Here is a 71157-nt window from a genome sequence, read left to right on the forward strand (position 1 = left end):
GGGGTGCCTGGGTGACTCAGCCTGCTTCTTCCTCTCTCTCTGTCTGCTTCTCTGCCTACTCGTGATCTCCATCTGTCAAATAAGTAAATAAAAATATCTTTAAAAAAATTTTAAAAAGACTGATGAATCACAGACTTGTAGCCCTGAAGCAAATAATACATTATATGTTAATAATAAAAACAAATAAAAATAAATAAGAAAAAGAAAGTAGCCTCTATCCCCAACAGTGAGCTTGAATTCACTACCCAAGATCCAGAGTTGCATGCTCTACCAACTGAGCCAGTCAGGCTCCCATAGAAATTGATTTTTTTTTTTTTAAAGCAACATTTGCAATTGTGACTTCAGATTTCATAAAACATGTAACTGTGTTATATTTGTTTCCTTTAAAAAAAATACTGATTCCTTCACTTGACTTCTAGAAGCATCCCAAATTCCCAAGTTAGCAGTGACTGATGTCTTTCCAAGCAAATATTTTTAAACCAATCACTACTTTCTATTCAACGTAAAGTTTTTACTAAGTACCAGTAAAGTGAGAGGCTTTGTAAGGACTTCAGTAATAGGGCCATTCTTGTCTGGAAGAAAAGCTTTGGGGAAAACTTCAGTTATTTTTGAGATATATATTTTATGTTCTCAACAAATATTTTTTAAAAAGATTTTATTTATTTATTTGACACAGAGAGAGAGATTACAAGTAGGCAGGCAGAGAGAGCAGGGGAGCAGGCTCCCTGCTGAGCAGAGAGCCTGATGCGGGGCTCGATCCCAGGACCCTGAGGTCATGACCTGACCCGAAGGCAGAGGCTTAACCCACTGAGCCACCCAGGCGCCCCTCAACAAATTTTTTTTTTTAAGATTTTATTTATTTATTTGACAGAGACAGAGGAATCACAAGTAGGCAGAGAGGCAGGCAGAGAGAGAGGAGGAAGCAGGCTCCCTGCTGAGCAGAGAGCCCAATGCGGGGCTCCATCCCAGGACCCTGAGATCATGACCTGAGCCGAAGGCAGAGGCTTTAACCCGCTGAGCCACCCAGGCGCCCCAACAAATATTTTTTGATGAGTGTCATCATTATGCACCCATGCTGAAAGCCCATCTTCAATCAGTTGCCAAGTTTTGTAATTTTATCTCCTAAATATCTTAAATCTATCCTCTCTGTTACCTACCACTTCCTCCAGATCTCATTTTCTCTGGCTTGGATCACTGTTAGAGCATCTCAAAATTCTCCTTCTCAAGGCCAGAGGACTTTAATAATGCAAATCAGACCACGACCACACCAAGAGTAAAATCCTTCAGTGGTTCCCCAATGCCTCATCATTTAAAGGTAAATTCCAAGCTCTCTGACATATCTAACGTCTTTTAAGTTCTGACCCCTGCTTTCCCCTTTTCCCAGCCTCATCTCACGTTTTGCGCTCCCGCAACAAAACACCTGGTAGTTGCACACCCTCTACTCTTTCTGAGTCTCCACTGCCTGGAATGCTTGGCTAACTTCTCAGAAACAAAGCTGGTTGGGGTAGAATCCAGGAAACCAGTGTTCTTCCAGAACATACTTTCCCAAATGGGGATCTTTCCAAAAAATTTTAAAAATATGTAAGAAGTTCATATTGTCAGTTACAAGTTATTAAAATGCACAAACAGGAGGAAACGGTTATCGACAGGATGAAGATCCCCAGATCCAGTAGCCCAGGAAGTCATCTCTGTTTTACTTCCCCACCAATAATGGCATAGACCCCGCCTCTGGAGGCTAGACCCTACGAGCATCTTTAGTATCTCCAACTGCTATAAGACAATTCGGGGATTCTACCCTCTAAAAAGCTCTCCTGTTCCTCCTACCCTGCTTGTATTGGTGTCCCCTCTTCGAAATTCCCAATGCCCTAGGCTAAATTGTTTGCCTATCATGCGCAAAGTGTCCGAGGGCAAGGAACAGTGCTTATTTATCATTATGGAGCCAGAGTCCAGCACTACGTCTAGCACGCGGTTGACATTCAATAGAATTTATAGACAGAGCCTTCTCAGAGCTTACTTTCCCTTTCGTTAGCGAGCTTCTCCCAGACTCCGCCCCAACCTTCTTTAAAGCCCCGCCCCTTCCCGGAGTGAAGCTCCGCCCACCCACCCCGGCCAGCTTAGGCTCCGCCCCTTTCTCTTAAAGTCCGCTCAAGCCTACGCGAGTTTGGCGCCAACTGTGTTTTTTTTTTTCCGCCCTCCCAAAGGCGGGAACTAGTTATGTGCGCCGGGACGTACTTTACGTCTGGTCTGATTGGCCATGGATGCTCAGTCCCGCCTTCGCGTCCTGAGTGCGTTCTGGCATTGGTGGAGATGCCTGGGAGACCTCGGTGTCCAGAAGGGATCCCCGGCTCTCTTGGGCTAGGCAGGGCGGGTAAGTTGATTTGGGGGTCTGGTCCGCTCAGGGCTGTTGGTGAAGAGACTGAATGGCGTGGTAGTGTCCCGAGCGGAAGCCGGCGGTTTCTGGGGAACCAGGGAGTCCAAGGGAGCCGCGGAGTCGAGGGAGGGGTGCGCGCCTGATGTCCGGGGCCCGCAGGTAGCTGCGTTCCCGCCGCCCTCGGGTGCAGTTTCTGGGCTCATTCGTGTCGCTCTTTGGTTCCTCGAGAGTATCCAGGGGTGTTTGGGCCGAGAGCACGTAGGAACTGCCCTTTCGACTGCTCCTCCCGCCCCTCCCCCTCAAACCAATCTTGTCTTGGAATGTACTCCTTACAGCTTTCTGATGCGATTCTAGAGGAATGTGTCTTTCCTTAGTGTCAGATCATCATTGATGTTGGTTGTTTCCGAGACCGTAATACCCGGAGAAGTTATCTTGATCTCCACAACGCCCACAACAGCGCCTGACACATAGTTGGCCCCAACTCAGATGTTAATGTAGAATTAGCAGAAGCGCAGGGTTTGTGCTTCAGGGATCAACTTGGCGTTGACTCTGATTCTGTCCCAGTCTTTCCCGGATTCTTCCCTGGTCTTTTCCATCCTCCACACCTAGAGCTCCAAACCTTTCCCCTTCCTCAGTGCCCCTCCCCCATCTCGCTCAGTGCTGCTTTGATTGGAGTGGGACTGAGACCAGGGCAAGAATTCCCCAACCCCCACCCCAATTATCTTCTAGCGTTTCTTCCCATTTCATGAGAGGTGGCCCCCTTTTAAGAAAAAATTATACTTTTATCCCTGGTGAATATTCCTGATTTTGTCATTTGGCTTTAATGAAGGAGCTGGAATCTAATCCCAGATACGCCACTTATCAGCTGTTTGACCTTGGAACAAATTTCTTAATCACTTGTTATTTGTTTCCTCATCTATAAAACGGGAAAAAAGAATAGTATGTACTTTATGGGACTTTGAGAAGATTGAAATCAATGTATTTGGAACATTTAAGGCCCAGGCATATAGTGTTCAGTTTATATAGTGTTTGTTATTGTTTTCCCTTTACATTTTCTTCAGGAATCTTGCTGTATTATATTTAGCCTTTCCCATGAACCTTAAAATACACTCTCCTCCCTGGGCTTTTTCCTGCTTTTCTCTACAGATGCTTATTTCAGTCTTTCATTTTTTTTTTCTTTTTTAAGGGAAATTGCCTTTAGACTGTCTTTTTACAACATTGTCCTGTCAGAAAAGACAAGGTAATCCTTCTCTCATATGCTTCGTCTTCACATCTGAACCCATTAGGATTGTTCGTAAAATGATTATGAGTGACCTTGCAGCAATTTTCTTTCATCATCATGGTTCTCAACATGTAAAATTTTGCCTCTCCACTTTGCATAGGTGCAACACTTCCTCTGTCAGTAGTACCTTGCATTATATATTAAGATCCTCATTTGGGGGAAGGTGAGAGCACATGTGAATAAACCCCTCTTTCCGAGGGATTCTGGTACATAATCCTTCCTCTTCCTCTTCCAGGAGAATCACTGGCCTTTGTGATTTCAAGAGAGTAATCTGACCTTTACCAATTACATTTTGTCTTTTGTGCTGCATACTCTAGTTTTCAGTTACCTGTTAGACCTCTTTACCTGCATGTCCTACAGATAATTCATCCTGCTTTCTTTGGTTCTCAGTTAAATGTGTGACTACCTTGTTATCAAAGCTAGGAACTTCAGAGTTGTCATGAATAGATTAGGAATAGCAGTAATTCAACAGATACTTTTTTTATTACCTACTAACTTGCAAGGCCCTGTGCTGAGAGCTGGGGATACACTGATGAACAGACAGAGCCAATCCTGGTCTTCATGGAGCTTACAGTCCCGTGGGTGAGATGGACATTTCTTTAGGAATTTCCACAAAAATGTAATCTTAAATTGAAAAGAGGCCATATAGAGAAAGGACACAGTGATATAAGAATATAATAGAGAGGGCCCGACCTAGTAGTGAGAGGAGGTAGCCAGGGAAGGCTCAAACATTACTTAAGTCAAAATACGAGAGATGAATTAAGTGACAGTGGAGCATTGAGGAAAGAGCACTCCCTGCAGAGGCCCTGTGGTGAGAGGGAACAAATGCCACGTTCAAGGAGCTGAAAGAACGTCCGTATGATCAAGGGTAAAGACTGCTGGGAAATGGGTAAGAAGGATGCAGACTAACTGTAATTGTGGGCAGGGGCCAGGTCACTCTGGACTTTGTAAGCAAAATTGTGACAAAATTTGTTTTTTAATCTAAAGTCAGTAGGAAGCACTGACGGGTTTTAAGCAGAGGGGGGAACATGATCAGATTTGTATTTTTTTAAACTTTTATTTATTTATTTGACAGAGAGACACAAACAGGTGGAGCAGCAGGCAGAGGGAGAGGGAGAAGCAGGCTCTCCGCTGAGCAGAGAACCTGAAGCAGGCTAGATCCCAGGACCCTGGGATCATGACCTGAGTTGAAGGCAGACACTTAACCAACTGAGCCACTCAGGTGCCCCCAGATTTGCATTTTGAAAGACAATTCAGGTTGTGGTTTTGAAGTGGTCAGGAGTGGACATTTGAGTACACTTTTCATGAAATCTTTTGGATTCTCTGTAGAAATCTCAGATCTGCTTGTTTATTTCCACTGCTAATTATTTTGTTATCCTTCATTATCTCCTGTACTGTTTTAATAGTCTCTGTTTTTTGCTACTAATATTTTCTATACTGTTATTGCTAGATAGAGTTAAATTCCTGAAATGCAGATTTGATCATGATATTCTTTTTTTTTCTTCAAGATTTTATTTATTTGGCAGAGAGAGACACAGAAAGAGAGAGCGAACACAAGAATAGGGAGTGGGGGAGAAGGAGAAGCGGGCTTCCCATCAAGCAGGGAGCCCGATATGGGGCTTGATCCCAGGACCCTGGGACCACGACCCGAGCTGGAGGCAGATGCCTAATGACTGAGCCACCCAGGCGCCCTGATCATGATATTCTCTTGCTTTAAAAACCTTCAGTGGTTTTTCCCATTTCGTGCTGGATGAAGTCCAAGTATCTTAATTGTGTAATATATAACCTAACTTTTCTAAAACCTCAATTTTCAAATTCTAGTATGTGTGTATTCACACCCGGAGTTGTTTGTGAGCTCATAGATGTAGTGGGGAGATGGTATCAGGAATTGCATTTGCAAACAGGAACCCATTTTGACTGAATCTTGGGATATGGAAAACCTCAGGAGAGTGAATGATGGGGCTAGAAAGTAGGCATCAGTGTGTATTAAGGTAGGGTGTTTGGACTTTATTCAGTAGACATTGGGAAGTAATGGAAGTTTTTTGGCTTTATTTTTTTTTAAGATTTTATTTATTTATTTGATAGAGATCACAAGTAGGCAGAGAAGCAGAGAGGAGGAAGCAGGCTCCCTGCTGAGCAGAGAGCCCGATGCGGGGCTCGATGACCTGAGCTGAAGACAGAGGCTTTAACCCACTGAGCCATCCAGGCACCCCTAGATTTTATTTTTGAATAATCTCTATACCCAGTGTGGGACCCAAACTTAAAACACTGAGATCAAGATCTCTTGTTCTTCTGACAACCAGCCAGGCACACCTTGTTTTTGTTTTTTGTTTAATGTCTTGCTGGATGCATTGGCTAATTTTTTTTAAGGCTGTTTTTATGCTCATAAGGAAAAGTGGCCTATAGTTTTCCTGTCTTGTAATTTTCCAACTTTGTCCCATTTTCAATGTCTACACTATATTAACTTTATGAAATTTTTTGTATCTTAACCTTTTTTTCCCTTTCTGCTGTCTGGAATATATTATGTTTTATAAGTTCTTTGAAGGTATTGTAGACTTCATTTGTAAAACTGTCTGAGCTTGGTAGTTTCTTTTTGAATAGATTAAGTACTGTATCAAATTATCTAATCATCCTAAATATGTCTGTGTTTTCTATTTCTTCTTGAGTCAGTTTTGGCCAGTTACGTTTTCTGAAAAACTGTCCCATTTCTTGAGCTTTCTTTCAGGAGTATTTTTTTTTCTTCAAGTTTTCATTTAAATTCCAGTTAGTTAACCTATAGTGTAGCATTAGTTTCAGATGTAGTCTAGTGATTAATCACTTACATACAATACCCAGTGCTCATCACAAGTGCTCTCCTTAATTCTCATTACCCATTTAACCCATCCTTCCTTGCCCATTTCTCCTCCAGCAACCCACAGTTTTTTTCCTCCATAATCGAGAGCCTGTCTGGCTCTGCCTATGTCCTTTTATTTACCTGCTATGTTCATCTGTTTTGATTCTTAAATTTCGTATGGTGAAATCATATGGTATTTGTCTTTCTCTGATTTATTTTGCTTAGAGCTTTCTTTCAATAATGGAATCTCTGCTGTAGGTGAAGGTGAAGCTGTCACTCCTTTCTTTTCTTTTTTTTTTTTTTTTAATTTATTTGAGAGAGAGAGAGATCACAAGTAGGCAGAAAGTCAGGGGGAAGCAGGCTCCCTGCTGAGTAGAGAGCCCGAAGTTGGGCTCGATTCCAGGACCCTGAGATCATGACCCGAGCCAAAGGCAGTGGCTTAACCCTCTGAGCCACCCAGGTGCCCCTCCTTTCTTTTCTTTTTTTTTTTTTTTAAGATTTTATTTATTTATTTGACAGAGAGATCACAAGTAGGCAGAAGACAGGCAGAGAGAGAGGGGGAAGCAGGCTCCCCGCTGAGCAGAGTGCCTGAGGCGGGGCTCGATCCCAGGACCCTGAGATCATGACCTGAGCTGAAGGCAGAGGCTTAACCCGCTGAGCCACCCAGGTGCCCCGGTGCCCCTCCTTTCTTATTCCTAATGTTTTGTACCTACTTTCTCTTGACTAGTTTGGCCCAGGATATGCCTATTTAACTTGCCTTTTCGAAGAACCACCATAAATATAAATGTATTTATTCATATCTATTTTATTTTTTTTAAAGATTTTATTTATTTGAGAGAGAAAGAGCATGAGAGGGGAGAAGGTCAGAGGGAGAAGCAGACTCCCCGCAGAGCTGGGAGCCCAAATGTGGGACTTGATCCCAGGACTCTGGGATCATGACCTGAGGGGAAGGCAGTGGCTTAACCAACTTGAGTCACCCAGGCACCCCTATTTATTCATCTTTATAATGCTTGTTGCTTTTTACTAATTTCTGTCCTTTATGTGTTTCTTTCTTTGTTTTGTTTGTTTGTTTGTTTTTTCAAATTTATTTGACAGATAGATCACAAGTAGGCAGAGAGGCAGGCAGAGAGAGAGGAAGGGAAGCAGGCTCCCTGCTGAGCAGAGAGCCTGACACGGGACTCGATCCCAGGACCCTGGGATCATGACCTGTGCCGAAGGCAGAGGTCTTAACCCACTGAGCCACCCAGGTGCCCCTCTTTGTTTTTTTTTTTTTTTAAACTAACACATTTATTGGGCCTTTTTCTAACTTCTTGAGTTGGATGATGAACCCATTAATACTTTGTCTTCTTTTCCTCTAAAAGTATTTTGATTGTATTCCACAAACTTTGCTTTATGGTGTATTCATTGTGATTCAGTTCTATGTTTCCCCATTTCTATTAATATTTGTTCTTTGATCTTTCCTTGCAAATTTCCAAAGGAGCTGGGAATTTAAGAGTGTGTTATTAACTTTGAATTTTATTTATTTGTTTATTTTTTAAAAGTGGGCTCCCTGCACACCATGGGACTTGAACTCAAGATCCTGAAATTGATAATCATGCACTGTACAGACTGAGCCAGACACACACCCCTGAATTTTGTTGGTTTTGATAAAGCTTGTTCTCTGATACTTGTTGATACAAGTTCTGATATAATTTCTGAAACAAGTTCTTTGATACTTGTTAAAAATTACTGTCATGACAGTCAATTCTTATAGATGTACCTGAACATAATATAAGTTTTCTGAATTATTGTATGCAGAGATACAAAATCAGGTCAGATCTGTCAGTTTTGTATTCAGACTTGTATCATTAATTAACTGCTTCATCAGCAGAGAAAAGTGTGTTAAAATCTCTGTTACGACTCTTATCCGTATCAGGTAGGATCTAATCAGGAGACAAAGACCATACAGTAATTTGAAGAAAAAATACTTAAAGAATTACTATTATTTTATTTATTTATTTTTTAAAAGTAGGCTCCATGCCCAGTGTGGGGCTTGACCTCATGTTCCTGAGAGCAAGAGTCACATGTTCTACTACTGACGAAACCAGGCCCGTGCCTCTAGAAAAAGAATTAACAGACGGTTAGAATAACTGGGAATTGGTTAGTAAGAGTTAAAGATAACTCTAGGGGCTCCTGGGTGGGTCAGTGGGTTAAAGTCTCTGCTTTCGGCTCAGGTCGTGATCCCAGAGTCCTGGGATCGAGCCTCACATCGAGCTCTCTGCTCAGCAGGGAGCCTGCTTCCTCCTCTCTCTCTCTCTGCCTGCTTCTCTGCCTACTTGTGATCTCTGTCTGTCAAATGAATAAATGAAATCTTAAAAAAAAAGAAAAGTTAAAGATAACTCTAAAGAAGGTAGGAATAGAAGAAGATAGAGGGAGTGGCCAGTACCTGTAGGGTTGAGATAGATCATCCAAGGAAGGGCTGTCTTTGCCCTCATTGGAAGGTGTATGGCTGGGGCCAAGTGAAGGACAGAGAAGTTGCTAAGTGCCCTGCTGGTGACACTGCTTTGAATCTGGTAGAAGAGATGCATAAGGAAGCTCCTGGGTGCTGCTGGCTGTCAAGTGCTGTGGGATCCAAGAGTTGGAGAAATTGCCCTCTCCAGGAGGCTGGCAGGAGCAAGCTGGGTCCTACAGGAGTCCTTTGTAATAGAAACCTCACTTACAGGAGGCAAGTGTATAGAGAGATGGTGCCCTGTAGGAACCTGGTGCTGGAGAGACTGTCTGCTGCAGGAACTAGATGCTAGAGAAAGATGTTCTGCAGGAGCCTGACTAGCCAGGCACAGTGAAACTAGGAAGAAAAACCTTCCTTTCCAGTGTGTCTCCAGTGCTCTACTGATAAGGTTTAACACCGAGCCAGTTACAAAGGAGAAATCTTTCCAAGGTCATTCTTCATTATCACAGAAGGGTGGATCTGAAATTGAGAGACATGATTAATGGCCACAGTTCCTTTAACTTTATGTGTACGTGGTGAGAAATCACATATGTAATTTAACTCTTTCATATTCTTGTGTATATTATTCTCAGAAATAATTTTGAAGAACTCTTAATGTAACATATGGCATGACTAAGAAATGAGCTGTCACTTTGTATTAAATTTGTAAGTAATTAAAAACATACTTTTAGTGGTCAGGAACCTATAGAGATAAAGGTGTGGACAATGTTTCCATAAGCAACTGTAGAAAAATTTAAGACCAGTGACGGATAAAAAGATCCAGGTTTTTTTCAGTTCTATTGATTTCCTACTTTTAACTTAATAGGCCAAGTAGTCTTTTTTTTTTTTTTTAAAGATTTTATTTATTTATTTGACAGGCAAAGATGACAAGTAGGCAGAGAGGCAGGCAGAGAGAGAGGAGGAAGCAGGCTCCTTGCTGAGCAGAGAGCCCGATGCGGGGCTCGATCCCAGGACCCTGGGACCATGACCTGAGCCGAAGGCAGAGGCTTTAACCCTCTGAGCCACCCAGGTGCCCCTCTTAAAAAATAAGGAAACTGGCATAATTGGATTTGGTAGTAAATGTAATCTTGCTGTTAAGAGTATATCTTGGTGGGAGCGGAAATGCACAGCTCTAGGTATCCTTAATAACCCTCAGTAGCCACAGTTCATTGACCATAGGCACCATCATCACATTTTACTGGCATATTGGAGACTATCAGATAAGTCACATTTTTTGGTTTGTTTTGGATTCTTTTGTTGCTTCCATTCTTGCCACTACAAACAGCACTGCATTGAATATTCGTTTATGTACATCTTTAACCATGTGCTTGTATATCTGTAGAACACATTACTAGATATGACTTGTTGGGTCAAAGATTATTTGCATTTAAAAATTTGGTAGCTATTGTCAGATTGCCTCCGTACAGCTTGCACCAGTGTACACTTGGGTGACGTATGAGAATACCTCTTTTCTCACATCTTTACTAGGCCTCGTATATTATCAAATTCTTTGTTGTTCCTGTCTTACTCTCTCACTGGTGAAAACATGTAAGAGTTCCCAAGACCAACCCCAGGTTGGATGTTTTGCTAAGAAGACTCACAGAACTCAGCATATAATTGTACTTATTTAGTATGATAGTTGGCTTACTTTTGTATAAAAGTTAATTTGTGTTTTGGTCTATTTTATAAAATTAGCATCACTTACTTTGTGACATGGCTTAACTATAATAAGCAAGTTTAAGGTTTTGGAAAATGTTAGGCACTTTTTGAAAAGTGATGATAGGGACTGAATTTATTCATTGTGTCCAAATTTAGAAGTTGCTTTTTAACTTAAAGCTAGGTTCACTCTCTGACTTTTGAGGTTGATTTTAAGTGGAAAATCTTTATATTCAATACTCTAGATGGCGACTGTCAAAAGGAAATAAGATCATGGCAGCAGATGATGACAACGGTGATGGAACAAGTTTATATGAGGTCTTTTCTGGTAAGAGCTCATTTTAACTGTTCTTCTAAATTTATTTAAGTATAAAATAATTTATGTTCACTGGTAACACTCATCAACTTTCTCTTCTTACACACAAATTAATTAATACAATAAAGTGCCTGGCAAATAGGAAATACTTAGTAAATGTGAACTTTCTTATTGTATGCTTTTGAGTCTCTTAAATTTAATGAAATTAACAACTTTGCCAGTATAAGTGGTAATATTTATTGCCATATCCAAAGAAATACAAAATAGGTATTTGTTACTTGTAAGTTGCATATATTATTTATATACTTCAGTGTATATTTCATAAGAGAAAGTTAGGTTTTCTAGTATAACAACAGCATAGTATCAATTTCAGTAAATTTAACATTGATACAATAATTTTATTCAATCTGCTATTTTTGTCAGTTAACCCTCAAATTTTCTTTATTTTTTAAATTTTTTATTTTTTTTAAAGATTTTATTTATTTATTTGACAGACAGAGATCACAAGTAGGCAGAGAAGCAGGCAGAGAGAGAGAGGAGGAAGCAGGCTCCCACTGAGCAGAGAGTCCGATGCAGGGCTCGATCCCAGGACCCTGGGATCATGACCTGAGCCGAAGGCAGAGGCTTTAACCCACTGATCCACCCAGGCGCCCCTCAAATTTTCTTTATTATTATGATTGGAATTTAATCATCATTTTAATTCTTTATTTTAGTTTTTCTCATTAGTTTTTTTCTTTCTGATTTTCGTGCCTTCTTTCAAATGTTGAATATATTTTAGAATTCCGTTCCAATTTATATGTTCGCTTTATGGACTACACCTCTTCGCATTATTTTTTAGTGGTTGCTCAAGGGATTGCAGTATACTTCTTTAACACTTTGTGGTCTACTTTCTGGTATTGTACCTTTTCACCTAAGATGTAGAATCTTGTATGTATAGTTGTCTTTAACCTCCATTCGTCCTTTTATATTAAAGATGTCATAAGTCTCATGATACAAAGCTGTAATTTTTGCTCTAAACCATTCTATGTATCTTTAAAAAAATTAAGAGGAGTTAATCAAATTAAGAAAAATTAGTCTTTTATATTTACTCAATTATTTATCATTTTTAGTCCTTCTAGTACTCTTTAGTATTTTTATAGAATAATTTTTTTGTCCCCATCTCTCTTCTGGGACTCCAGATATATAGTATGTGAGAACTTTTGACATTATCCTATAGGTTACTAAGACTTTTGTTGTTTTTTGTTTATTTGTTTGATTTTGTTTTAAATCTTTTTCTCTCTATTCTTCAGATTGGGTAGTTTTTATTGATTTATCTTCAAATTCACTGGCTCAGCTGTCAAGAACATTCAGTGAATTTTTTTAAAAATTAGAAATTGTAGTTTTCAGTTTTAGGATTTTCATTTTTTTTGTTTATTTGTTTTGTTTTGTTTCTTCCTATGTAGTAATTTTGGATTGTATTCTGGACACTGAATTCTGTTATGTTCTAGAGATATTTGGATTATGCTATATTGCTCGGAAGAATGTTGTTTTTACTGTTAGCAAGTATTTAACTTAGCTGAACTTAAACTTCTGTCTTACCTGTGGTGGATAGCAGCTGAAAACCCTGTTCAGATATTTTAACTTTAGCTGGACATTTTGGAGTTTTAACCTTTACGTACTTTGGGGATCACTCGGAGATTTGGACACAATTTGGGGAATATTCTCCAGCTCTCTGAATTTTCTTTCTTAGTTTCTAGTTGCTGTTATCCCTCCCAAGTTCTTTCTCTTGTTCTTCAAGCTATTAGGACTAGAGGTTTCCATCTGAGTTTTCACTGCCCATTGTTGGCTTCAATTAGGGCGTATCCTTCTACAAAAAATTTTATTACAAAAAATTGTAATAAAAGAAGGATAGGGGACACACTTAAGACTGTTTTTCAGGTATTGTCTCCCCTTCAATTTTTGCCTGCTTTGGGTTACTTTTTTGTTTTTTAGATTGTTCCCCCCACTTTTTTTCAAATTGCGGTATAATTATACATACAACTTTGTATTAGTTGTATTAGGTGTATGACATAATGATTCAGTATTTGTATGTAATGGGAAATGATCACCACAATAATAGTTTAGTGGTAGAGCATTTGACTATAGATAGCTTTTATTTTTATTTTTTATTTTTTTTTTAAAGAATTTATTTATTTGACAGAGAGAGAGATCACAAGTAGGCAGAGAGGCAGGCAGAGAGAGAGAGGGAGAAGCAGGCTCCCCACTGAGCAGAGAGCCCGATGTGGGGCTCGATCCCAGGACCCTGGGATCATGACCTGAGCCGAAGGCAGAGGCTTTAACCCACTGAGCCACCCAGGCGCCCCTATAGATAGCTTTTAATAGTTTGCTTGGAGTTTATGTTGTTCTCAGCAGGAGGATTGGTCTGATAGAACTACTGTGCTATAATTGGAATTGGAACCTTGTCAAAAGTTTCTTTTTGAAAATGAGTTTTTAAGCCTAAAAGACGCTGAGTCATAAATCTGTGTATTGAGATCTTTCTGTTTATAAGGATGTATAAAAACTTAAAAACAATTGTCTTTTTTGGTGTACGGCTGATAAAGTCTCCTTTTCCTGGCTCCCCAGAGTAGGAATAGAAAAACTTCATTAAGTGCATAAAATCATTTTTAACAAGTCTTTGATTTTCTTGCAGCTTCTCCTCTTAAAAATAATGATGAAGGTTCTTTGGATATATATGCTGGATTGGACAGTGCTGTTTCTGGTATGTAAATTCTAAAATAAAATAGGTTCTTTTTTTGGGGTGGGGGGTCAATCTATTAGAAATATTTATTTTGTTACAGTTCTCAGAGTAATGCATAGTTCCTGAATAATTTGACCATTCTTTGGAATAATTTTACTTAGGTAATTATTTTCTTGACTAAAGTTTGATCAGTAAAAAAAATTAGCACTCAGGTTTGTTATCATCTAGGTCTCAGATTTAACTGGACCTTGAGCAAATATATTTTGTACCATTAAAATGCAGACTGTTGGTGTTGTGTATACATATATTACTACTCATACTGTCACGGCTTACATGACATTAGAACTTTTAAAAAGGGTAGTTGCTATAAATGTTTTCAAGTGTATCCGTAAGAGTATGATATGCAGAGAAACTAATGACCTATCCAAATTAGAAACCTTTTCCATAATCAGATATCTCAAAGCAATAATAAGATCTCAAAGCAATAATAAGATATCTTTGAGAAGATACGATACTGATTTGTTGACATAAGTGCTTTAGGTAAATTGGTTTTCTAATCAGTATCTATTTGGACGAAATGCAGGGGGTGGAGAAATGTATAGCCCTTTGAGTTGAAATAGACACAACCTCAAAAAACTTAGCACATATACTTTCTTTTTTTCCCAATTTACTGGGATATAGTTGACATTTAACGTTGTGTAAATTTAAGGTATGTAAGTATTGCTTACTCACATGTGTTGCAAAATGATTACCCCTTTAGCCTAAGCTAACACCCGCATCAATCCTGATACATAATTATCATCTCTTTTTTATGGTGAGAACATTTAAGATGTATTCTCTTGGGAACTTTTAAGTATGTAATACAGTGTGATTAACTATAATCACTATGCTGTATTTTAGATCCCCTGAACTTACTCATCTTAGAGCTGGGAGTTTATACTCTTTGATCAACATCTCTTCTTCCCCGACCCCCCACCCAGTCCCTGATAACCATCATTCCAGTCTCTGTTTCTATGTATTTGGCATTTTTAGATTTCACATATAAATTGATATCGTACTGTTTGTCTTTCTCTGACTTGTTTCATTTAGTATAATGTCCTCAAGTCCATCCATGTAGTTGCAAATGGCTGGATATCCTTCTTTCTCATGGCTGAATAATACCTCGTGTGTGTGTGTGTGTGTGTAAATATACATATATTTTTTTTTCTTTTCTTTTTTTTTTTTTACATACCACATCACCTTTGACCATCTGTTAGTGAACACTTAGGTTCTTTCTATATCTTGGCTATTGTGAATAATGCTGCAGTGAACATGGGTGTGCAGGCTCTTTGAGATCCCGTTTTTATGTCCTTTGGATAAATATCCAGGGGTGGGATTGCTGAATCATATCATAGTTCTATTTTTAAGTCTTTGAGGAATCTCCACAGCGTTTTCCAGTACCGTACCAGTTTATATTCCTGCCAACCATGCACAAGGGTTCCATTTCCTCCACGGCTTTGCCAACACTTGTTGTCTCATGGTTGTTGTTGTTTTTTTAAGGGGAGGTTTCTGATACAAACAGCAGCAACCTTTACTAAACGTTTACTTGCTAATTGTGGCAAGTGCTTTTTATTTCTTATTTGTTCATTTATTTTATTGAAGTATACTTGACATACAGCATTATAATAGTTTCAAGTATACAACATAGTGATTTGACAGTTCTATACCTTAAGCAGTGGTCATCATGGTAAGTATAGTTACCATTTGTCACTATACAAAGTTTTACATTATTATTGACTATATTCCCTATGCTATATGTATATTTTTATCTCTTGTCTTTGATGATAGCCATTTTAGCAGGTGTAAGGCAGTATCTCATTGTGGTTTTTTGATTTGCATTTCCCTGTAATTAGTCATGTAGAGCACCTTTTCATGTTCCTGTTGGCCATTTTTATGTCTTTGGAAAAATGTCTATTCAGTTTTTCTGCCCATTTTTCGATCAGATTCTTTTTTCTTTTCTTTCTTTTCTTTTCTCTCTCTCTCTCTCTCTTTTTTTTTTTTTTTTTTTGCTGTTGAGTGGTATGAGCTCTTTATATGTTTTGGATATTAACCCCCTGTCAGATACATACTTTGCAAGTATTTTATCCCATTCTTTGAGTTGCTTTTTCATTTTGTTGATGGTTTCCTTTGCTGTGCTGAAGCTTATTTTTATTAATTAATCAATTAATTTGGGGGGGAGAGAGTGAGAGCATGAGCTTGGGAAAGGGAGAGAGAGAATCTTAAGCAGGCTCTATAGCCAGCGTAGAACCTAAGGTGGGGCTTGATCTCATGACCCTGATAGCATGACCTGACCCAAAATCAGGAGTTGAAAACTGAATTCACTGAGCCACCCAGGTTCTTCTGTGCTGAAGCTTTTTAGTTTGATGTAGTCCTGCTTGTTTGTTTTTGCTTTTATTTCCCTTGCCTTTAATGTCAGATCCAGAAAATCTTTGCCAAGACTGAAGTCTAAACACTTACCCTTATATTTTTTTTCCTGAGAGTTTATAGTTTTGGGTCTTACATTTAAGTCTTTAATCCATTTTGAGTTGATATTTGTGTGTGGAATAAGTTGGGGTCCAGTTTTCCAACACCATTTATTGAAAGAGCTTATCCATTCTCCATTGTATATTGTTGGCTTCTCTGTCATAAATTAACTGATGATACATATATGTTTCTGGACTCTCTGTTCTGTTTGCCTGATCTGTGTGTCTGTTTTTATGCCAGTAGCATACAGTTTTGATTACTTTGAGTTTGAAATCAGTAGATATAATGCCTCCAGCTTTGGTCTTCTTTTTCAAGATAGCTTTGTCTGTTTGCTGTCTTTTGTGGTTTCATGTGAATTTTAGGACTGTTGTTTCCAGTTCTGTGGAAAAATGACACTGGAATTTTGATAGGATTGAATCAGAAAGTACATATTTTAATTTAAGAGCTTTTTGTTTGTTTTAGACATTGCTTCCAAATCATGTGTGCCATCCCGAAATTGTTTGGATTTATATGAAGAAATCCTGACTGAAGAAGGAACTGCAAAGGAGGCAACATATAATGATGTATGGTTTGCCAGGATTAAGGACGGTTATTTTACCTTTTGTTGCTTCTGAAGTTCAGGGGTCCGCTTACTATTAAATATTCTGTGTTTAAGTTGTAGCTCTTTGTCTAAAAGAATATTTAAGTCAGTCTCTGCCTTCAGATCTGCTTTTTAAAATAATCTTTTCTGAATGCTTGTCTAAATTTAGTTATAATTTTGGTTGATTAAATTTAAGTGTCTGAATATATAAAACCTCAATAGGCAATCAGTATAATAAAACATTTTATCTTTTCATGATTTGTTCTAAGTTTTAAAATGTCCCAAGACTTAATTCAGACAAATTTCTTTCTCCCTTGAATTTTAAGGTCTGGATTGAATGTGAAACTGAACAAAATAAGTTTTTGGTTGGGATAATTTTTAGAACTAGTAATTTTACTAAATATCTGTTAGTAGAATAGACCTTGTCTGTCCTTCATAGTGGGTTGATTTTCTAAATTTTACAATATTCTGAAATGTCACTTAAGCTAAGAAAATAATTTAGAATGATGCTTAAGTTAATCTTTTTCTATCTTACAGTTGCAAGTAGAATATGGTAAATGTCAGCTGCAAATGAAAGAGCTGATGAAAAAGTTTAAGGAAATACAGACACAGGTAGGATTATAGTGAATATTTTTGCCTTTTTGTTTTTGTTTTTACTGCTCCAGTCAATGAGAGAGAAACTTTACTGAGGCCCTAGGGCTTTTTTTTTTTTTTTTTAATTTTAAGTCAAAATGTGTTAAATTGATTTTGTTAGAAATTAAGATGCTAAATTGTTGGCAGTTTATAAGGAAACTCTTTTTTTGTGTTAAATGAAACAGCAAATCTGGCAAAACATGCATTATTTCCTGTGTCAAGGAAACTAATACAAGAAAACGGATTGATGTGTTAAATGACATTTACGTAAAGGTCTATTAGACTAGTTAACAGTTAAATAATGGAAAATTAATGGAGATGGTATCAGGTGGTTTGAAAGAGATTGGCTTGAGGAGCAAAATTTAGAATGGCCGTTGGGAGAAAATGGTGATGCCTTCACAATTTTTGCAAGAGTGACTTTTTTTGTGAACGTGATACAGCATACAGGAATGTCATGTCTTGTTCTGGTTTTTATTTATTATTATTATTTTTTGTAAAGTTGTTTCTCTTTGTTTCCCTTTTCCCCAAAGAACCAGTTAGTACTATTAAATTCATTCTTTGTTCATTCTGGGTTTGGTACATTGTTACAAGTTAAACTTAAGTTGTTAAATATAATAAAATTTTATCATTTTTATTTTCAATTTTCAAGATAATGACCCAGGCAGAACTTTTTTCTTGTCTTTTTATTGAACTTTTTTTTTTTTTTTTAAAGATTCTATTTATTTATTTGCCAGAGAGAGTCAGAGATAGACAGCACGAGCAGGGGGAGCAGCAGGCAGAGGAAGTAGCAGGCTCCCCACTGAGCAGGGAGCCTGTTGTGGGACTTAATGCCAGGACTCTGGGATCATGACTTGAGCCAAAAGCAGATGTCCAACTGACTGAGCCACCCAGACATCCCTTTATTGAACTTTTTATTTCCTTTTCATTCTGAACCCTGTTTTAAGTAGTTTCAGTTGGACTGGCCTTGCTCTGGTGCCATTCCTCTTTGAATCTCTGCTGTATAATGAGCATAATAGTGCTTCTCATCGGACTTTTTTGAGAATTACATAAGATAAAAAGTGTGATGCCTGGCATGTAGTTAAAGCATTCAGTAATCATCAGCTGTATTATATAAGTTAATAATCCTGTAGACATATACTTTATTTCTGTATGTACTTTAAATGTATTTTATGGTGTTTAGAATTTCAGCTTAAAAAATGAAAACCAATCTCTTAAGAAGAATATTTCAGCACTTATCAAAACCGCTAGAGTGGAAATAAATCGCAAAGATGAAGAAATAAATAATCTTCACCAAAGGTACAATTGAAGGGTATGAATCTGTGTATAAATCACTTGGGTGTTGATATGTGGACTATGTTAAACTTTTGAGTGGAAAGATAGGAAAATCATGCATTAAGTATTTAAGGTTTTACTCTAAGTGACTAATGTTTCCTCTCTCTTTAAAATTTTGGTTGGTCAGTATTCTCCAGAGAACTTCTTACCTCTCTACTTTCTTTCCACAGCCAGACCTCCAGAGCAGTTATCTAAACTTGCTGTCTTCATTTTCTGTTTCTATTCACCTTTGACTCCTTTTCACACTGATTTCTGCTTCCATCGGTACACCAAAACAGCTGTCATTTTGGTCAATGGTGACTGCCATTAAGTCCATCAAACAGTTTTGACTTCTGATTTTAATTTGCCCTCACATTGACATACTTGACTTCCTTTCTTTGAAATAGTCTCTTGCTTTGGCTTTCATGATTCTTAGTTTTCTTCCTAACTTGGGGTTTATTCTCTCATACGTCATGAGGTTGGAATTCTGCAAAGCACAAACCTGTGTATTTTCCTTTCTCCATCAGTATTTTTATATGAGGTAATCTCACTCATACGAGGTCAGTTCCATTTATATGCAGATATCTACTTCATATCTGTACAGAATTTTCAGAATTACCTCATCCAAAATGGAGTTTATGATCAAACCTCTTCCATGTTTCCCACCTCAGTGGATTCCCCATCATTTATTCAGCTGGTGCAGGCTAGAGACCTAGAGGTAGAATGATCATTTATTGCCCATACCAGGACCCTTCTGAGAGTAGAAGTGAGTGCTATTAATAACTGCAGTGAGATTGCTTGGCAAACTGGGCCACATAGTCACCGTGCCTAGACGTCATTGACACTTAGCCCTCTAATCATCTCTCACATCTAAATTCATTACCATGTCCTTCTGATTTTTATGTCTTTATAATCTCTCTATTATTTCTCATCATTTCTACCATCATTGCTACCTGTCAACTCTTATCAGTCAGTAGGCTTTGTGCTGGTATCTCTGCATCCGTTCTTGGTCTTTCGGGCCTTGGGTTTGTCTTTTATCAGTATTAAAGCTGCAGATAGGACACTGTTTTTTAATTTTTTATGATTAATTTTATTATTTTATTTTGTTTTGTTTTATTTTTTAGAGAGGGAGAGAGGATGGAAGGGGAGGGGTGGAGGAAGAGGAAGGAAGAGAATCTTAAGTAGGCTCCCTGCTGAGTGCGGAGCCTGACATGGGGCCTAGTCTCACAACCCTGAGATGATGACCTGAGCCGAAATTAAGTCAGATGCTTAACCTACTAAGCTACCCTTGGTGCCCCCAGATAGGATACTTTTTAAAAATCACAAGTCTGGACACTTCACTATCATAGAATTATCTCACTCTTCACAATATGGTCCTAAACTAGTTTTCAGGCCTTGCCTTCAGCATTTACCTTTGTCCTAGGTGTCACAGCTCTGATAGGTCTCTGGCATTCTTTTGGTTCCTTGGATGTACCGTGAGCTCTGCCTTTGCGTAGACTGTTTCCACTGCCTGGAAGTCTCCTCTCCACCTGCTAAAAACCAACTCATTTTCGCAGGGGTATTAGTCTGTTATCCCTGAATAGGTCAGATTTCTCTTTTGTGGCTTCATGTATACTTGGAGTTTTTAAAATCAGTAATGGAATTACTTGTTTAGTTTCTTCTTCTTCTTCTTCTTCTTCTTTTTTTTTTTTAAGATTTTATTTATTTATTGACAGAGATCACAAGTAGGCAGAGAGGCAGGCAGAGAGAGGAGAAGGGAAGCAGGCTCCCTGCTGAGCAGAGACACCCCCCCACCTCCCCCCCCCCCACCGCATGTGGGGCTCGATCCCAGGATCCTAGGATCGTGACCTTAGCTGAAAACAGAGGCTTTAACCCACCGAGCCACCCAGGTGCCCCTAGTATCTTCTTCTTATCTCCATGTTATCTCTTAAAAGCCCTGTGGGCTAGAACTTTCTTTTAGTATCTGTCTTTTCACTGAACTGTAAGCTTCATGGAGCAGGGACTATGTCTGTGTATCTTCACCATTTTATCAAGAGCCTGGCTCAGAGCCTAGCACATGGCAGACAGTCAATAAATGATTGACGAGTGAGAAAATAATCTTTATGTGTGGACTGTATGGCATCATAAAGGACTTTAGGCGTCTTGAAAATGAAGATGGCTGTGTGTTTACTAACCTAAATCCCATCAGTGCAACTGGTGTAAGATTGCTTCCTGAAATATTGGGGAAATTTTATACATTTTTGTATCTTTTATGGGTGGGGTGTCATGTTTGAACAGGGTGGAAAGAGAAATTGGGTGAATAAATGAAAGTTATGTCATTAGATTGATTGATGTGGTTATATATTATCTAATAAATATTCTGCAGATATTTTCACTTTATAATTGTGACCTATATTTGGTATTCTAATGGTAAGTGTTTATCATTTGGTTGAAACATCATGTTTAATAGAAAAATTAGAAATAACATAGGGTGAAAGTTTAAGAGTATGCATTCTGGAAATTATATTATGTGAAGGTTTATTTTAAAAGAAAACTTTTCTTTAAAAAGCTTATTTATTTAAGTAATCTGTATACCCAGCCTACGGCTCAAACTCATGACCATGAGATCAAGAGTTGCACTTCTGACTGAGCTACCTAGGTACCTCTTAAAATAAGACTTTTGATAGCATTTTATCTAGTAAGGAGCTATACTAAATATGTATTATGAGCTCTGTGGGCTAGAACTATCTTTTTTTTTTTTTTTTTTAAGATTTTATTTATTTGAGAGAGAGACAGTGAGAGAGAGCATGAGCAAGGAAAAGGTCAGAGAGAAGCAGACTCCCCGTGGAGCTGGGAGCCTGATGTGGGACTCGATCCCGGGATTCCAGGATCATGACCCGAGCCGAAGGCAGTCGTCCAACCAACTGAGCCACCCAGGCGTCCCTAGAACTATCTTTTAGGAACTTATAGTTTAATAGTTTATAGGTTTAATAAGTATGACATACATAACACATATGTCCTTTGTCAAATATGAGTTCTTTGTTGGATAAATTTATTGTGAACATTTGCCATTCTGTGATTTGTCTATCACTCTTTATTGTGTCTTATGAGGAATAGAAGTTTTTAATTTAATTAATTAATTAATTTTTATTTTATTTTACTTTTTTGGTGGGCAGCAAAGCAAGGTTTATTGAGTGGTAATAAAGTGATAATACAAAGCTCTTGAGAAGGGAGGGGACCCAAGAGGGTTGCCCAGAAGTTTTTAATTTTAGTGATGTTTAGTTTGTCAGATGTTTTTCTTTTATGGTTATCTTTCCCTAGTGGAAGGTATCTTCTAATTTTTTTTTTTTAAAGATTTTATTTATTTATTTGACAGAGAGAGATCATAAGTAGACAGAGAGGCAGGCAGAGAGAGAGAGAGAGAGGGAAGCAGGCTCCCCGCTGAGCAGAGAGCCCGATGCGGGACTCAATCCCAAGACCCTGAGATCATGACTTGAGCCGAAGGCAGCAGCTTAACCCACTGAACCACCCAGGCGCCCCTGTTTTTTGAGCTAAGATCTTTATTAGTTTCCTAAGGCTGCTTTAACAGATGACCACAAACTGGGTAGCTTAATAAATATTGTTGTTTAAATTTATTGTTTCATAGTCCTGGAAGCTAGAAATCCAAGATCAAGGTGTTAGCAGGATTGATTCCTTTTGGGGGCTATGTGTAGGAGGATCTGTTCCAGGCCTCTTTCCTTGGCTTGTAAATGGTTGCTTTCTTCCTGTGTCTCTTCCTGTTGCTTTTATTTTCCACATAGCTCTGTGTCCAAATTTCCCTTTTCTATAGGAATACTAGTTATAGTGGATTAGGGCCCACCCTAGTGGCCTCTCTTTAACTTGATTGCCTTTAGAAAGACCCTGTCCTCAAATAAAGGCACACTGAGATACTGAAAGTTCAGCATAAGAATTTGGGGGGAGCACAATTTAGCCCATAACAAGATCCATATAAAATGTACATACTGTTTTAGGTTGTATGTCACCCATGTCCTCTTTTGTTTTATAAAAATCTCCCCTTATTCCTGAGTCTTTTAAGCTTTGGTGTTCTCTATACATTTAGTACTGATTAGGAATACATTTATGGAGATTCAGGGAAGTTATAGAAGTTCAGGAAGATGTATTACAAGGAACCAAAATGAGCTATTTGCATTTTATTATTAGGAAAACTGCCAGTTTTCTGGAACACTACTATAAAACCTTAAGACTTAGGCTTTTGTTGTTGTTGTTGTTAAACAATAAGTACATGCCATTCCCCTAAGAAAGAATTCTCTTTATTTTTGCATAGTATGTGACACTTTAAGATGGGTATTGATGCTTTGGTATAACAATGGAATTGTATGTGAAATAGAAAACTGGGGTAGAGAGCTCCATTGAACTCTATGATTATCTGTGTTGTCTGGCATTGTTTTACTTTTCCTTCTGTTTTAGTTGCTCTAGAGTGAGTGAGGACAAGAAAATAATGTCACTTGTTCTAAAAGAAATGAATCTGTGGTTAGTTTGGGAGTGGTCTGCCTGTGGTGAGGGAGGTCTGGAAGACATTGATTAAGTGCTGGGATAGAATGGAGAGGTCTTTCAAACTTTGAGCAAAACAACTAAAAGGGAGTTTCCTTATTTTAAAAATGGGCCCGTTTAGTTGGAAGCTGGTAGGCGTCACTCATGTCTTTATATGAAATAAAATTAATTTTGCCAGTATGTGGGGCCTGACTTTTAAAGTGTTTTGCATGTGATTAAAATCTGGATTATTAACAAGAAATTAACTTTGGTTTTTGTTGTTAATTTCTATTTCTTATTAGATTGTCCGAGTTCTCACATTTTCGAAATAATCACAGAACTGCAAGGATAGCAGATATAGTTAAAACAAAAGATCTTAAATCCAGATCTCCCCATTTGGATGATTGTTCAAAGACTGATCTCAGAGTGAAAAGTGATGTTTCTAAAGATGGACATCATAGCACTTCACTGCCAAATCCCGAAAAGGAAGGAAAATCATATTGTGAAAAAAAGAGCACTTTGTATTTGCCTCCATCTATTGAAAAACACTGCACCAATGGCATTTGGTCACGTTCCCATTATCAGGTTGTTGAGGGTATTTCAAGTGAAGATAATAGAAGAGGGAGAAAAGATATTAGACATAGCCAATATAGCAGAGGAACTGATAGAATACGGAAAGACTTAAATATTAGTTGTGGTGATGGTGAGCTGAGGAGCATAGAGACTAGTCAAAGGCTACAAGGACGTCCTGAGAAATATGGTAAAGGTGAACCAAAGGCTGAAAGCAAAAATTCAAAGTTCAAAAGTAACATGGATTTGGATTATAAAAATGAACGAATTAGCTCTTCTTGGGAGAAAGAGACCTTTAGAGAAAGGTCATACACTCGAATGGACTCTCAAAGTGACAAAAAACTAGAAAGACCAAGTGAAAGATCACAAAATACAAATAGAAAAGAACTTAAGTCACAAGACAAAGAAGAAAGAAAAGCTGATCAAAAATCTAAATCTGTAGTAAAAGATCAGGATCTCTGGAGAAGATCTGAACGAGCATCACTTCCTCATTCCAAGAGTGAAATAAAATCTTCTCATAATTCAAGTAAATACCATCTAGAAGAGAGAAGAGGAAGGGAAGATTTTAAAAGAGATAGAGGTGTAAGTAATCATAGTTTTCAAGAAGGAAGATGTCCATCCTTTCTTTCATCCAGTAGAACTCATAAACACATTGACTCCAAGGAAGCTGATGCTGTGCACCAATGGGAAAATACACCTTTAAAAGCAGAATGGCATAGAACTGAAGATAAGAGGAAAAGAGAACGAGAAAGCAAAGAAGAAAGTAGGCATATAAGAAGTGAAAAAAGAACACCTACAGAACATTTGCAGAAGACTAACAAAGAAATTAAGAAAACCACTACTGATTTAAAGAGACAGAATGAGCCAAAAAGTGATAAAGGTGAAGTCTCTAACACTGATGTTTCTCAAGGAGCAGATAATAAAGAGCTTGTAATTAAAGCTGACATTGGTCCAAATGAAACAAAAAATAAAGACTTAAAATTGAGTTTTATGGAAAAATTGAACTTAACTCTTTCTCCTGCTAAAAAGCAGCCTGTTTCTCAGGGTAACCACCATAAGATAACCAATATCCCCAAATCCAGTGGCATATGTGATTTGGAGTGCTTGGTGCAGGCGACAACAGTGACATGTGTTTCCTCTGTCAATGAACATACCATAGAGGAAACGGAATCCAAGTTGTCGGAACCAAAGGATGCTCTTGGAGCTGTATCTGAAGTCAGGACCAGTAATCCAGAAAGGAAAATAGAAGAAGAAAACAGTTTGTTAGTTAAATCTGTTGAGAATACTGTGGATTGTGATGTGCCCATTTGTCATACAGAGACTTCTTTCTCAGCACCCGTGGAAATGAAACAAACAGAATCTATGTTTCCATCATCAGCAGAAAAGGAACAAACCATTAATGATACCAGGGCAGCAGTTCCTGTAGTAATGGACATATTACAGACAAATGTTTCTCAAAACTTTGGCTTGGAATTGGATACCAAAAAAAATGATGATGTGAATTCTTGTGTTTCGGGAGGTATGGGAATGAAAGAGGCTTTTTCAACAGAAGTAGCTGAATCCAGTGATAGCATTTTGCAGCCTTCAGTTGAAGAAACTGGCATTTTGCCAATAGCCCTTTCAGAAGATGGTAACCGCAAATTTGAGCCTTCTCTTGTAGATACACCACTGGTTGAAAGTAAGTCTTGTCATTTGGAGCCTTCCTCACCTAAAGAGACACTAGAATCTTCACTTCAGCAGACTGAATTAATGGACAGCAAAACGGAAATCGGTGAAACAAACTCAGTATATAACGATGATGAGAATTCAGTTCTGAGCATTGACCTTAATCACCTGAGGCCTATTCCAGAAGCCATCAGTCCTCTGAATAGTCCAGTGAGACCTGTAGCAAAAGTTCTTAGATTGGAAAGCCCATCTCAAGTTCCATTATGTAATAACAGTCATAAAGGTAATAGTTTATATTATGTTCTGTAACTTTATGTGAGAATGCAAAATACATAAGCAAGAAGAATTAGTGCCTTTTCTTTCTTTTCTTTTTTTAAGATTTTATTTATTTGACAGAAAGAGAGAGAGACTAAGCACAAGTAGGGGCAGCGGTAGCCAGAGGAAGAGGGAGAAGCATGCTTCTCTCTGAGCAAGGAGCCTGATGCTGGACTGGATCCCAGAACCCTGGGATCATGATTTGAGCTGAAGGCAGACATTTAAGGGTGACTGAGCCACCCAGCTGTCCCAGTGTTCTTTTTTTTTTTTTTTTCTTCTGTAACATAACTCAGACCCCTGTCGTTGATTTGAAATGTACATTGAGCCTTTCATCTAAGTTTTGTTCTTTTTACAAAAAAGAGAGTATTAGGGCAGATTGTTTCAAATACTCTGCTTGCTTTCAGAGTTTTGTTCAAAAGCCATCATCAAATGGTATAGAGTAGGTGGTGCTGCTAACATGAAGATACCCAAAGTTACCCCAAGAGTTGGTTGGTTGATGGTTAGTCCAATGACCAAACTGTATCATCACTGAGCACAAATTAAGACCAGTAAAGACATATGACATGATTAATTATTAGGCATTAACATTCTACTATTAAGAAAGCTATTAAAATAATGAATTGGGGGTGCCTGTGTAGCTCAGTTGATTAAACATCTGACTCTTGATCTCAGCTCAGGTCTTGATCTCAGGGTTGTGAGTTCAAGCCCCACACTGGGTTCCACACTAAGTATGAAGCCTACTTATAAAAAAAATGAATTGCCGCAGTTTATAAGTTTTTATTATATTTAGTATGGAAATCTCAAATGACTTAAGACTCTAGTCATGTGACTGTAATATATATTTCTCTTCCACAGATATAGTTCCACCAAATTCAGCTCTGTCTACCTCCAAAAGCAAGTCTGATCTCAATAAGGAGAATCAAAAGCCAATTTGCAAGTCTGACAAATTTATAGATACAGACTCTCATAAGAACTCATCTTTAGATGAATTAGAAGAAGGAGAAATTATAAGCGACAATGAAAAATCTAAGCCACAAAAAAGTTTTGAAAAAAGTGCCACACCTAGAACTTCTGCTGAAGTACAGAACACAAAAACTAGCCCAGGAAGTAGGAAAAGTACTCTGCATTTGGGTAAAGAGAGTAGAAAAACATCTATAAAAATCCATCAGACCAAAAGCAAATGGAATAAAAGACGAAGTGAATCTAGCAGATCTTCAAAAACAGAGAAGAAAGACAAGACAATGAGTACCTCCAGCCTGGAAAAAATAGTTCCGATTATTGCTGCACCCTCTTCTGTACGGGAGATTATGCACATGTTACGAATGATAAGGAAACATGTGAGGAAAAATTATATGAAATTTAAGGTAAAATTTTCATTAATGCAATTCCATAGAATTATTGAGTCAGCAACTTTGAGTTTTACATCACTAATTAAACACCTTGACTTATCCAAAATCTCAAAGTCTGTGGCTACTTTACAGAATAATCTCTGTGATGTTATAGAATCCAAGCTTAAGCAAGTTAAGAAGAATGGCATTGTGGACCGTTTATTTGAACAGCAGCTACCAGATATGAAAAAAAAACTGTGGAAATTTGTAGATGAACAGCTGGATTATTTGTTCGCAAAGCTTAAGAAAATCTTAGTAAAGTTTTGTGATTCCATAAACTTTGGCAGTGACAGTGATGAAGGAAAACGTGAGAAGATAAGTAAAGAGAAAGCCCAGTATTCAAATGGTCAGAAGGGAAATGTGGACTGCTCCAGCAAGGAAATGCTGAAAGAGAAATCCCCCAAATCAGAAGATTCTGCTAATTGTAAGTCTTTACCAGGATGTAAAAAGTCTGAGGAAAAACATCAAGACCAAAATAATTTCAGCATTAACACAGTAAAGCGTGACATTAAAAAAAGTTGTAACACTTCCTTTGATAATATTAAGAACTCTCAATCTGAAGAACACTCCTTGGAACCAAACCGTCCTGGCACCCCAAAGCCAGGAAGAACCGAAGGCAACACTGTTGAAGACACGCAGACGTCCCAGCATGCAGCTTTGAAGCCAGAACGCAGTTTCGAGATTCTCACTGAACAGCAAGCCTCCAGCCTTACTTTTAATTTAGTGAGCGATGCCCAGATGGGTGAAATATTTAAAAGTTTGTTACAGGGTTCTGACCTTTTAGATAACAGCGTTAATTGTAATGAAAAAAGTGAGTGGGAGTTAAAGACCCCAGAAAAACAGCTGCTGGAGAGTCTTAAGTGTGAATCTATACCAGCTTGTACAACCGATGAGCTAGTTTCAGGGGTGGTTTCTCCATGTCCTAAAATGATTAGTGATGATAATTGGTCATTATTATCATCCGAGAAAGGCCCTTCTCTATCTTCAGGGCTTTCGTTGCCAGTTCACCCTGATGTGTTGGATGAAAGTTGCATGTTTGACGTGTCCACTAATATAGCTTTGAGTAAAGATAATGTGTGTGGTTCAGAAAAGAGCAAACCCTGCATTTCCTCCATACTTCTGGAAGACTTAGCAGTCTCTTTAACAGTGCCGTCACCTCTGAAGTCAGACGGTCATCTCAGTTTCCTAAAGCCTGAAGTTTTGTCCAGTTCAACTCCTGAAGAAGTTATTAGTGCCCATTTTAGTGAGGATGCCTTACTTGAGGAAGAGGATGCGTCTGAACAAGATATTCATTTAGCTCTGGAGTCTGATAATTCAAGCAGCAAGTCAAGTTGTTCTTCATCATGGACAAGTCGGTCTGTTGCTCCAGGCTTTCAGTACCACCCCAACCTACCCATGCATGCTGTCATAATGGAAAAGTCCAATGATCATTTCATTGTGAAAATACGGCGGGCAGCACCATCTGCCTCCCCTAGTCTCAAACAGAATGCGGTGGCTGATGAGTCGTTGGCATCTTTGCCTGGATTGGAAAAGGACGCTGATAAAGCGTCAGAGAAAGACTATGTTTCGTGTCAGAACGGAGATTTTAAATCTGTGGAGGAACTAAATTCCGACAACAATGTTGACAGCCGTAAATCAGCCCATGAAGAACAGGACTGTATGATAGAAACACAGGTTCCCGATATATATGAATTTCTTAAAGATGCTTCAGGTAAAGTGGGCCATAGTAATGAAGTGACTGATGAATGCTTTAAGTTGCACCAAGTATGGGAACCAAAAGTACCTGAAAGCATTGAAGAATTGCCTCCAATGGAGGAAATTTCACATTCTGTCGAGGCTCATCTTCCAAACACCTATATAGACCTCACGAAAGACTCAGTCACTGAGACCAAAAACTTGGGGGAATTCATAGAAGTAACAGTTTTAAATATTGATCAGTTGGGATGCTCTGAAGGCAGTTTGGAGCAGAGTGCTCAAATACTAGATGAAATGCAGCCCGATACCGTAGATGCTTTTATTGATTTGACACAAGATGTTTCAAGTGAGAGTAAAAACGAAGGGAACTGTCCTGCCTTAGCTGTTGAACACTTTGAGTGTCAGGTGATATGCGTAGATGAAGATAACTGTAAGGAAGAAAAGGTGCAAATGGCAGATAGGCCTTTGGAATGCATTGTTGAGGAAACCTATATCGATTTGACCTCAGAACCTCCCAGTTCATGCGAAGTAAAAAAGGATGATTTAAAGTCAGAGCCGGCATCAAATTCTGATGATTCAGTATTGCCTGGAGCTTTGGATAATGCTCCTAAAAAGAGAAAAAACCTTTCTGATCTAAACCATTCTAATAAAAAACAGAGGAAGGAAACAGACTTAAGCAGTAGGGAAAAGACCAAGAAAATTACCCAAGATTCTGGTGAGAATGGTGAAGCACACCGAAAGAAAGCCAGTAAGAAAAAAGACCCTGCGGTGAACAAAGAGCCCTCATCGTCAAGCCCAGGGATTAAGGATCCATCAGCAGCATCTGCCACATCTCCTAAAAGCCTTTCTGCAAAGAATGTTATTAAAAAGAAGGGAGAAATTATAGTTTTATGGACAAGGTAAGACTCTTGAGACTCTTAAGTCACCAGGAAATGTTGGCAGGCTAGACATCTGTTCTGTCATGTCGTCACAGTTTTATCATCCCATCCGAAAATAAGGCAGGTGATGATATACTTCAGAAATGGCCAGAGTTGGTAGAAGATGCATTCTAGAGTACAGTTCAGCTGGAGCATGGAATGATCTAGAGCAGAGGCTCTTAACCAGGTTTGTGCATTAGCACCATGGATACAAGTTTTCACTTTTTTTTTTTTTTTTTTAAATAGGCTCCATACTCAGTGTGGAGCTCAGTGTGGGGCTCCAACTCACGACTGTGAGATCAAGACCTGAGCTAAGTTGGTCACGTAACTTACTGAGCCACCCAGCTGCTCCTGTTTTTTTGTTTTTGTGACATCACTTTTTTAACTAAAAATTCTTTGATTTGTAAGGAACTGGTATAACCACATTGTATTTTATTTTTTTTTTAAGATTTTATCTATTTTTTTTTTTTTATTTGAAAGAGAGTGTGAGCATGGGGACGAGCAGAGGCAGAGGGACAAGCAGCCTCCGTGCTGAGCGCAGAGCCTGATGTCAGGCTCGATCCCACGACCCCAAGACTGACTGGAGCCGAAATTGAGTGTGATGCTCAAAACACTGAACCACCCAGGTGCCCTAGCATAACCACATTTTATTTATTTTTATTTTAAAAAAGATTTTATGTATTTCTTTGATAGAGCACAAACAGGGGGAGCAGCAGAGGAAGAGGGAGAAACAGGCTCTCATGCTAAGCATGGAGTCTGATGTAAGGCTCGATCACAGGACCCTGGGATCATGACCTGAGCTGAAGGCAGATGCTTAACCAACTGAGGCACCCAGGTGCCCCATAACCAATTTTATTTTTATTTTATTTATTTATTTTTTAAAAATAATTATTTTAAAGATTTTATTTATTTGTCGGCGGTGGGGGCAGGGCACACGCAAGGGGAGCTGCAGGCAGAGGGAGAAGCAGACTCCCTGCTGAGCAAGAAGCCTGCTGTGGGACTTGATCCCAGGACTCTGGGATCATGACCTGAGCCAGAGGCAGACCCTTTGCTGACTGAGCCACCCAGGCGCTCCCCCCTCCCCTCAATAGCCACATTTTAGAAAGGAAGAAGGACAGGTGGTGTGAGACAGGGCAGAAAGTGTGAGGCTTTGTAATTTGTATTTTCCCCTAAACTAGGAGTTTGAAAAAAGTTTCATTAATAGGTTGCACCTTGGATTCCTATGTGAACTTTTAAGAAATGCAGATTTAAAGACCCCATTTCAGACACAAATGTATGAAGTTGTGAACCACTGGACTAGAGGTTCATTGCTCCCCAGACTTATCTAGTGTGCATAATGAGGGAAACTCAATCATACTGAAATTGGTGACCAGTTTTATTATTTTATTTTATTCTATTCTACTTAATTTTACTGTATTTTACCTTTTAAGTAAGAGATTTGTTTATTTTAACCAAAACACTAGCTACCATAGAACACCACCAGCCTCTAAAGTGCAGTCTGGGGGCATGCACATTGGGGAACAGCTGGTGTTGGGAACACGTGGAGAGCCTGGCTCCCTAATATATTGAGAGCCCCACGTCTTCTCTCCCTTGTCACCCTGAACTTAGCTCAAGTCTCCAGAAACTGCTTTTGCTCTTAACCTCGGGCCCCAGATGTGCTCAAAGGTCTGAGGGAGCTTTGTAGCAAGCAACTTCCTGGTGACCAGTTTTGTTTAATATCAGTCTTCCATGCCTTCCTTCTAGGTAATTTACAGATGGCAGAATAGGATCTCAGAGAGTATAACAACACACTCTGGTTCAGACCATGTGGAAAAACAGGTCTGGCAATGAGAAGATCTGGATTCCATTTTACTTTTGGTGCTGCTGCTTATTAAGACTATGATCATGTTTGGGCCCTGGTTTTAAAAGTACTCCACAATTGAAGAGAGAATTTTGAAAAAAATCTTTAATTTTGTCATTAGAAAAGCAATTTTGTTTTAGAAAATTTTGGGAAATACCTGTGAGCCCAAACGTCATCCATAATACTTCTCAGAGATCATCATTGTCCATATTTTGGTATATACATTTTTTTCTTTTTTCTGTGGGTTTTAATAAAAATGACACCTCCTATTGTAGACATTAAGGCAGTGGAATTTTTGTTACTTTTCGGCTCTAATATGCAAAGGCTAAACAAATACCATTATTCTCTCTTCAGAAATGATGACCGGGAAATTTTATTGGAGTGTCAAAAAAGAGGGCCATCACTGAAAATATTTTCTTATTTAGCTGCCAAGTTGAATAAAGATCCGTATCAGGTAACTACCCAATTTTTGCATCTCTGTGGTTTTTACAAGTGTTGCTACTATAAATAGATTTAACTTTTGTCATGCTTAAAATATGTAGATATTTATTAGCTAACTTCTTTAACAGTATGGCTCTTCATGTATAACTGTTAAAAACTTAGTAAGGAGCACTTGGCTGGCTCAGTCAGTAGAGCACGTGCCTCTTTATCTCAGGATTGTGAGTTTGAGCCTCACTTTGGGCATAGAGATTATGGAAATTAAAGGAAATTAAGGAAATTAAATTTAAATTTAAAGGAAATTTAAAGGAAATTTAAAGGAAATTAAGGAAATTAAAATTTAAAAAAATAAAATAAAAACTTGGTGATTATGGAAGTTTGGAACAATTCTAATCTTTTTTCCTATTGTCTTACCATTTACCTATTTGATCTCAAGCTGTCTTGTAATGATGTTTGCTTGTTTAAGAAAGTTTAATGTCAAAAAATTAAACCTGTAATCACCTTTAGTATGAAGATACTTCATTTTTCCAAACATTACTTCATGTCTTTATTATTGAGGGCTATTTTCTCTTTCTCTAGATGTTTTATGAAAATATTAATCACAGATAAAAAACTGTTAATTGAGACATCTGTAATTAACACTCCTTTAAAATTTTTCAGGTCTCAGAAAGATTCCAGCAGCTAATGAAGCTCTTTGAAAAGTCAAAATGCAGGTAGTTAATGGTTCTGCTACAGGAGACTAGTAAAGTAAATCTTTGATACTGTTACTTACTGTGCAGTTAAGGGCCCGTTAGTCACTGAAGATATGAGTAGTGGGTGAGAAACATCCAGTTGAGTCCCTGCTTCAGTTACAGGTTGGAGGATGATTGCTCATGCAGGATTCTAAGGTCACCTCATCCACAGGGACCTGCTCAGAGTTAAGCCTGCTGCAGTTCAGATCAGCACGGCATCTCCCAACTCTCTCTTAAGTGTAATAGACTTACCATATGACTTTTTTTTTCAACCTTCTGATGGCTGATGAGTCTAAGATGGAGAGGAAACGCATTTGTTGGTTAATAAAAAATCTTTTATAGGTGAAGAAAAAGAAAACATTTTTCAATAGCATATATTTCACCGTTAATGAAATCTGTTGTTTTTGTAATTTAATATTTTCCAAATTTTAATTAGTACTAAATACTTTTGGAATATAAAACCTACATCATTCATAAACATGAAATCCACTGTCATCTGAATAGATGACACGATTTACTATGTTAATTTAAATTAATAATGTTCACAGACATGTTTCCTCAGTTTATTTAAGCCATTCCTGTACAGGTTTATTAAGGCAGTAATTATCAGCAGGGTTTTTTTCTGTAAGACCCGAAACAATTGCTTAGATATTTTGGACGTTTACATAAGGAAAATTATAAAGATACGTAACCTATCGCTATTTTTCAATTTATTTGTAATCATAATTATTTGAATACAGAACACTGAATTTCAAATTAATTTCAAATTCAGTTCAAATTAAATCTGAATAGAAACTGTATTTGGATGTAGGTCTTAATATGAAGCGTCCTGAATAATTTTGAGTTTTAAATCTATTTCTGGACCCAGTGTAAGGTACTATCTTGAGATAATCTGTTAATTTCAGTATCCTCTCTAAGCAATTTATTTGCTAATGAGATTTTAAGAAGATATTTAGCAGTTTACTGTGATGTTAAAATCCTATTTACATAATTCCGGAATGTAAGATTGAGTAATGGAGTATTTAAATGGAAAAAGCTTATTAAGAACTTTCCGAAATGGCCTGATTCTTTTTCAGATTTACTGTGCTTTAAAATTTTCACTGCCTTTAAGAACTTCAGCTGAGGTTTTATTTTACCTGAATATTTTCTTAAAATGTGACTTCCATTCTCTTGTGGAGATAATACACATTCATGAAAGAATTAACTTGTTCCTGGAAGTTATGCTTCTTAGTTCCAATACAAATCTAAAATCTTAATGGCTTTGATATTTGAAATTTTATTTGCTTGCATGATAGCAAAAACTGTAGGTTATTTTATTTCTAGCTGTCTCTTAACAATTTTTTTCGATCCTAAGTACTATGGTCTCAGTAAATTCTTGTCAAAATCAGAATATAGCAATAAACTTACCAAACTAATTCTGTAAAAAGCAAGTTTTTAATGCTGATATCTGAGTGAACTCATTTAAAGAACAACACCTTATGAAAGGGTCCTATCAGAAAAATAGAATCATAATGTCAGCATTTTCTTACAGATAAATTGCTGAACTCCTTGAGTCTTAGTTGATATTGTATACTACACAGAAGCTTGGAATTCCTCATGTTTTAAATGGGGAAGTAGAGGGCAGTTTTATGGCGTATTTGATTACTAGATAAAAGTCTACATTTACTATTACTCGCTGACTCTTGAATCTCAAGTCAGCATGTTTAGCTTGTTCCAGTCATCAGTCTGATTTGCTCACTTGTTACTGGTCAAGATATTTATTTTTAAACAGAACTTGTTATTAAGATAAAAGCAACAACGAAATGGCATTGAAACTTTAGTTTTGATATTTCAGAAAAACGGCTTTCTTTTCTAGATTTTTCACAATAATTTTGTAGCATTTTAAACAATTATTTAGTTTGTTTTCATCCATTTTTTATTTGCTTTTCTAATTGCCTCTCATTTTGATAAATTGTAAAATAATTTAAATAGTGTATATGTAAATATGTATAATTACAATGATGTAAAATACTTTGTGTGTGTGTATGTGTGTTTGTATGTGTACACACACAATCATGGCTTTGCCTAGCCAAGGGTTTTTTTTTAACATGTATAAAACTTTGTATAAAGTTTGCTTTCAATACCAGTAATGTATAAATAAAGCCATGTAAATTCTGTTAAACTTTGATTAGAATGTTTCTTTTAGTATGTTTAGATAATGATTAAAAGAAAAAAAAAAAAAGTAGAACTCCCAGGAGACATGGGAACTGTTTCGAAGTGGTTCTTGGTGGGGGTGTGGCTGGCTGAATGTCTGTGAGTAGATTCATTAGAGAAAACCAGTTGCCTTTGCCTGCTTTCTCACAGCAGGTACTAGTACAGTGAACCAGACCTCTCCTGCAGGTGTCTTCTTCACAGATAAAATCTGGCAGCAAAAAGCCCTTTTGGGTGAAGATTTGGGGAAAACAGGTAAGGATTGACTAGCTTGTGCATTATTTGTTCACTCTTCCCCCTCCAGACTCATAGGACTGGTGGGTTGCACTGTCGGCCCTAGACTTTAGGAAGTGCCTTAGAAAATTGCCCTTTCTCTCCTGGTGTCTGAGAGGGAGCTCTGATCTGAAGGGTTACTTGGTAGATAACAAACTGAAATAATTTACAGTGGTTTTTGTAGTGCTGGGACTATCCACCGTAGGGGTTTATCTTCCTCCCTCTCTTTGAACCCCCAACATAGCCCAGAGGGCTGGCCCTCAGCCTTTCCCCAGAGCATACTATCACTCAGAAGAGCCTGCACTACTAGGTAAGTGAGTTCATAGGCCAAAGTAAAGTGGTTAAGAGGTGGCACTGGTTCAAGAGAAAACTCCCATTACATAAGACCATTAGGCTCTAAAATTAAGCCCATAAACATTAAAAGAAATAAAGGGAAGACTATAGCAATGTGATACAAGAATAAGAAATAATGACCCAAGTAGAAACATAAAAACCATAGTATTTAAAATAACGTAAATGGAATAAAAAAAGAATGAATACAGCTGAAGAATAAATTAGTGAGTTGGAAAATTGAGAGACCCTCCCAGAAAGAAGCAAAACAAAACAAAACAAAACAATAAAAAAAAAAAAAGGAAGAAGAAGAAAAAAGCAAACATGGATACAGATTTAAGTGACATGAAGGACAGAAGTTGATGGGCCAACATTCAAGTAATAAAAGGGGTCCAGGATAAGAAAAAAATTGGAAGATTGAAAGGGCCATAAAGTATCAAAGAAGAGGAAAGTACCCACGTCTAGACACATACTGAAATTTAAGAGTATTACAGATAATGAGAAAAATCTAAAAAGTTGTCTCATAAAAAATTTTTTTTTCTTGTATAAAGAACAAGAATCAGATTGACCTCAGGCTTTTCAAGAGCAAAATTGGCTGTAAGAAAACCTTCTAAAGTATTGGACCTAAAGTTTTACATCTATTTAAGTTGTTATTCAAATGTGAGAGCCTTAATAAAAACATTAAGATTTGCCATTCAGAAGTCCACATTGTAAACATTTTTGGAGAAAATAGCAAAAAAGAAGCCCAGGAGATAGTACAAGAGCTAAGCAGTAAGAGTGGTTAGATACCTTGGTGAAGTGTGACTAGGACAAGAAAGAAAAAAAAGGCAGTATATACAAGTATTCACTTTATGGGACTTTATGGAACTACTACTTTTTTCAGTGCCATACTTTGATTTTTAAAGTTTAACATTTTTAAACTTTAATACCTTCCTAACTTTGGAGTAAGTTTTGATAGTCAGTAGACAAACTCTATCACTTTCTTTCCTCATCATTGTAATGGATATATTCGGCTCCTCACATTTCTACATATGTGTTAGAATCAGTTTATCAAGTTCCATAGAAGCTATGAGTCAATTAATTTGGGAAGAACTGACATCTTTACAATGTTGAATTTTCTAATCCCTGAGCATGGTATATCCCACCATTTATTGAAATTTATTTAAATAATGTGTGTGTGTGTGTGTGTGTGTGTATGTCTTGCATATTTTTCATTAGAGTTTTCTTAGTGTTTGCTAGTATCTGATCCTATAGTAAATGATTTCATTTTCTTTTTGGTATACAGAAATATACTTGACTAGAGACTTGCTGAACTATCATATATGTGTTAAAAATTTGTAGATTCTTTTGAATTTTCTGTACGAAATCAGGATTATTTTTTCCTTTATAATCTTTAAACCTTTTTTTCTTCTACATTTTTTTTTTAAAGATTTTTATTTATTTATTTGACAGACAGAGATCACAAGTAGGCAAAGAGGCAGGCAGAGGGCAGGGGAGAAGCAGGCTCCCTGCTGTGCAGAGAGCCTGATGCAGGTGATCTCAGGACCCTGAGATCATGACCTGAGCGGAAGGCAAAGGCTCTAACCCATTGAGCCACCCAGGCTCTTTTACATATTTTTGGCTAAGAACTCTAATACAGTTATATTTAGAATTGATAATAGTGAATGAACGTTCTTGTCTTATTCCTGGTCTCATAGTGGAAAAGTATAATTTATCAATATGAGGCTTCCTGTGAATTGAAAAAAAAAATGGGTACTCTACAGATTAAGCCATTCCTAAAAGATTCTTTTAAAAAAAAATTCTTTTTAAAAATTTGTTTATTTCTATTAAAATATTACTTTATTTTGTAAATGTTAATTATGTTTTTAAGTATTAAACAGACCTTGTAATCTCAGAATAAGCCTAACTTTAATGTGATATATTAGATCCTCTTTATATAATATTAGGTTTGGTTTGCTAATGTTTTGTTGAGGATTTTCTGTTTGGGTGGACGGAGTGAGATCTAAAATTTTTCTTTCTTAATGTCATGTTTTGGTATTCAGATTATTATGCTGGCTTCATAAAATGCATTGCAGAGTGTTCTTTTTCTCTTTGTCTGAGAGGTATATGATGATATTGTGAAAGTCATGGGCATAAGCCCATTTGCTGGACCTATTTTGCTGTGAAATGAGTCTCTTGAACAGAAAATGTGTGGAATGCAATAATGGTAAACAGGTATTCCATAATGCCATTCTAAGAATATGAGTGTCTCCTCCTTCATGAACTGTCAGTCTGATGTAATACACCTGCTACTGAGTAGTTGGCTAGTCCATATTTGGACTCAACTTTGACTTTGTGGTTGAGAGGTTAAGCCTTACACATTGGAGGTACCCAAAACAGCTTTGGTGAGAAGTCCATGTTGCTGAGCTCATACAAAGCTTTCTTTCTTGCCATATGGCCATTTTTACACGAAAGTAAGCACTGGGTTTGCCAGGGAAAGAGACTTGTTTCCAGAATGTATTCTCTTGTCCATCTCATCGTTGAGATTCTCTTCTACAAGTAGATGCCTTTTGTGAGTGTTCACATGGGACACTCTGTATAATATTAGGAGTTCATTCACATTGCTGCTTCCCTAGACTTTGTCATATATCCTATTATGTTCTCTTGAAGCCTTTAACCATCTAGTCAAGCCTTTAACCACTGTCCTTGAATGGATCCTAGTTTTGGCCCTCTCTAAGTGAAGGAGACAACTGTATATATTGTTAAAATTCTATGCCCCTTCCCACCCCCATCCTTGGGGAAATTTTCCCTTTTTCATTCTGTCCTGATTGGACTTGTAATATTACAGCAGTCACCTTCTGGCTTGTGCTAGCATACTGTAGAAACACCTGGAAACCGGGCCTAAATCTTTTTCTCCTCAGTTAACTGGTTATAAGCAGCCGCACCTGAGGCCATAGGTGTGGATTGAGTGAGGAGAAGCAGTATCACATACTGCGTACAGTATTTCATATTAAAGGAGTCTGAGCTACCTGCTTATGCAGCTTTTATCTTCCAGATCTGCTTCAGCCTGCTTATTTCTATAATATTTCCTCTTAGTGATGAATGCTGCTTTTTGTGCCACACTTTGTGGTTGGATGGGTCAGATAAAACCCGGTTAATTTTAAGGCAATTTGGGTCACCTGGTTACTTGATTACCCATGGTCAGGCATTCTGGCTCTAGCAGAGCATAGCTTTGCTATAAAACACTGGAGGTATGCCCTCTGATTCTCTTATTGAGGCTTACCAGAGACTTCATGCAACATATTTATTAGCTGTAGTCTCTTTAAGTATCATCTGATTTGCTGGGATCTTGCGCTGTTTTTGTACTACAGCCTGAACTTGCTGCAGAACATTTTCTGTGTTCCCTAGTGAAAACTGACAGCCTTACAGGTTAATCGTTCAGGGGGCCAGCGTAGTACATCATATGGCCTCTGGAATTCATAAGGGCTTATCAAACATTGTGGGTTTTGTTTTTCGGTTATTTAAGTGCGAAGGATAGCAACATCTCTTTTCACTTTGCAAGGGATGGACCTCCAGAAGCCACTGAGGTGGCAGGCCCCTTCATTTTGGTGGGGGCTTATATCCTGTGCTGTGGCTTGCATGTCTTATTATGAAAGCATCTACCATACTTGCTACCTGTTTATCAGATCCATAAGCATGTTGTAGCCCAGTATGATGTTCTGGGATGTCAGGACTGTCTAGACTTTTGTGGGCTACATGATGACGGAGGACAGGAAAATTGATGTGGCTAGCCTTCATACAAGATGGTGACAAGTGTATTGTCTATGATCCATTTTTGAGTTAATTTTTGTGAAGGTTGTAAGGTCTATGTCTAGATTCAGGAAGGCAAAAGAAGGGTTAGGGAAGAGGCATCTATATAAACATTTGGTGTCAGTGTTCTATTTCTCAGTTTGGTGTGGGTCCATGGATGTTCACTTTATTATTAAAAATAAATTTTTAAAAAGAGCCGTGCATTATTGTAGAATAATGACAGTGTTCCATGATCTGAGGATTAGGATTGATTTGATTCAGTGCACTTGAGGTATATTTTTAAAAAAATATATTGAGGGGCCTAAGTCCTGACATTGTGAGAGGAGCTGGTGATAAAAAGATGAATCATTCTTCCTCTGAAGATCAGCTTCCTGGGAAGACAAATACCCAACTCACTGTGAGAAGTGGTGTACTAGTGTGACAAGCAACAAGTTGGGGCAACATAAAGGGGCAACGTAAAGGAAGTGCTGTATGATATGGTCCTTGAAGGATGCCAAGGCAGAGAAGAGTTGAAGGCATAAGTTCAACTTCTTGTGGGTAAATTACTTTTGAATTTAATTGAAAATTTGGGGTAGGTAATACATTTGTTTGGTTTAAAAATCAAGAAGGTATCAAATGTATCCCTCTGAGTCTTGCTCCTGTCTTTTTCTTTGTCCACCCTATTAGGGAAATCCCATATTAATTTCTTGTGTATATTTTCACTACTACTGTATAAATTTTCATTTAGAATTTTTCCCCTTTTCTTACAAAAAGATAACACACCTTTTAGAGTTATGCACCTTGTTATTTTCATTTCATAATATATGATGGAGAATGTTCCATATCTGTACATTTTCTTTTTCTTTTGTATAGCTGGAACTATACCAGTGTGTGCTTTTGTATAGCTGGAAATACACCATTGTGTGAATTTATCATAGTTATTTAACCAGTTCCCTGTTGATGGACATGCTGGTGTTTCCTGTCTTCTGCAGATGCAAACAATACTGTAGTGAGTCACTTCATACACATCATTTCATACATGTGCAAGCATACCTGTACATTCTTAAGGTTATATAGTTAAGAACCAAAGTAGTAAATTAAATTAGGTTCATGAGCACACATCCTGGGACAGACACGTGGCTGAAGGTGGTGAGAGGAAAGCACTATGTTTATTAAGTAGTGGTGTCTCCTAAATATGAGATGGTTATCTCTGCATCTCATACATTCATTAATCTGAGGTTGGCATTGTCATTGAACTTTTTCCTTCCTTCCTTCCTTCCTCCCTCCCTCCCTCCCTCCCTTCCTTCCTTCCTTTCTTTCTTCCTTCCTTTTTTTGTCATAGACTGTTTTTACAAGTGGAAGGTGAGATCTAATTTCATGCTCCTTAGAACGACCTTTTAAAAAGCACTGAGAGGGGCACCTGGGTGGCTCAGTGGGTTAAAGCCTCTGCCTTCAGCTCAGGTCATGATCCCAGGGTCCTGGGATCGAGCCCCGCATCGGGCTCTCTGCTCAGCGCAGAGCCTGTTTCCCTTCCTCTCTCTCTGCCTGCCTCTCTGTCTACTTGTGATCTCCGTCTGTCAAAAAAATAAATAAAATCTTTAAAAAAAATAAAAAGCACTGAGAAAGTAAATGGTAAATGGTAATAGAATTTGAAGATGAATATTATTAAAAACTTTAAAATCCTTACTGGCAAGATTTAAAGAGATCATTTATGAAATGACTCTTCCCAAAAATGCCCTGATAATTGAAGTCAGATTTTTTTTTTTTTTTACTCCCATAGAATTAAAATACAAAAGATGTTTGAGGCACCTTCATTTGTCAAAGTTGTTTCTTCATTGAAGCAAATGTATGTGGTAAAAAAGTATAAAACTCTTTAAAAAGGAAAAACATAGGGTGCCTGGGTGGCTCAGTGGGTTAAAGCCTCTGCCTTTGGCTCAGGTCATGATCCCAGGGTCTTGGCATCGAGCCCCACATCAGGCTCTCTGCTCAGTGGGGAGCCTGCTTCCTCCTCTCTCTCTGCTTGCCTCTCTGCTTACTTGTGATCTATCTCTGTCTGTCAAATAAATAAATAAAATCTTTAAAAAAAGAAAAGGAAAAATATAATGGATCACCCGTTAAACTTTAGCCTGGAATTGCTACTTTTAAAATATTTTTCCTGGAGCGCCTGTGGCTTAGTCTGTTAAGCCTCTGACTTGGTTTTCACTCAAATCGTGATCTCCGGGTGGTCAGATCTAGCCCTGTGTTGGTTTCTGCGCTGAGTGTGGAGCTGCTAAAGATTCTCTTCCTCTCCCTCTGCTCCTCCTCCGTCCTCTCTTGTGCATGTGCTCTGTCTCTCCCTCTCTCAAAAACAAACGAATAAATAAATATGTAAGTAAATAAAATCTTAAAAAAAAATAAATGTTTTCCTGCTGTGTATTTGGGAAATTCACCATCTTTGGATTTTCTTTTCCTTATGCAAGCGGAGGGATTACTTTTATTTTATTTTTTAATTTTTAATTTTTTTAAGATTTTATTCATTTGACAGAGATCACAAGTAGGCAGAGAAACAGGCAGAGAGAGGAGGAAGCAGGCTCCCTGCTGAGCAGAGAGCCCGATATGAGTCTCAATCCCAGGACCCTGGGATCACAACCTGAGCCTAAGGCAGAGGCTTTAACCCACTGAGCCACCCAGGCACCCCGAGGGGTTATTCTTAAAACAAGACTTCAAAATGAACTCCTTAGGCAAGTCTTTGGACTGCGGGGAGTAGGGATGTGCAGTAGGTAAGTCTTGGGCCCTCTATCCCGGCTGGCTTCAGCCAGAGTGCCTCTTTTTACCATTTTCTAAAGTGGAATTCCTAACGGCAGTTGACTTTAGATTCTGCTTTTACAGTATTTTGAAAGTCACTCATCTTGACCTTTTATTTTGCAGTTCTGTTTTTCTATAATTGGTGTCATTATTTTTTTGGCATGGTAATACCTTTTATCTGAAGAACGCCAAATTCTTTGCTAGGAACCTGATAGGTTAACCCAGTTCCTATCATTTCTCACCTTTTTTTTTTTTAAGATTTTATTTATTTATTTGACAGACAGAGATCACAAGTAGGCAGAGAGGCAGACAGAGAGAGAGGAGGAAGCAGGCTCCCTGCTGAGCAGAGAGCCTGATGTGGGGCTCGATCCCAGGACTCAGACCATGACCTGAGCTGAAGGCAGAGGCTTTAACCCACTGAGCCACCCAGGCGCCCTCACCTTTTTTTTTTTTTTAAAGACTTTATTTATTTATTTGACAGATCACAAGTAGGCAGAGTGGGAGGCAGAGAGAGTGGGAGCAGAGAGCCTGACATGGGGCTCAATCCCAGGACCCTGAGATCATGACCTGAGCCGAAGGCAGAGGCTTAACCCACTGAGCCACACAGGCACCCCTCATTTCTCACATTTTTTCCTGGCAGTCTCTTTCTTTCTCATGATAAGTCCCTCTGAATCTCATTAGCAGAAAAGAGACTTGTTGCAAATGAGTTTTCCTCTTCTGCTGCTGCTATCCTATATTACCTATATTACTTGTACTTTCTCTTCACTGGTACTATGTCAGCTTTCCCAGTCCCAGTGTTTTACAGATGCTTGCAGAAAACCAACAACCCCTCCTGCTCCTAAGGGATATGTCGCCACCCGTGATTGAGGTGACACGGTAAGTATTGGTACCGTTGACTAGTACAGAGGCAGTAACTCACTCCATGTGCATGTTCCTCCATCCTGAGACATTTGTTCTCTCTAAACTGTTTCCTTCTGTTTCTCAGAGTGTGTCTTGGGCCTGCCAGGGAGTGATTGTCATCCTTTTGTGAGCTAATTCCTGCAGAGCCTTAGGGCTGGTTGGAGATGAGGCAGTGGGTAGAGCTCCTCCTCCCCAGCACTGGGCATTGGGATATTAGTATTAGTTACCTCCTCAGGACCTTTCGGGTTGTCACTGTGAGATTGTGGGAGAGGTGCCCACTTTGTGCCTCTGCCTTAAAGATACTCACCTGCGGGGCGCCTGGGTGGCTCAGTGGGCTAAAGCCTCTGCCTTTGGCTCAGGTTGTGATCCCAGGGTTCTGGGATTGAGACTCATCGGGCTCTCTGCTCAGCAGGGAGCCTGCTTCCTCCTCTCTCTTCCTGCCTCTGCCTACTTGTGATCTCTGTCAAATAAATAAATAAAATCTTTAAAAAAAAAAAAAAGAATGAAGTGATCAGATTGATTCATCTGCAGGAGGGTTTTTTTTTTTTTTTTTTCTCTTAAATTGACATGGTTGTGTTAATTTTTGCTTCACTGCTAGTTTAAACATGATTTTCTTGAGTTAAGTAATATATTTGCTGTTGAGAGGATTCAGTGTACAAGATTCATCCCACCTCTTTCCCAGTCACTTGGTTACCTTCCCTTGAGGCGACTAATGTTAGGAGTTTCTTGTGTACCCTTCTGAATTATGCTATGCATAATGTATGATTTTTTTAATGTTTGACAAGCTTCTTTAAAGTTATTACATTCATTACTCTTCACATGAATTTTAGAATTGCATGTCAAGGGCTTTTTGGGACAGTGTGCCCAATACCATACAAATACACATATTAATTAATACATCATATGTTTTTGCTTCTAGTTAATTCTGATAATTTATACTTGAGGCTAGTGTGACAGATAATGCAAATTTAACCTCAGCTGTTTAGCTTCTATTATCCTTTCTTTAAATCTAAATATGTGGGGACGCCTGGGTGGCTCAGTTGGTTAAGTAGCTGCCTTCAGCTCAGGTCATGATCCCAGGATTCTGGGATCAAGTCCCACATGGGGCTTCCTGCTCAGCAGTGAGTCTGCTTCTCCCTCTGCCTCTGCCTACCACTGCCTGCTTGTGTGCTCTCTCTCTCTCTCTCTCTGACATATAAATAAATAAATAATAAAAATAAAATCTTAAAACCCCAAAAACTAAATATGTGAAAATAGAATACTTAGATGATACTTAGAAACTATCAGTAATTTTATGTAGTTTCAAAAAATTTTTTTTAAAGATTTATTTATTTGAGAGAGAGAACATAGAGGAGAGGGAGAGGGATAGGAAGCAGATCTCCAGCAGACTTCCCGCTGAGCTTGGAGACTGACTCAGGGCTCAAGTCTATGATCCTGAGATCATGATCTGAGCTGAAATCAAGAGTTCAATGCTCAACCGAGTCACCCAGTTACCCCAAGTGTCAGACTCTTGATCTCAGCTCAAGTCTTGATCTCAGAGTTATGAGTTTAAGCCCCACGTTGGGCTCCATGCTGGGCTCCTACTTTAAAAAAAAATGTGCATAGGAGCCCTGATTTGAAGTCATCATTGGGTTCAAGTGATACCTTTGCTGTCACCCCCTCTAAGATGGCTGTAAGACTGCTTGAGATGTGACTAATGTAGATGTTACAAGACTGGGAGTTAGGAGACCTAGTCTCTGTCAGCATTGGGCAAGTCATTTGACCTTTCTGGAATTCAGATACTTTCTCCACAAAAATCTGACATCGCTTTCTAAGGCTTTCAGATTACCTACTGAAAATTTCCCAGCTGCCTGTTTCAGCCTAATAGAGTATTGCTAGAACAATTAATGTATAGACATGTGCAGCCCCCTCTCAGTCTATTGATCTCTTTTTGGGATGTTTCTACTTTCAGCCTAACATGATTTGCAAGAACACTTTGGGTTTGTCACTCCATTGTTACTTGTTCACATTTGATGAGGCAAGATTCACCCCAGGCAGCTGTCAAATGAAATTGGACATGACCCATTGATCTGTGACATGGATTCCCAGAGCAATCAGTTGGAAGAAGTGTACCCAAAACTCAAATCACTGTAATCATCCACAAATAAAAAAGGAAAATTCTCATTTACTTCACTTTTCATTTCTAAATATGATATACCAGGAGAGGCTCAGTCATGGTATCAGTTAGGAAAAAATACTACAAGAGAATTGCAAAGCCGCAAAGGATATTTTGACCTCCAGGGAGAAGTAGGTTAGACTCTATTGATCAAAATTACTGTGCTCATTCTGGATTTTGCCCCAGAATCAGAGCTGATCAGAGCCTTTATATCTGCAACCAGCAGCAATTGTTCTCTAATTAGCCACTCATGGTCCAACTTTAAGGTTCTTTGAGCCCGATTGTTAACTATTTTTTTTTGACCACCCATAAGGTAAGTCATAAATATGTGGACTTTCTTGTTTATGAGAAATAGAGGAAATCCCTATGGGTATAGAAGGATAAGATCTGAAATAAAATTCAGGAAAGGAGCCCCAGTTTTTACATGGGAGTTGCTAAATTAGTATTTGATAACGGAATTCAAGAATATTTCTAGGACCTGTAGTTGTTATTGGTAAAAAGTAGTTACTTTTAAGAAACATGGGAATATTTAAGGATTTTGCTCTTGCATGCCAATATGCATGATTGTAGTTCTGTGTTTCATGTTGGCCTAGTTTTCCTTTACTTCCTATTTAAAGGTAATAATTATCAGATTTTAAATCGATAGTGGCAATAAGAAGCATTAAATGGTTTAGGACTTCCAAGTAGAGAATAAGTTAATGAAATGAGTAAGCTTTCTCATTGCAGGGTTTTTACATAAAATAGAAGGTCTAGATTTTTTTGTAAGTGCTAAAGGAATTATTATTTTTAAAGACTTTATTTATTTGAGAGAGCGAGCAAGTAAGAGAGGGCGGGAGGTCAGAAGGAGAAGCAGACTCCCTGCGGAGCTCGGAGCCTGATGTGGGACTCCATCCCAGGACTCCAGGATTATGACCTGAGCCGAAGATAGTCACTTAACCGACTGAGCCACCCAGGTGCCCGAAAGAAATTATTTTTTTAATAAAGAATAATGTCCAGAAATTTTTAAAGGAATAAGAAAGACCTAAACTCTTTGAGATGGTAAAACTTAATAAATTATTGCCTCAGTTAATGAAGAATAAGTCCAAAATTTTAATATCTGTTTTTTTATTTGCAAGTACTACATGTGACTACATTCCTAATTTTTGAATTTCAAGCAATTCTCAAGTACATAGAATAAAATATAAAAGTCTCATTAACACCCCTCCCAAATTCTGAGATACCTATTTAAATTTTATTTTAAAAAATTATGTATGAATATGTATGCATATACAAGTAAAACAATTTTTTTAAAAGAACATTTTTTGGGGGCGCCTGGATGTCTCAGTGGGTTAAAGCCTCTGCCTTTGGCTCAGGTCATGATCTCAGGGTCTTGGGATCGAGCCCCGCATCAGGCTCTCTGCTTGGCAGGGAGCCTGCTTCCTCCTCTCTCTCTGCCTGCTTGTCTGCCTACTTGTGATCTCCGTCTGTCAAATAAATAACATTTTTTAAAAGATGTTATTTACTTGAGAGACAGTAAGAGCAAGAGAGATCAGAGATGGAGAGGCAGAGGGAGAAACGGACTCCCCACTGAGCAGAGAGCCTGATGCGGGGCTCAATCCCAGGACCCTGGGATCATGACCTGAGCCGAAAGCAGAGGCTTAACCGACTGAGCCACCCAGGCCCCCCTACAAGTTAAAATTTACATAAATATCTACATTAGGTAAAAAATCTCTCATGCCTGCTTTGAAGAGTATTCTTTTTCCCTTTCTTTTTTTGTCTCTCTTTGCCCCTCTACGTTCATAACCTCCTATAGACCTCCGGTAACCTATATTAACTTCCTGGTGTGTGCCGTGTATTTTTTTTCTCTGTGCTCATATAGTTATATGTGTATACTTCATATACATATGCATGCATATATATTTACATTGATAGGATTTTATTTTCTGATATAAAATCGCACATTGAATCTATGGATCAATTAATTTGGGGGAGAATTGACATCTTTACAAATACTGTTTTCCAATTCCTGAGCATGATATATCCCACAATTAATTTATATAAATAGAAGAGTTTGTGTACGTGTATTTGGCATTATGTCTCTCCTTGAAACTCTGTCCTTTTTTTCTGTGACACTGTATTCATGGTCCCCCTCTTCCACTTTGGTCATTTCTCATTTTTATTTGTAAACTTATTTTCCTATGCTGTTTCTCAGTGTTCTGTCATTGGCTTACTTTGTCTTGTTCCTAAGTGACTTCTGTCTATTCAGTGATTATTCACAAATGTTTAAATGTTTATCTCTAGTTTGTACCTTTTATTGTTGTTTTTATTCTCTAGACCCAGATGCCTTCTGGACATTTCCACTTTTGCCATTCAGCTTTGTTGGATAAATCTAAAACCTTTTTTAATTACAATTTTTGGCACTGATGTGCTTTAGAAAAATCTTGCTGTACTTCAGAGTTGTAAAATGTTATATTTTATTCTAATATTTTTGTGTTTGACTTTTTTACATTTAATACTTTATTCCAACTGGGATTTATTTTATGTCTGGAGAGATAACTAGGGAAAATGTAATGATTCTATGTTTTTTCTCTTGTATTTTTTTTGAAGATTTATTTATTCATTTGAGAGAGAGTGGGGAAGGGGTTGAGGAAGAGGGAGAGAAAGAGAATCTCCAGCAGACTCCTGGGTGAGCACAGAGCCTGACATGGGGCTTGATCCCACAACCCTACAGCCCTAGATCATGACCTGAGCAGAAGCCAGGAGTCAGACTCTCAACTGACTGAGCTACTCAGGCTCCCCTCTCTTGTTTTTATGAGTTGATATTCATCTATTCTTTTTCACTATTTGTCCATTTTATAGGTTAGTGAGAGTACTTATTGACTAAGTATTGTGAGGGCTGGACAAAGTATATCTTGTTCATTGTTGGATTCCCTGGCATTTAGGAAAATGCCTAGGTGATAGTAAGATTTAGTCAATATTTAGTGAATGAATTATGGAAGGGGAAAATTCTTTCATTACTGGTTTTAACTTAGTAATGCTTTCCTGTTTTTTTCTCTATATATCTTTAATATCAGGAAATCTTTTGCATCTTAGAAGTCTTTAACCAATCAAATATTTTAATCTCAGCAAACTTTGAAAAACATTCTTTTTCTCTTTAGGGTAAACCAAATAACTTATTCATGTCAGCTATGCTTTGATTCTTTCCTAGATCACAAGCTTACTAGAGAAGCAGTTTATATTCACTTTTCTTCTAAGTTAACAAAGCTTTTATGAAAACATGCTGTTGCAGATGTGGCTTTGTGGATATAATCACATGTCTGTTACTGTTTCTGTGTCTGCTTAATTTTTACTGCTACGCTGTGCCTGTTCCAGAGGGTTTATTTGGCTGATTTGTTTTCTTTACTTGCAATGGGAGTTATGTATAATACATAATGAGGATCTACTTGGTTTTTTTTGTTGATGATTATCTCAGTGATAAGGTCAAGGAACTGAATTAAAATGGAATGACAATTCATCCCACCATTATTTAATGATACCTTCTGTGTGCAAAGAACAAAATGCTGTGGAATATGTCTCTGTCTGCAAAGAGTGTATCTTTCCACAAAGAGGTGCAGAAAACACAACCATCCCAAAACTCCTGTTAGGCACAATGTCAAATGAGTGGTATAAACAATAGTGTGGGCATTCAATAATGGGAAAAATCACTCTGACTTGGGATAGCTAGGGAAAACTTCCTGGGGAAGGTGAGACTTAGTTAAGATCATATAGGATGTCTGGTTAATGGTGCATCTGATATGGTAGAAAAATGAACACAATTTGTGATGGAATGCATTGTACAAATGTGAGGGCTATTGCATACAGTGGAATGATAGTCCACCTTGTGTGGGAGAGGAGAGGGTAGGCAGGAAATTGGATCAGATTGTGCACCATCTTTGGCTTTTTGTTTTTTGTTTTTTGTTTTTCAAAAACATATTCTTGGGAAGTATCCTATTTCATCATGCATGGGCCATAAATACTAGGGCTGGAAGATCCTTCATAGCTTTGCTGAAATGAAAAAAGAACCTGGTTTATTGACGAGCCTGTGTCTTTGTACATTATGTCTATGAGTGCTATTAACTTCAGTGTTTTCTATATGTTTCAGACATTAGTCTCATACCATGGGGGACTGGAATTTATTGGGTGGCATCCTAGAGGAAGTTCACTCCCACTCAACTATAGTGGGGAAAATCTGGCTGACCATTCTCTTCATTTTCCGAATGCTGGTACTTGGTGTGGCTGCTGAAGATGTCTGGGATGATGAACAGTCCGCATTTGCCTGCAATACCCAGCAGCCCGGTTGCAACAATATCTGTTATGATGATGCTTTCCCTATCTCTTTGATCAGGTTCTGGGTTTTACAGATCATTTTTGTGTCTTCTCCTTCTCTGGTGTATATGGGCCATGCACTTTATAGACTCAGGGCCTTTGAGAAGGAGAGGCAGAAGAAAAAGTCACACCTCCGAGTCCAGATGGAGAATCCAGAGCTTGAACTGGAGGAGCAGCAAAGGATAGATAGAGAGCTGAAGAGGTTAGAGGAGCAGAAGAGAATCCATAAAGTCCCTCTGAAAGGATGTCTGCTGCGTACTTATGTCTTACACATTTTGACAAGATCTGTGATGGAAGTAGCGTTCATGATAGGCCAGTATATTCTCTATGGGTTTCAAATGCATCCTCTTTACAGATGCACTCAACCCCCTTGCCCTAATGCAGTGGATTGCTTTGTATCCAGGCCCACAGAGAAGACAATTTTCATGCTCTTTATGCACAGCATTGCAGCCATATCTTTGGTCCTCAACGTACTGGAAATATTTCATCTTGGAATCAGGAAAATTATGAGGGCACTTTATGAGAAATCCAGCAATGAGGGCATTGAGAATGAAAGTGGCACCCCATTCCATTTGAAAAAATATTCAGTGGCCCAGGAGTGTATAATTTGCTCTCCCTTGCCTAAAAGAATCTCTCTACTTCAAGCCAACAATCAACAGCAAGTCATTCGAGTCAATGTGCCGAAGTCTAAAACCATGTGGCAAAGCTCACAGCCCATGCAACTTGAAGTAGACCCTTGCTGTGTTAAAAAAGAGTGGGTTGAGAAGGATCAGCACAGTGGACAGCTCCATGTCCACAGCCCTTGTCCCTGGGATGATGGCGCTCAAATTCAGCACCCTAGACAGCAAACACGCCTTTCCTGTGTCCGGCAAAACGGCAACTCCCACTCCTGGCTAGGTACAGAGATAGCTCCTAGACACTGCCCATCCTATGCAACAGGGGCCTGGGACCAGTCCCAGGATCGAAGAACCTCAGGAGAACCTCTCACAGATTTGTACAGTTACTGTAGAGACAGCAATAGCAGTGTGAGAAAGAGTGGGGTCTGGACAGACAGATCTCACCCGGGCAGTCGCAAGGCCAGCTTTCTGTCCAGATTGCTGTCTGAAAAGGGACAGTTGCACAGTGACTCAGGAAGCTCCAGTTCTCGGAATAGCTCTTGCTTGGACCTTCTGCACCGGGAAAATAGCCCCTTGCCTCTGCCTTCAGCCACTGAGTATAGAACATCAATGGTAAGTAAAGACAGACAGCCTGACTAAACACAGAACTATTGCAAGAGGTTTTCCACACTGACTACTTCTCATCCTTCTCTTTCCAGCTTCCTGGTGTGTATATATATGTGTGTTAAGAGAGGGAGAGGTGGCGAGGGAGGTTAATTTATGGAGTTAAATCCTGTCATTCAATACATTCAGTTAAATTCAATTCATGAAGTGGATTTACTGAAAACCTACTTTATATCCTTCAGTCTTGTAAGTGCTGGGTTTATAAATGGATAAAATATTGTCTCTGCCATCCAAAGGGCTCAGAGTCTGGGTGGGAAAGTTAGGTAAGCAGACAAATGTCATCAAGTGTAAGGTGCCATATTAGAAGGGGTGAGCAGGCAAAGAAAGGAGTGGTCAATTCTTTATGGATGGGTTAGGAAAAGCTTCATAGTGGAGGTTACTTTTGAATTGAGTCTTAAAAAGATGTAAGTTTCTCAAGACCTCGGAGGACTGGGGTACATGAAAGAAGGCTATCCCAGTACAGGGAGCAGCACAGACAAAGACTGAGAGGTGTGACACGGCAGGGCTGTCCGGGGAGCTATATGTGGCTGGGGCATTGGTAGGTAGGAAGGCTATGGAGAAGGAATGCTGGAGAAGGAGCCATGGAGGTCTTATGGGAAGGCAGTGGAGAATCCATAGAGGGTGTGCTGTGGAGAAGTGATGGGATCAGAGTTACATTTTAGAAAGCTCTGTCACGGGGCACCTGGGTGGCTCAGTGGGTTAAGGCCTCTGCCTTCAGCTCGGGTCATGATCTCAGGTCCTGGGATCAAGCCCCACATCGGGCTCTCTGCTTGGTGGGGAGCCTGCTTCCTCCTCTCTGTCTGCCTCTTTGCCTGCTTGTGATCTCTCTCTGTCAAATAAATGAATAAAAAATCTAAAAAAAATAAAATGAAGCTCTGTCACAGTGTGGAAAATGGATCAGAAGAGGGATCATTTGTAACCTTGAGTTGCCCTTGTCTCACTAAGGAAGGAGGATGTGCTCCATTGTTTTAATAGCTCTGGTATTTAAAAGTCATATACAAATATTTGGTGGTATATTTCACAAAGACCGAAATCAATATTGTATTGATTTTAATTCTGTTTTCTGAAAAGCCAGTGTGGAATAAACATTTCCTGCTCATTGTTTACACACAATGGATATTTACTGTGGACTCTTCTCAATTCTAGAAAAAAGAATGACACTTGCTTTATCCACTGCTCCTAACAGCTTTTTACCATTAAAAAGAAACTCCTCCAAGTTTGGAGGGGGAAATTCCTAGTTGAGCTCACTTGTTTGAGCTCACACACTTGCTTTCTCCTCTTAATAATAATGATTAAATCTATGATGATTGAATCTCTACCCCAGTTTCATATCTTCTGTGAGATTAGAGATATTTTGTTACTGCACTAAAGCCATATCTTGAGGAAGAATCACCCTTCCTAGATTTTTCCTATAATACTTCTTTCAAATTGATACTCATTTCTTGTCATGACTAGTCCTCTAACCAGGAGACTATGTTTAGGATCACACTGTGGCTACTTAGAAACCCACACTGAGCTCTTTCTATACCTCATTACTGCTTCTAGCTCTCTCTGCACAAGGCAGCCTAAGTTTAGAAGATTTTTAGGATCAAGGATAGATTATTACAAAATGGAATATTCCACATTTGGATCCCTCTTCTCTTCCACATTACAAAATAACCCAAAATCTGGCTAATTGTAGAAGGAACAAAGATGGAGCTTTGGAAAAGGTTGACTAACAGTTTTAGACCTGGATTTTGGACAAAAACAATAACTGGAGGAGGATAAGTAGATGGCAGATGGGTTTCATATCTTTCAGGGAATAAAACCTCTTCCATGGTCATTCAACTCTGGGTCAACCTAGGGAGAATTGTCCTCAGCGGGTTTTGATTGGACCCCTGGTATTTGTGACATACACAGAGTCCTAGGTGGGTGGACAGGACTGACTTTTGCAAGCCCTTTGAGTCTATTTTGTTTTGTTTCTCTTGTTTCGTATTTCTTTCAGAACATGCTTCTAGAACTTTCATCTATTATGAAAAAATAATTCATGCGTGGGCCCAGAAAAATGGACTGAGGAGCAGCCGGCATCTGTGGGAGAAAAGTTGCACTTTTGTTAGCTCAAACTGTGAGAAGAACTGTGGGAACCATTCCCTCCACAGAGACACCCACTGGGCAGTGGATGTGTACAGGGTGCCCCCAGCTGGGCCCACCTGCACAGGAGACCCTCCTCTGATGGGCTGGATGGACCTCACCACCGGTGCTATGTCAGGCAGGAGGAAGCAGGGAGGAAGTGTGCACCAGGAGAGAAAATCTCGGGGTAAGAGCTGCTGCCACTCTGAGGGGAGAAGGCTTGAGAAATGGCTATCCTTCCCCAACCTAGCAGCCTGGTGGGACTTAGTGCCCTGCTTGCTGTAGAGAGCACCCCTGCTCTGCAGTGGCACAGCAGCAGTTGGGACCATTGAACAGATAGGTGGATTGATCAATCGATTGATTGATCTCCTATTGGTTCCGTCTCTCTGGAGGACCCCGATACACTGGGGACTGCCTGGGATGCTGTGGAAGGGAGCCCAGCATTGGATGGGGCTGGGCTGTGCTTCTAGCCCAAATGGCTACTGAGTCTTCTCTGTCCCCGTACTTTGCAGAGGTGGCAATGAGGTGTGGAGATATGAAGAGGCATGAGCTGTTCCACAGTGAGTTGGTAGAAGAGCCAGTGAAGACCAGGTGGATGAAAATGATGCTGGGGCCAAGTCCAAGTGGGTACCACCAAGGGGCACACCAGATTCCAGGTGCTTAAGATGCATCAGCTCTGCCTTGTACAGCTGTGGAAGATTATTGTTGATCCCCACTTTATAGATCAGAGGAGGCTCAAAGAGACTGAGGAACGTGCCCCACAGCTAAAGGTCGCATGGCTCAAGTGTCTGCTCTACAGCTGAATACAAACCCGGATCCCGCTGCTCCAAGGCTCGGGCTCCTGCCAGGAAGCGTTGAAGCCATGCGCTCCCTGGCCGTGACAATCCGCAGCCCCGGGGCAACGATTTATTTGCACAGCTGCCTGTCCAACTAGCCTGTGGAAGCTATAAGGATAAGGGCCGTGCATTTTAAATCTTGGATGGCCAGCTCGCAGCACAGTGTTTGTTGAATGAATGTTTGTTTCTGTATGGATGCCAAAGACAATATATGACCTTTCGCTTTCAACTCTCCTGTCTGTTCCTTATTCGCAGGTGTTCTGTCACGTCCTGTCAATAGGGTTATTATGAGAGACTCTTTCAGAAGCCTGTATGGCAGCATTTTTTTTCCCTTTACTTTAAAATTCCTTTGTCCTCAGAAGCCTTGACAGGGTCATCAACTCTACAGCACAAAGAGAAGTTAAAAACATGTTAAAGGGTGAATGTAAAACGTGATGCTTCCAGTATATGCTGGCATGCCTCTGACGGATTCCATCTGTTGCTTTAGGGTGAGGATCACTGCGTCAGGGAGGCAGTTGTCTTCAAGGGGGAAGAGTAAACCCCAGCCATGAAGAACCAGTAATGCCTCCTCCTGGCTGACTGAGCAGGCCAGCGGCAGGTGTATGTTGGGATCTGTAGGAGCCAGAGGTATGAGGATAGAAGGTATCATGTTCTCGAATCAAAGAAAGGAAAGACACTTACATAATGGGATGTGGGATGAGTGGCTTTTCCCATCTCTCTGGAAAGCGAAGGTGCTCAATGGGGACAATTGGAAACCCATTCCACTCAGAGTCCTAACACAAGGTGGGTGTTAAACATCGAATACAGTCTTGCCAGTGCATCCTACTTGAGTGGGGAGGGTGACGGGTTGGAGAAGAGTGAAAAATTCTAGAACTGTTTGAAACAACAGCTTAGTTATTCCCAAATAGATACAACAAAACTGTTGGCAGGGACTGGTGTAGGGGAAACCAATCTGGGAGTCCTCACTGTACCCTGGAAGTAGATACAGATCCTTCCGAAGGTGCACATTCGAAGGAAAGAGGATGGCTGCTGCCCATCTGGGGCAGAACAGTGTTTGAATGCCCCTCTTCCGCAGACGGTGACTTTATTCTGTTTCAAACTATGATTGTTACTCCCACTACAAGTGCAAGTGTGAAGGTCAAAGTAGCGAATGACCGTCAGGTTTCTCTTGTTCCTTTCTTTCCTTTCCTTCCCTCCCTTCCCTTCCACTTCCTCCTTCCCTCCTTTCTGTCCTTCCTACTCTTCCTTCCTTCCCTCCCTCGCTCCCTCCTTTCTCCTTCTCTTTTTTTCCTAAGATTTTTTTTCCTTTTTTTTTTTTTTTTTTTTTTTGACAGGAAGAGAGACACAGCGAGAGAGGAAACACAAGCAGAGGGAGTGGGAGAGGGAGAAGCAGGCTTCCCTCCGAGCAGGGAGCCCAATGTGGGGCTTGATCCCAGGACCCTGGGATCATGACCTGAGCTGAAGGCAGATGCTTAACAACTGAGCCACCCAGGGGCCCTGCTTTCTTTTTAAAAGATTTATTTATTTATTTGAGAGACCACGTGAGCATGCAGGCATGACAAGGGGAGAGGAGCAGAGGGAGAGAGAAACCTGAGCAGTCTTGGAGCTGAGCACAGAGCCCCATACTGGGCTTGATCCCACAACCCGGCTGAAATCAAGAGTTGGACGTCCAACCGATGGTGTCACCCAGATACCCCTAAATGATCAGGTTTTCTTAGTAGAAAAATTTGGGACTAAGACCCACCTGCTTTTTCAGAATGGAATGAATAACTTCATATCTTCAGGCAAAGGACTGTATTTGACCTCTCACACCTACAATGTTACAACTGTATTGTTTCGCTAACAGTTGCTAAACCCATTATATGCTTCCTGGAAGCCCTCCTTGGCTCAGTAGGATGCCCAGGCAGTGGAATTCAGTACCTTTTAGTTTTCTCATCTGGCAGATGGGGTGAGGCCAGGCACTTCCTGTAGCTCAGATCTCAGCAGCTCTTCAGATATCATGAGAACGTATTATTTATGGCCTCTTTGACAGCTTAGCCAGACCACACCAGTCCAGTGTTAACTCTTGGTCATGTAGCCTGCCTGCCCTTCAATACCTTGCTTTCCCTTTACATCAAAATCCAGGACTCAAATGATCAAATATCATTTTCTAGTTTAATGTATTTACTCCCTTAACCACAATTCTAAACTCCTTGCCCTACTCATCATTGTATCTTGGTGTTGGTTTAATGCCCCTTTCTCTCTGGTTAGTTTCTTTTACCTTTCTATTTTACTCATTCATTCATGCATTTATTCATTCCCTCTACTCCCAACATGGAGCTCAAACTCACAACCCCTATCAAGAGTCACACACTCCATGGACTGAGCCAGCCAGCCACCTCTAACTTTCTGTTTTAAATTAGACCTATTATGTTGAGATAATTGTAGATTCACATGTTCTTGTATGAAACAATACCCTTCACCCAGCTGCCCTCAACGGTGACATTTGGCATAGCTATCGCACAACATTGAAGCCAGGAAATTACGTTTAATGCCTTTTTATCTGCTCTCACAGGCACTGGGAATTTTTTTAAACTTAAAAGTCACATTAGCATTATCACATTTTTTACGTCTCTAATCAGATTAATCAGGTAGCAGGTAAGGGTCCAAGCTAGAGGAAGACACATAGCTTCTTTTGGAGAAGAGATTTCCTAAGGCCTCCAACCCTGTGATCTGTAACACAGGGATCAGAGGCAGGGAAAACCAGCTTACAATGCATAATGATATGTCTTTATTTCATCAACAGAAATGGTGTCTAGACAAAATTCAGTTAACACTAGCAATTCAATTGAGTGAAAAATTTTTTTTTTTTGCACAATAGTGTATTTACAATGAGTAAATGAAGTTTCAATTCATTAGTTCATAGCAATGTTTTGTTTTCCCCCAAATGGTAAAAATTCTTAGTTACAGAGAATAAGCATCAACAGCCATTTCATTTTTACAGTTAAAAACCACAACAAAAACCACAATCACTTAGAAAAAAAAAGACAAGCCTAAGAACTAATACAATAAAATGATGCATTAAGTTACATTAATCGCATAGAATCTGTGTAAAAAGTATGTAGAAAAACACCTGATGTAACCTGTTACAGTCGTTGAGCAGTTATGAGAGGTACAGAGGGTTATACAGGTAGATATGTGTGAAACTGTCCGTATTGTTCGACCTGGGGAGGAAGAGAAGAGGGGCTGTGGCCCCTTGCATACACTGAGAAGACCCTGTTTTGAATATGGCCTCTGGAGTTTGTAAGGCATATATTAGAGGTGCACTTGCATCAGACTGGTTCTGGAACAAATTCTCCCAGGCCCTTCTGGCCTCACGAGCAAAAGGTGGTGCTTGCCTCGAACGGCTCACTGTGTCTGACCAGCACCTGGAGCTCCCAAGTGCATTTGGAATCTTCCTGGTCACTTGCTACAAGTGGCAGGTCTTTTAGGTCCGAGCGTGAATGGGCATCCCAGCATTCACACACGCCAAATGCACCATTAGGACCCCGTGGAGGTCATCCCCTCTGTCTGCAGACGTATTTTGGTAGGAGACTTAGCATCATCGGTAGGAAAGCCCCTCTTTGTCCAAGTCCCTTCCCTCTTTCCTCACATACGTGTCCAATCAACCCCCCAGGAACACTTGGCACTGAATGAATGGTCTTGGTGCCCTTCTGCTTCTAAGGAGGGCCACTGTTTTAGCTGAGGTCAATAAACTGGAATGAAGTGAAAGTCAGAGTTGTTTATCCATCACTTGATAGCGAGATGCATGCACCACGTCACAACATGAAATCAAAGCGACAAAGTGGGCCTCTGCGACCAACAGAATGGCAGCCTCAGGTTCATAGTACAATTAAAATGCACTGATACTCATCTGATATAAATATTATCTCCCAGGGTGGAGTGTAGGAAAATACTATACACTTCCTTTTCTTCGCAAGAAATGTTTTTGCACCGTCGGTTGAATAATTTATCTTCAATCTGCCACAATAGGTCCTTTCTATGTACAAATACTATTTGCACCCACTCTCTGTGTACAAATATCGTCTGTTCTGCAGCATCAGTCTTTGATGCCTGGGTCAGGAGATGGCTCAGGCGGTACTGAGAACATACAGACTGTCTCCATGCACACGGACGTCCTGCACGCACACCGACTCCACGCAGGGCACTGCGCTGTGGACTGACTCGCCAGTAACTGCGCCTACAACAAGATCCTCAATCTGGGGAAGAAATACTAACTTATGATTGAGTGAACAGTTTTATTCTTAAAGGAAAAAAAAAGATTCTGCCCCTCAGTCTATTTATAGTATTTTAAAGACAAAACTTGATGCCTGCTCCCTTCCTGGTCTGCGACTCCTCCCGAACTAGAAGCCATAAGGGAGCAGGTTAAAGTCATTTATTAAGCAGCTGCTAGTTTCAATGGGGTAGAATGTGGAGATCCAGCCAGGTAGGTCTTTTGTAGCCAAGTAAGCTTTGCAGGCTCTACCCACTTTGAGAGGGTTGTGCTCCACAGGATGTGGAGCAGCAGGTAGGGACAGGACTCTGGGATTTCTTAAAAGGCTTGTAGTTTATACACCTTTGTTTCTTCTTCTTTAAAGGCAATCATAAAGTATTCAGAAAGAAGTGTAGGTTTAGGCCTTTTTTTTTTTAAATGAAGATTTTAAGTCATCTCTCTGTGGAGCTCGAACTTAAAACCCTGAGATCGAGTCACGTGCTTTACTGGCTGAGCCAGCCAGGCACCCCTAGATCTCTTGAATATACCTTCGAACTTCACATTGTGGCCACCTGATTTCTAGCAGTTCACTGGTGCAAGTCCTAGAGCTGGTCCCTGGCCTCCTTTTTAAGGAGAAGTGGCAGTTGGCATTCTAATCGCTAGCTTTTTTTTTTTTTTTTTTTTTACTTCCTTGGGAAAGCAATACAAGGATTAAATCCAAAGTCATAGTGCATCTTAAAAGCAGCATACTTTTAGAAAGACAGTTAATAAATTACTTGTACAATATACAAAATAATGTCTTATACTGCAGCATCACCTCTGACGCCTGAGTCATTGTGAGGGAACCCGGAATCAAAATAGCAGGATGGCCTAGTCAGTTTGCCAGCTCTGTTTTGTTTTTGCAACAGTTTTGTTCCAGAATCAGTACGTAATGAAGTCTGATTTTATTCAAGGCACCCCCAGATAACGCAGAGAAACAAACACATACAGCAAAGCACTCACCTGCCCAAAGCCTGACCAACCTGAATGAAGCGAGGTTGTCTGGACACACAAGTAGGACACAGGCAGATCCAAGGGGAGGACTAGATCCAGGCACATGGTAACAAGCCATGGGGCCTCCGCCGTGGTCCCCGCCCCAACAGTTCATGCCCACCTATTTGGAGACCCAACTAGGCCATGGCAAGGATCTTCCTAAGCAGTCCATGGTGCTTTCCTTATTTTTATGAGGAAAGACCCTTCAGAGCACAACTATATGTCACTGTGCTGTGCAGACACTACTCCCTGTTCTTAACTCGCTTTTCCTTTTCATAAAAGACAGAGGCTGCACCAAGGGATCCCACGTTAAGGAGACAGGCTTGTTTTTTAAAACTCCACTTGAGGCAGTTCGGATTCTGGTCCCCAGCTAGTCCTCCCTTTGAATCAACCCGCAAACAATCCTTAGGAACACGTGGTTCAGGGTAGAAGGAGACAAGACAGGTCAAACAGACAATTGCACAAAGCCAGTCACTGTTTATGGTACATAGTGAACAAAATCGTAAGTCGTTAAAAAAAAATCTCTAAGAAATGGAAAGAGTTTTTCAAGCAGTGTTTTTAACCAGTTCCCATAGCAGGAGTTTGGTTGCTGAAGAGAGAGAAAAGCAGCTGGGCCGGGGGAAGGGCGGTGGTGGCCAGAGAATGTGGGCAGAGAGGGTGGAGGGAAATCAGGAGACCCCTTCCCCCACCCAGACTTGGCCGCAGCGCGTCCGCGCAGCCCAAACAGACTTGGGGGGGAGGGGGAGACCGACGGAATGTGGTCAAGGTGACCGGTTTGCACACAAGCTGTCACCAGGGTAGATCACACCAACAGGCTGGTTTGGACCTGGTGATGAGACGAGCAGGAAACATTCTTTTTTTCCAAAAGAAGAGGAGGTCACTTAAAAAAGGCAACAAGAGAGTTAAAAAAAAACAAAATACTGTTGGCTGACTCCACCACCATAACACAGACCTGTGGTGCCTCACGTGATTCACATTGAATTTAAATTCCAGCTGTCACCAGTTTTCCACAAAGGCAAACTCCACTGTGAAGCACAGAACCATTCTACTAGGCCAAGAAATTCCAACAACCGCAAAAAAAAAAAAAAAAGGCAGCTCCAATTCTGAGCTGCCTCAGAATCTGTCTCAGACTAGCACACGCACATACACACGCACATGAGGAGAAACAGAAACCCAGAGGCAGGTTTTAAAAGCGGAACTATTTGAAAAGAAAAGCCTTTTTTTTTTTTTTTATCCTACCGCATGAACCAACAAATTTCTGGCATTCATACATATTTAAACATTTAGCGCTAATATTTGTACAGAAAAAAGTTAATAATACTAAAACATATGTTACTATGATTTCACTTTTCGCCTACATCATATACTAATTTCCCCTTTTACATGCAGCTTTAATATTGTCCAAACAATGGCACAAATAAAGAAACAAAGTCAACCATCTACTCCCCACTGCCCACCACCCCAACCCCACATCAAACCTTTCGGGACTCTTCCCTCAGCCAGGCTGGAGGGCCCACCGGAAGGAGGGAAGGAGGGACTCCTCCTCCTCTTAGGCTGGGGGCAGGGTCTGGGCACATCTTGTAAACGTGGCTGGGGGCCAGCACGCCCCAAAGCCAAGGAAAGCTGCTCTCTATGGGTTGCAAGCCAACCAGTTTTGCAGCAAGAGAAGAAAATTATCAGGTGAGGGTAGGTGTGTGTGTGTGTGTGTGTGTGTGGTGGGGGAAGGGGCAGGGCAGGGAGGGCTCCTTCGCCATATCGTGTCCAAAGCCTCAGAATGAAATCTGCCTTCAGACAAGAGACGAGCAGAAAAACCCCAGAATTCAACTCAAAGCATGTGGAGAAGGGAGGGAGAAAGAAATGCTTTCACTTGTGTCAGGGACAGAGCCCAGGCTCACATGTGCCCCCACTCTCTCCTAGTCTGGGTGAGCTGCATTAACCCAGGACGCTGCTTCCACGCAGAACACCAGCTGCTGTGATTCAAACCCACTCAAGGGAGAGGTCCTGGGAACCCAGCTGGGCAAGGGGGCTGGGCAGGGGAAGGGGGGTGCGGCGGGAGTGGGGTGGCTGATCAGCCAAATCCTTCCAAGAAGTTCCTCCTGCGCTGCCCTTCCAAGAGCAGGCAGAGGCCCAAGGATGGGTTGAAATGAATGGGACTCGCCCGCTGGGTGAGAAAATAGTTCTAAGTTGATTTTTAGGAGCCAATGCCTGCTGAGTTCTGGTACAAAATCATGGGTTCCTGCTGTTTGGATGCACTTTCAAGTGGACGTCCAAACTCTCTCCCCACTTAGGAGTCTGAACATTCAGCATCAACTCTGAACTCTCTGCATCTAAACTTTGCTTCCGGGAAAGGTGGGGAGGAGGTGAAATATAAAAATATTCAAGCAGATTATTGTCTACACATCCTAGGATGAATTCATTATTTGGCAAGATTATTTTTCCTACATAATTATCACCTGAGTGCTTTTTAATTAGCTAAAATGTCTTACTTTTCAACTAAAAGCAAAGAATATACAGTATACTTGAGTTATACTGAAGTAATAACAACTTCATTTAAGAAAATAGGTTTGACCCAAAACTCAGTGCAAGTGGCGAAGTTGACCATGACTGTACAGTATCTGCAAGAAAAAAAAAACAACAACAAAACAAACCACGACACTCAGATGACACCGGCCGACGGTGCCCAAAGCAAACCAAACAACAGAAAAAGGGTCGGAAATAAAACCTTGGAAAAAAAAAAAAAGCTTCCAACATTGAATTCTGTTCCATAAATAAGTACAAATTGAAATTGAACTGTGAAGCAAGAAAAATGACCATGTTAACAGTTACCAAACTAGTTCTAGCACTGGAGACAAAAGAAGAGGAATGTTGGAACCTGTTGATAAATGAGAAATGAAGTTTCCAGTTTTAGGATGAGAAAACTGAGGCATGCAGGACTTTTGCATATGGATATATATATATATTTTATATATATATTATATATAATATGTACAGTCTAGCTATAAAACTTTGATGTGTATAGAAGCTGTCTTCAATGAAAAAAATTGAACATTCAGAAGAAATTCCTGAGATAGGGTTTGTGACATGGGCCACTGAGAAAAAAAATCCGTGGTTGGGTCCTAGAGGTGTTATAGTCTATCCCTGTTGAGACTGAAATTAACCCACAGACAGGCAGTGTCACCACCGCCGTCTTTCCTTGCCTGGGCAAGGGGTAGCACCATTGTGAAGGGAACTGTGTATCACTCCCGCGTGAAGAGAGGAGGGAATACTTAGAAACAGTATTGCTGCTAAGAACGCTGTAGTGTGCACCAAATTCCTTCTTGGTTCTTCCAGACAACAGATGAAGAGCACCGCAGGCTGACCGTAGAACACCCAGGTGGGCGAGGTGGGAAGGCTGGGAGGTGGGCCGGGTCACTAGGTGTACTCTTTCCTGGGCTGCTCATCGGTCGTACACTTATCAGTCATCTCCTGGCAGAAGTCCACGGTCACCGTCTGGCTCCTGGATTCCAGAGCAGGCGCCCTCTCTGAGAAGGTTCCTGGCTCAGCACCCTCGGGCCTCCTGGAAGTACAGTTCTCCGGGGCGCCGCCGGGGGCCCAGGGAGGCCCGGGAGGAGCGGCCGCCGGCTCCAAGCAGCAGGGCGCACCTTCCCCCACCGCGCACTGCGAGGCGGCCAGGTTCTGCTCGACGCCCAGGGGTGCGGGGTTAATACTGGAGGATGTAGGGAGGCCCATGGGTCTGAGGACGGGGCAGTACCGGTGCAGGGCCTGGATCTGCTCAGGGCTCTGGATGTCGCGGCAGACTTCTTGGGAAAGGCAGGAGAAGTTGTCCAGCAGCTCCCCCATGCAGGCTTTCAGTTGGTTCCTCTCTGACAACAGCTTCTCTTTCTCACACACCTGGACAACAGAGGAAGAAAAAAAAAAAAAAAGGCCCCATGAAACCTGAACGGGAAGACAGAAGCCCTGGTTTCTGGGGGATTTCCAGCTTCCATTCCTGCATTTGGTATGACAAGGTCACTCGTGAATGACGGACGAGGCTGGGATCTAGGAACCTACAAGACGTGTATTCAAGGAGCCTGGACACGAGTTTCCTATCTGAGTAGCCTATCCAGGTGTGCCATGCACTTGACGCCTCCCCCGGGACAGCTCTCCATCCCTCTCTGGGGTCTGGCGAGCGACCAGCAACATTCCCACCAACCAGAGGACTGCGGGGCCTCCAGGCTCTGGTTTCCTGGAATTGAGGGTTTGTAGAGCAACTACAAAAAAAAAACAAAGTCCCAAACTTTGTCGTTGAGAAATCTCCCCCAGTGTATTAGGCTGCCATTTTTGAAAGTCAGAAATTGACCGATTCCAAGTTTATGACATTTTGGGAAAAGGCAATGGGGTGGGGGCAGGGGGAAGACCGGTGGTTGCCAGGGATGGAGGTGGGGGAGAGGGATGGACAGGTGGAGCACAGAGCACGTTTAGGGGAGTGAAATTACTCATTGTACAGTCGCTGTGGATGCATTGTCCAAATCCGCACATCATACCACACCAAGAGTGAGCCCTGACACAAATTTTGGACTCGGGTGATTACCCTGTGAGGATTCAGGCTCCCCCCAGTCAGGTGGGAGGTGTCGATAACGGGGGAGGAGGTGAGTGTGTAGGGGCAGGGGGCAGGGACATTCAATTTTGCTGTGAACCAAAAACTTCTCTAAAAAGAAGTCTATTGAAAACAAATCAACACAAATCACAACAACAAAGAGCAGCTGTGGACAATTTCCCATGGTTCACTCAAACCTCAGCAGGCTTTCCGGCCTCTGCGGCGGACAGACAGACGGAACACAGCGGGTCCTCTCGGGGACAGGGGGCTGCGCAGCGCGTCTGGGGCTCGGGCTCTCCCTGCGCACGCGAGGGGCCGACAGAGGCGCGGAGACGAGCCCTAGCCCACGAGCCCGGGGTTCCGAGATGTCGTCCTCCAAGAAAATCGCACATAAGCTCTTATGTCCCTAAAATCCACCATCTCGTCAGAGATGAGTTTCGCTGCTGAGGGGAGGCTGGTGGAGGTGTCACCCCAACTCTCTCCGCGGGGAGCGAAGATGTGGAGGCGCACAGGGTGCACGCAAAGAGAAGAGGCAACCGGACATCACCCCCAGAGGGGAGGGGAGAACGGAGCTGGGCGGGAGCGAAAGGAGGAGAGAGAAGCAGACACAGGAGGTGGGGGCTCCGACACGGTTGCTGCGCGTGCTGCTCACGAACGCAATCTGGCAGGCAGCGTGGGCGTGTGTGTCGGAGACAGAGATTTACACGGGGAAAGGGCACCTGCTAAAATATTTATAAATTTATCAAGAAAACATGTTTTAAAAATGAAAAATAAACAGATGTACGAGCGCAAGTTGAGAGAAATACATTATGCAAGTTTGCAAAAGCTGAGTGGCTGTGTCGCAGGCACCGTGGGCGTGGGCAGCGACTGTGCATGCGCTGGAGACGCGCGGGGCCGACCGGACGGGTCTGTCCCCGCCTGCCAGCGCCAGCCCGGCACCCGGACCAGGTAAGCGGGCACCGCACCGCGGCCAGAGGGCGGTGGATAAGAAACGAAGCGCAGCTGGGAGGTCTCCTCGTGAAAAAACTCTTACCGTTTGTGGCCGCGCAACCTGGGGGCCTGCAACTGGGAGGCCACACCAGCCAGGCCCAGGAGGGTCATTTCAGTCCCCATTCTGCCACTGACCCCCTACTGAGGTCCCAAGGGTCCCGGGCCACTCTTAGGGAGAGGAGAATGAACTCCCGTGGGGACAGTGTTTTGGCTTTCCACAGGAAAGGTGGTTATAAACACAGGCCCTGGTTATAGGAGTGAAGCTCTAAATAAAGACAGTTGGACACTGATGAGCACACGAGTCTGTCAGTCAGTGGGGAAACACGGACTATTATCGAAGGGGTTCCCAAAACTGGGGGGTGGAGATGTAGGAGATGCCCTCTCCGTTTTTTAGCTGAACAGTATCAGCAAAGTGCTTTAGATATCTGCCTGGTGTGTGCTTTAGACTATTATTTGACTTCACTATCCATATTGCAAAGTTTTACTGAAAGAATTCTAATTATAAAGTCAGGCATTCCTTAAACACGGGTGACAAGAATCGTTCTATTTCCTGGAGAGGGGCACAGGGCCGAATGACCCCGGACGTGTGTTCAAGGCCCCGGTGCTTGTACTCCGCAGGCTCAGCCTTGCTGGGTCCCCACAGAAGCCCAGCACGCTTTAGAAGACCCACATTCACCAGCCACAATGTCTTGCTTCCTTACATCGCTTACATGCAAACTGTTGTTGCTGTTAGAGCAACATTAAAGGAAAATTTGGACAGAAGGGATTTGTAATCCCCCAACCCAGTCACAATTTCAAATACATTTCAAGGCAAAAGACATTTCCGGAGAGGCCCCCTGGTGCTGCACTGGTGAGACTGAGAGATGATCCGGTCACTGTCTTTGTTGTGAGGAATCTACCATCTAGGCCAAGGGCTTGGGGAGACAGACACACACTTAGAGGAGGCGAGTCTGCTATGATAACCACGAAGCCAGAGGTCAGATCGGGGCTCCCGGGGTAGGTGCTCAGCCTCACCGGAGACTCAGGAAAGGGGATTCCTCAAGAGGGGACAGTAACTTGATTCTTAAAGGATGAAGGATGAAGTCAGAAAAGAAAATGCTTGAAGACTGTCCAAAGTAGAGGGGAGACAGCAGAGGCACAGACAGAAGCAGAAACAGCGGGTGGCAGGAAGTGCAAAGTGCTGGATATCGGGGTCAAGTTGGAGGACAGGAGCGGAAGGTGATGCTGGAGGTAATTACTGACTAACTTACACAAGCAAGCACAGATGTCTTGCTGGGAAGTTTGGGCTTTATTTTGCGGGCAAGCAGAGCCACTGTGAGGAGCAGGTTTCCCCTGCTTCATGGGAGTTAATTAAAAAGAAAAAAGACCCTGAGGTCCAAGACTACCTTGAAAACAGGTAATATTTACTCATACTTCTCTTTTCTTTTTTAAAGATTTATTTATTTGACAGAGATCACAAGTAGGCAATGAGGCAGGCGGCGGGTGGAGGTGGGGTGGGAGGGAAGCAGGATCCCTGCTGAGCAGAGAGGCTGATGCAATGCAGGGCCTGATCCGAGGACCCTGAGATCATGACCTGAGCCGAAGACAGGCTTAAACCACCGAGCCACCCAGGTGCCCCTACTCATATTTTTCAAATGTTTTATCTTGCTCTTAGGGTCTCATCAGGATGGTGGCCTACCATGACGCAAAGCATCACCATGTATAGACCGAGGACCTGAGCTTAGATCATAAGCACATCACTGGCCTCTCTCTTCTTCAGCCTGACAATGGACCCAGCATCTAAGATGTTTCCAGTATTTGGCTAGCAGAAAGGTCGAGCTGCATGAGACTGCACTGGTTGCCTTCAAAGCTAAGTCAGGAGCCCGAGGGGCCCTGGATTTACTTCCTGTAGCTTAAGCTTGCTCACCAAGGGGAAGGGGGAACTGAGGTCCCAGTGAGGGAAGACTGGGAGATGGGGGCTTGTTCCCTGAGACAAAATACTCTCAGGCCCAGGGAAGAGTTGCGAGCCACTTGGAGGCAGAATTGCAATCAAGGACCCTGGGGCTGCGAGGGACTTCAGGTGTCTTATCTGGATTCTACGTTCTCCTGTGGGAGGCAGGAGAAAGCGGTGGTGAACATACAAGATCTGGGTTTGCATTCAAGCTCTGCCATGTAGTGGGGAGCTGGTAAATCTCTCTGCACGCGCTTCCTCCTCTGTAAATGGAGGGAAAACAACCTAAGTCACAGGGTGGATGTGGGGATTAAAGGCGATCATTTATAAAGACATCTGAGAATAACACCCAGTCCACACGTGTATGCAATAAATGTTAGCTACTAGTAACTCCCTCTGTACCCAGGGAGGCTGAAGGGTACGTATACAATGCTGGCACGCGTAACTGCAGATAGAAGGCTCTTACTTTTGTGGAGAAACTTGTCTCAAACTCAAAACTCCCTGAATGGTGACCCTTCTCTGCACGTCTTTCGCCTTTACCACCGCAGCCTTGCACAAGTCCTGCTCCCTCCAGGTTGCTGACAGCAACATTCAGGTCAACTCACCAATTTGCGGATTTCACATTCTAAATTCTGAATACAGTCCAGTTTCCTCTTGCGGCAGCGCTGGGCTGCGATGCGGTTCTTGCTGCGCCGCCGGACGTCGTGAATGAACTCTAACTGTTCTGAGGTTAGCTTGTGCATCTTAATCATCATCTGGAAATCGTTCCTCGGAAGATCTGTGATTTGATCTACAGGAAACGGAAGTTTGACCTGAAACCAAGAACAGCAGAATATGATTATGGTGGTTGGATTTTAGTTTGAATTCCAGTGTAAAAAAAAAGTAAAACCTCCTTTTTAAGATGACCAGGTAGGATGGAAGCTACTGAAAGCAAGTGGTGATTAAATCTTGTCTTAGATACAAACCAGATGTCATATTTAGAGAGTCAAACAGAATGTGAACACACAAATTATAATGTGGTTATCACTCCTGGGATTTCTGGAGCAAACAGCATGGGAGATAGTGGAAAATGTGGACTTTTTCACTGTTACAATTTTGTAAGAAAGGCTATATAGTTAGTTGAAACCCACTCCTGTAGATCCTCAACTCAGCAAGAGAACAATTTACAGACAGACATCATCTAAGGAATTGTCTGAAACACTTGAATGAGGAGAGTACAACACACCTCGAAGAGGCTGGAAAGATGAAAAAACCAGCGTGATTTTCAGTGACACGGCATAACGAGATGCAGTGGCAGAACTCGGGAAGTCTACATCGGGGTGGACTAAGAGTTGGATGTGGGCTTTAGTCCGTCCACCAGACCTCAGGCTAGTTACCTTACTTCTCCAGGCCTCAGTCTCCTCATCTGCAGAATGGGGCAGGCTTCTGAACTGCATAGGACTATACAAAATTGGACACTTGGGGAGACTGTGTTTTCCAAAACTACAATGGCTATCCCATCTCACATTTTCTTTTCCAACGTGATATTGACATTTCCTTTTCCGGAGGCAGGATGCACATTCCTGCCCCTGGATCACCACCATGCGGTAGAAGTCACAGCATGTGCCTTGAGGCTGGGTCATAAAAGGGGCTGCAGCTTCCTCTTCGGCTTCTCAGGCTGCTCTCTCTGGAGGAAAGCAGCTGCCAGCCTACAGGACTCCCAAGCAGCCCCAGGCCCGTGTGGAGAACAACTGAGACTTGAGGCCAACAACCAGCGTTAGCTGGCCAGTCAGTGCTCAAACCACCCTGACGTGGACTCTGCAGGCCCCGTCAAACCTCCATGGATGCAGGCCCAGCCCCTGACTTCAGCCTCATGAGGTATCCCAAGCCGGCTGTGCTCAGATGGGCCAGTCCTGAGTTCCTGCCCCACAGAAAGGTCTTAACCGAGTTAAGCCACGGAGTCTGGGGGTCATTTGTTACGCTGCAGTGATAACTGATGCAGATACTGTCAGCAGCAAGATTCCAACTTCCAGACTCTTGACAAAGACGAATAAGCATTATCCAAGGAGAGGAAATGCGTCTCTGCAGGGATGGATCTGTGTCCTCCTTATATTCTGTCAAGTGCACAGGCCTGGATCTTCAGCACTGCCCTCTCCAAGACTCTTGTTGGTGATGCAGGGACTTCGGGGTTCGGTTCTGGTCCTGTTTCAGAAAAGGAAGTTTGCGCGTTGCTTGGCTAACAAAGTGTCCATGTCTGGGACTCATTCACTTAGCGCTTGTTGACATCAGCGTCTGCTTTCGGCGGACCAGCAGATGGCGCTATAAACCTACACTTCCTTCGAGTGCCCGCCGGGCGCTGTCCAATGCAAACAAGAGCTGTGATTTCCCATTTCTAGCGGCCACATTAAAGGGAGTGAAAGGAAACAACTGAAATTCATTTTAATAGTATATTTAGTTGAGTCCAATAGGTCCACAATATTTCAACATGTAATTAATATAAACATTATTGGGATGGTTTACTTTTTTGGCACTACATTCGCAAAACTGGAAGCGTTTTTGCACTTAGCACAATTCAGAACGAGGCACATTTCTAGGGCTCGATAGCCACATGTGGCTGCTACACTGGACAGCACAGCTCTAGGAGACAGAACAAATGGGACACAGTGAACCGGAAACCAGAAAAACAGGAGGGTCTGGGTTTAACTGGTCAAAATATTTTCAGGTGCAGAAACCAAGCCCTCGTTAATATTCAGCAGCTGCCGTGTTATGTCTGCGTTGCTCAAGGGAGTCAGATGAAGATACTCTATTCTGAGCTCAGGCTTTTGCTTTGATTGCATCAGATGCAGGAAGCTGGGTCTAGATCCCAGCATTTATGACTAGTTAATCCCCAGGCACAAAGGCAGTCACACTGCACGATCATTTGACTTTTCTGTGGCTGGATGCAATTGCTTTGTCAGATTCCTTCATAGCTCTGAGCCTGCCGGACATGACATTTGCTGAGGGCTCCCAGTGGCTGCTCTGATTCAACTTTCAACTTCCGCCCGTGAATTGTGTCCCATGACACCTGTACAATTTTGGCCCAAGAAAGCAAACTCGCCACAGCACACATTCCTCCACACTCAGCCCTGCTCTCACTGCTGAAGGCGGACAGCCAGGGAAAGCCAGCAGGCTTTGTCCATGGGCTGTGTTTGCACAGGGCTTATAATGATCCGAAGAATGTTTGATTTCCCTTTCTACCCTTTGGATAACAAACAGACACTCCAATCCTGGACAGTGCCTGACTCACATGGAGATCAGCCTGGCTGGGACACGGACGTTTCCACACCAGGCAGAAGCCTTCTTTGCCCACAGAGATTGCAGCACCATGGGGCCTCGGGCAGGCTCTCCTTCCGCCGACCACAAAACAAGGCTGCTTCTGCTCTAAATCCTGTTTACTTCTCTTCCCAAAGAATATGTACCTACGGTTCGGGCCACAGGGAAAGTCCAAAGGCCTTCTAGACCGAGAGCTACTGTATTTAAAATCATCCAGACAGTATGAAACACCAGGGAAACAGAACAGAGGTTGACAGGAAAAGGAAAAGTCAACAAAGCTCGTTTCAAAGTCCTTGAAGCAAAGGCCGTGTAAAGTTTTGGTAGAGCTGTTGCAACTCCAGCTGCTTTTTAAAGAGGTCAAAGGAAAAGAAAATAGTCAGCTATAGATCTTCTTCCATGGGAAAGCAACTGCACGGCTGACCACTCTTTTTCTTTCTAATAGGCTCTATTCACAAGGGAGAGCTTACACTGACTACCAAGAGGAAGTCCAGAAGGGTTCTTGGGATGGAACAATGGTGAACTTGACCATGGCTCTTTCTCATTTGCAGAGTAGTAAGTTCCAAGCCAGTGGACATCTTCCCCGGAAATAAAGAGCAGCCACAGACCCCCTTATGGATCGGGGAGAATAGTCCATTCTCAAACTTGCAGGCCCCCAAGACTCCCCAAACGGGGCTCAAAAGTCAGCGAATGCACCTCAGCCTTCGAAGGTTCAAACACTTCAAGAGGGTGGAGGCTCTTCTGGAGAATTCTTCTAACCCAAATAGGCCCTATAGGGCTTACCATCTTATTTACTGCCCCTCCACGCACTTCTTCTTCCTGGGTTTTACTTCTCAGCAGTTGTTTCATTGTCACTCACTGGACTCTCAGAAACAGTGCGAAACACTCAGCCTAACAAGATGAAACGTCCTGCCGGCTCCCACCACCACCTGTCTGAACGCTGGCCTGCACCTGCTGTCGGCTACCAGACCCACAGCAAGCGCAGCCCATCAGGCATCTGAGGCTAAGCACGCCGCACAGCAGGGGAAGGGCCCGTGCAGCTGAGGGTACTGATTTCTCACGGGTGCTGCCCCCTACCCCCACTTCGGTTTTCAGCTGGGACTCCGAAAGTCAGGCACAGCCACTGAGTCAGCAAGGCAAGGGCGCCAACAGGGCCCTGTGCATGGTTGGCTACTGTTGATTTGCTAGTCTCTCTCCTCGGCCCTCTGGAGCAGGACTGGAAGAACAGGACAGAGGACTTTCCTGCCCAGTCCCAGGACCAGACTGCTAAATGGGGCCCAGAGTGGGGTAAGACCTTCTGGGGGCTCCAGCTTAGGAGCACCTGGTGAAATGGGGGGTTGCGGCAGGGTGCTGAGGGACCTCTGGCCCCAGGGGCCAGCAAAAGGTGGGAGAAAGTGGTAACATCT

The 71157-nt window shown here is 41.0% G+C and overlaps 3 protein-coding genes across 10 annotated transcripts in view; 2 read left to right on the top strand and 1 right to left on the bottom strand.

Moving 5' to 3' along the window:
- Positions 1-2299: 2299 nt before the first annotated feature.
- Positions 2300-34665, top strand: CASP8AP2 (caspase 8 associated protein 2). Of its 2 annotated transcripts, XM_032858130.1 has the most exons (11): positions 2300-2368; positions 10855-10937; positions 13594-13662; positions 16606-16706; positions 17261-17335; positions 18537-18652; positions 23479-25694; positions 26582-29708; positions 31921-32020; positions 32665-32717; positions 34267-34665. In XM_032858130.1, the coding sequence occupies exons 2-11, from the start codon at positions 10883-10885 to the stop codon at positions 34268-34270; spliced, it is 5916 nt and encodes a 1971-aa protein (XP_032714021.1). In that variant the 5' UTR covers positions 2300-2368; positions 10855-10882; the 3' UTR covers positions 34271-34665. The 2 variants fall into 2 exon arrangements, with proteins under 2 accessions (XP_032714021.1, XP_032714020.1); XM_032858129.1 differs by lacking the exon at positions 34267-34665 and having other exon boundaries at positions 32665-32983.
- A 419-nt stretch (positions 34666-35084) lies between these two features.
- On the top strand, positions 35085-52984 carry GJA10 (gap junction protein alpha 10). Of its 2 annotated transcripts, none has more exons than XM_032858131.1 (3): positions 35085-35180; positions 49256-50708; positions 52744-52984. In XM_032858131.1, exons 2-3 carry the CDS (start codon positions 49272-49274, stop codon positions 52780-52782), a joined length of 1476 nt encoding a protein of 491 aa, XP_032714022.1. In that variant the 5' UTR covers positions 35085-35180; positions 49256-49271; the 3' UTR covers positions 52783-52984. The 2 variants fall into 2 exon arrangements, with proteins under 2 accessions (XP_032714022.1, XP_032714023.1); XM_032858132.1 differs by having other exon boundaries at positions 49499-50708.
- Positions 52985-60663: 7679 nt separating this feature from the next.
- The window catches only part of BACH2 (BTB domain and CNC homolog 2), a 352486-nt gene continuing 341992 nt past the window's right edge, over positions 60664-71157 (bottom strand). For all 6 annotated transcript variants that reach the window (XM_032858135.1, XM_032858138.1, XM_032858136.1 and 3 more), the window contains 2 exons: positions 67069-67275; positions 60664-62858 (listed from right to left, as the gene is read on the bottom strand). In XM_032858135.1, the coding sequence (XP_032714026.1) occupies positions 62379-62858; positions 67069-67275 (687 nt within the window). In that variant the 3' untranslated portion in view covers positions 60664-62378. The remainder of the gene's footprint in view (positions 62859-67068; positions 67276-71157) is intronic.

This window comes from Lontra canadensis, unplaced genomic scaffold, assembly GCF_010015895.1.
Source record: "Lontra canadensis isolate GAN:19392208 unplaced genomic scaffold, GSC_riverotter_1.0 scaffold14, whole genome shotgun sequence".
In the NCBI taxonomy this organism is placed as follows: Eukaryota; Metazoa; Chordata; class Mammalia; order Carnivora; family Mustelidae; genus Lontra; species Lontra canadensis.

Coding starts and splice junctions, on each gene's coding strand:
- CASP8AP2 (XM_032858130.1), top strand. CDS start 10,883: ATGGCAGCAGATGATGACAACGGTGATGGAACAAGTTTATATGAGGTC. Junction 25,695..26,581: donor ATGTAATAACAGTCATAAAG/GTAATAGTTTAT, acceptor TCTCTTCCACAG/ATATAGTTCCACCAAATTCA. Junction 29,709..31,920: donor ATTATAGTTTTATGGACAAG/GTAAGACTCTTG, acceptor TTCTCTCTTCAG/AAATGATGACCGGGAAATTT.
- GJA10 (XM_032858131.1), top strand. CDS start 49,272: ATGGGGGACTGGAATTTATTGGGTGGCATCCTAGAGGAAGTTCACTCC. Junction 50,709..52,743: donor CTGAGTATAGAACATCAATG/GTAAGTAAAGAC, acceptor TATTTCTTTCAG/AACATGCTTCTAGAACTTTC.